Source organism: Phacochoerus africanus, chromosome 9 (genome assembly GCF_016906955.1).
Source record: "Phacochoerus africanus isolate WHEZ1 chromosome 9, ROS_Pafr_v1, whole genome shotgun sequence".
Classification (NCBI taxonomy): domain Eukaryota; kingdom Metazoa; phylum Chordata; class Mammalia; order Artiodactyla; family Suidae; genus Phacochoerus; species Phacochoerus africanus.
The window spans coordinates 33,862,357-33,932,870 of NC_062552.1; the positions used below are offsets into that span (position 1 = coordinate 33,862,357).

Consider the following 70,514-nt stretch of genomic DNA (forward strand, 5'->3'; position numbering starts at 1 on the left):
ACCCACTGAGCAAGGGCAGGGACCAAACCCGCAACCTCATGGTTCCTAGTCGGATTCGTTAACCACTGAGCCACGACGGGAACTCCCAATACTTTTATTTTTTTAAAGGAAGGGAACATTTACTGTGCTTTTTCATCCACCTTAAGTTCTCTTTCCTCCCCAGGTTGTGGTTCACCTTCCTGACTCTAAGAAGGGGCAGGGCAGTAAGGGAGGTATGGCCTGCTCACCCCCACCACTGCTGGGAACCAGGTAGAGGCTGCATCCTTTACTTTTCTTCCTTCCTTCCTTCCTTCCTTCCTTCCTTCCTTCCTTCCTTCCTTCCTTCCTTCCTTCCTTCCTTCCTTTCTCTCTCTCTCTCTCTTTCTTTCTCTCTTTTTTTCTTTGTCTTTTTAGGGCTGTACCCACAGCATATGGAGGTTCCCAGGCTAGGGGTCAAATCAGAGCTGCAGCCACCAGCCTACACCACAGCCACAGCAACACAGGATACGAGCCATGTCTGCGACCTACACCACAGCTCACGGCAACGCCAGATCCTTAACCCACTGAGCTTGGCCAGGAATCAAACCCACGTCCTCACAGATACTAGTCAGGTTCGTTATGGCTGAGCCATGATGAGAACTCCAAGGCTGCATCTTGTCCTGAAGACTAGAGCCTGGGTTCCAGCAGGGAACAGCGAAGCTGAATATCCTGGGAGAGTTCGGAAAGACAGAAAGTAAAAAATGTCCTTTAAGGCCTTCAACCCGTATTTTCTGAGCACCTGCATGTGCCAAGCATTGTTGCAGAAGCTGAGGGTAGAGCAGTAAGCAAAACAGACAAAAATGCCTGCCTTCATAGAGCTGACATTCTGGTTGGGGAGACAGACAATAAACATAATAGAGAAATCAGTATATCAAAAAGCAATACCTGAGAAAAATGAAGCAGGGGAAGGTGGAGGGGGACCAGGCATCTGTTGTGGTGTTGCAGTTGAGGGGGTATGTTGCGAGGGGTGGAAAGACCTTGATAAGGAGTTCCCATCGTGGCGCAGTGGTTAACGAATCCGACTAGGAACCATGAAGTTGCGGGTTCGGTCCCTGCCCTTGCTCAGTGGGTTAACGATCCGGCGTTGCCGTGAGCTGTGGTGTAGGTTGCAGACATGGCTCGGATCCTGCGTCGCTGTGGCTCTGGTGTAGGCCGGAGGCTACAGCTCCGATTGGACCCCTAGCCTGGGAACCTCCATATGCCGCGGGAGCGGCCCAAGAAATAACTAAAAAAAAGACAAAAAAAAAAAGACATTGGTAAGAAGATGACACAGAAGCAAAAAAATTTTTTTTTCTTTTGTCATTTTAGGGCGGTGCCTGAGGCATATGGAAGTTCCCAGGCGAGGGGTCGAACTGGAGCTACAGCCGCCAGCTTACACCACAGCCATAGCAATGCGGGATCCAAGTTGCATCTGCTGTCTACACCACAGCTCATGGTAATGCCAGATCCCCAACCCACTGAGCGAAGTCAGAGATCTAACCTGCATCCTCATGGATGCTAGTCAGGTTCGTTAACCACTGAGCCATGACCTTTGCTGTGGAACTCTGAAGCAAAGATTTTAAGGAGTCGAGAGGATGAGCCATGCAAGTATGTGGCAGAAGGGAGTTCTCGATAGGAGGAATGGCCTGTGCAAAGGCCCTGAGGTGGCAGTTTGTCTGGCATGGGGGAAGGCAGAGAGGAGGTCAAGTGCCCAGAGCAGAGGGAGGGGAGGGAGAGGGGTAGAAATGAGGTCAGGGAGGTGGGCCATGCAGGTCATCGGCTCTGGACTAGGCTATGACACCCAATAGGACATATACTAGATATATCCCTAATGCAGACCAGAGGAAAGTGGCTTTTTTTTTTCTTTCTTTTTTTAGGGCCACACTGAAGCATATGGAGGTTCCCAGGCTAGGGGTCTCATCAGAGCTGTAGCCGCTGGCCTACGCCACAGCCACAGCAACACGGGATCCGAGTTGTGTCTACGACCTACACCACAGCTCATGGCAACGCTGGATCCTTAACCCACTGAGTGAGGCCAGAGATTGAACCCTCAACCTTGTGGTTCCTAGTCGGATTCATTAACCACTGAGCCACAAGGGGAACTTCCTGCCCTCATTCTTTTTGACCTGCCCTGTAGGGGACTGGGACTGTGATGGGAGAGAGGAGTGGCTCACTCACCCTGGGGCACTGAGTCCAGAGATGGGTGGGAAACCACAGGGTGCACATCTGTGTAAACCCTGAGGGGCCAGGGCCTAGGGGAGGAGGCAGGACATGGGTGGGGGTGCTTGCTGGCACCTGGTCAAGGTGGAAGACAGAAGATGGAGGAAGGACAAGCCTATACTCTCCCACAGCCCCTTCCTATTTGCTCAGAGTGTCCTGCCCCCAATTTGGGAAAGATTTGTGGAGGGCCTACTGTGTGGCAGACACTGTGCTAACTTCTGGGGACCCAGAAGCAAAGGTCCTATCCCCTCAGGGTCTTGCCAGGACTAAGGCCTCTGGCCAGATTTAAGAGGGTCATTTGTCGCATGTCCCAAGTTCCTAGCACTGGGCCTTTTTGTTGAAAGGAAAGAAGGAAGAGAGAATTTTAGTGGAAAGAAAGAAGGAATCATGCAGTTCTTTGATGGGAGAAATGGATTTTAGTGGTTGATTCTGTAACAACTCTCCCAGAAATATGTTAAAGAGGAGCTTAGTGGAGTTGCCTTGTGGCACAGTGTGTTAAGGATCTGGCATTGTCACTGCAGCATCTCAGGTTGCTGCTGTGGCCCCGGTTCCATCCCTGGCCCTCGAACTTCCACATGCCCTGGGCATGGCCAAAAAGGAAGAAAGAAAGGAAAAAAGGAGCTTTGTGCCAGAGAAGAGCATTAATGTTGAGTCTCAGGCCGAAAATAACTTCTCCTGGTGTGGGAGGATGGGCCGAGGTAGCGCAGGCTGGGAAGTGGTCATGGAGGGAGGTCACTGGGTGAGCAGGGCAGCTGGCTGTGAGGGAACAGTTTGTTCTTTCTCCACTGGGAAACCTGTCCATTCTCTCCAAGCTGCTCCTGTTTCTCCACGAGTGGCCTTGGAGGACCCAGCAGGCCTCAAGAAAAGGCCACAGCTGTTTGGAGATAAAGAGAGCCTGACCTGGGATGGGAGGCCCCACCTGCTGGCCCAGTGCCCACCCGCTGGGCGCCACAGAAGGCGTCGCCTGGCAGTGTTCCTGGGCTCTGGCCTTGCCTTACTAACTCCCATCTGGCGCCTCCCTGCCCAGACCCGGCCAGGCCCCTGCAAGGGTGTGTCTCCTCCCCCAGCAACATGATCCCTCCTTCTGCCCCTTCCTGGCCCCCCTCCCAGGGGTAGGGGGCCTATCTCAGCCTCGAGCACATTCCCCGTGAGACCAGCCCTGTTGCTGTTTCACTCTGCCTTCCCTCCTCATTGACACTTTCCCAAGACTCCTCCCTGGGCCCCACCTGAGGCCTCTGGTGACCTTGAGGGCTTCTTGAATAGCGGGGTGGGGCCAGGGCCTGGCACAAGCCTTGCCCAATGCCCAAGAATGCCAGCTTTGAAACCAGATCTTTCACATGCCCGAAGAAGAAAGAGCCGTTTATGTTCCTGGCTGACGTCCCCTGGCCACCCACGTCAGGGCTGACACGCTTGCCGGCTTGCCTTTCAGGCCCCGGCACCCTCCCTGGCTCAGGTGGAGGGAGGTTGATTTTGCCTCCCTGCCTTCCTAATGAGCTGCTCATGGGCTCTGAATAGTCGGTATTGCAGACTGACAGCACTGGTTAGGAGCACCCAGAGCTCAGAGGGGCAGGACACACAGACACTCCATGGGCAGGTGGACTCAGGAACCAGACTGGCTGTGAGCCTGGCACGAAGGCCCGCTGACAGCCTGGGGGCAGCATCAGGAAGATAGGAAGATAAGAGGCCTCGGCAAAGGGTGGGACCACCAGTGGGAAATTCTGGCTCTCTGGAGGAGGGGACCAAGGGAGGCTAGCTTTTTTCAGTCCTCCTCCTCCAAGCTGGCAAGGAGGGCCCACCCTTCCCACTGGCACCAGTGGTGTGGCCTCTGCCCATCATGTGACTATCCAGACAGCCCAGCCAGGGCCTCCCCAAGCCTAGTAGGGGGGCAGCAGCCTGAGGGGGAAGGGGAGGCTGTGCGAGGAGGAGTGGCAAGGGCTGCACCAGCCCAGGAGCGGGTTTCAGCTGGCTGCCTGCATCTCCCTCAGCCACTGTCATCCCTCACTCACAGGCCTCTGTCACAGGCCATCAAGCTTTCGGCAGCTGCTGTGTTTGGCTGAGGCTGGGGGCCAGGTTAGGGGCAAGGGGTCCCAGGGAACATGCCAGCCTGTCCTCTCTGGGCCTTGGCTCGCTGGGGATAAAGGCTCCTCTGAGGAGTCCTCACTCTCCCCTGGAAAGGCCACGACCTCACAAACCCCTGGAGGTTACACACATACATTATCTCTCACAACCAGGACCCAAATGCTCATACTCCTACCTGGCAGCCCCCAGACGCCCTCTAATGCCCCAGGGCACCAGCAAGAGGCCCTTTGGGTGCCCCTAGTCTGCACACAAAGCCTGCTTTGCATCCTAGGGCAGAGCTTTCTTGCCCACCAGCCTGCCTGCCTACCATGTGACTGCTCAGCCTTGCAGCTCCTTCCCTCCCTCCCTCCCTCGGAAGCATGCGGCTTATCCATGCCGAAGACCCCAAGAACCTGGAAACAGAGACCCCCCACTCAGAGGGCGTGTTCACGACCATTGAATCAGGGCCTCCATTACATAAAGAAAATCCTGTACCCACTTCCTTTCATGCAAAAGCCTCTCAGCCCAGCAGACAAAGCCGATCAGGGGCCCCCTCAGCCCATGTCTTGCCATTCCCAAGCCCCTGGACACCCCAATGTGCGGGACCCCCTACTCTTATTCCTGGCCTTGCCCTTGTCCTCAAGCCCACATTGCTTCCTTCTGCTTTGAATGCCTTTTCTTACCTTGTCAACCTGGGGATTTAACTTGTCCTTCATTCTTCTGGCTGCCTCTGCTAGGAAGTCTTCCTAGATAGCACCCTCTGCTCTCTGCAGACTTCAGTGCCCCTCCTTTGGGTATTCACAGCTCCCCTGTTCAAAGCATTTCCCACATTGTACTTTAGTGGTTAACAGGCCATCTTCCTCATTAGACTATGAGCTAAAGGACAGGGGACAGTGTTTAATCCATAACCTCTACCACATGGCTGACACATAGTCGATTGAACCTGCGTCATAACAGTGACCTGAATCACAGCAGTGACAACCCCAGATCCTTAACCTACTGCGCCCCAAGGAAACTGCCTTATTTAATTATATCTCTTGGAGTATGATGATGGTAAAAGTGTTTCATGTACATACATAAACATATATAACATATATAAAAGTGTATATGTGTGCAGCCATGTATAGAATAATATTGCCATTGTACGTATTGTAGTGAGTATATATATTTCCTTATTTTTAAGATACACACTGAAATATTTGTGGATGAACTCATCTGATTTGTTTCAAAATGGTATGGGCAGGGGGAGTGAATGTGTCTGTAGCCAAAGCAGGGCTGACCCTGAGTTGATGGTTGTTGGGTCTGGTTCATGGGGGTACGTTATATTATTCTGTCTATTTTGCATGTGTCCTAAATTGTCCATAACAAAAAGTGAAAACAAAAAGCAAGGCAGATTAGTGAGATTTAAGGTTGAGGAGAGAAGCCAGGCATCTGCTAGAGGAAATGACTCGGGTGAAGCTCTAAGAGACTGAGGATATGGGCGTGTGAGGCCCAGTGTTTCATGGGCACTGGAGTGTGCAGCTCTGCTAGGCACTAAGGGTACCAGGATGACTGAGGCTCAGTCCGGACAAAAAGGCCAGTCTCCACGGAGGCCCTGGCTCAGGGCAAGTGAGACCAGAACCCAGTGAGAGAGCCCTGAAGGGCCTGTGGGCCTTGAACAAGGGGGACAGAATCAGTGGCCCTTGTTCTGGAAGCGCTGGGAGGCCACGTGGTAAAGGAGTTGTCAGGCAGAGATCACCCCGTGTGCCAGGAACCTTTGCCACAGCAGCAGCCCAAGCTGCAGTAGTGACAATGCTGGATCAGTGAGCCACCAGGGAGCTCCTCTTTTTGTGTTCTTACTGGGTGACTTTGGGCAAGTTACTTAACCTCTCTGATACTGTTTTTTTTTTTCACCCATAAAATGGGGATGGTAATAGGGCCCACCTCGTAAGGCTGTTGTGAAATTAAATGAGAAAATATTTGTAAAGCGCTAAAAAGAGAGGGTGGCAGCTATTATTATCATCAGAGTTTCAGGGAGGAACCTGCCCTCCTCTGGGGCAAGAAGGTGGAAAAAGCAGCCATTAAAATGAGGGAATTCCAGCGGGGAGGGGGGAACCGCACTGTACTCCTCCCCTCAAGCCCCTAATAGGTTTGTGATTTAAAAAAAAAATTTATATTTTTTTTGTTTTGTCTTTTTGCCTTTTTAAGGGCCACTCCCACGGCATATGGAGGTTCCCAGGCTAGGGGTCTCATCAGAGCTGTAGCCGCTGGCCTACGCCAGAGCCACAGCAACGCAGGGTCCAAGCCCTGTCTGCGACCTACACCACGGCTCATGGCAACGCCAGATCCTTAACCCACTGAGCAAGGCCAGGGATGGAACCGGCAACCTCATGGTTCCTAGTCAGATTCGTAAACCACTGAGCCACCACGGGAACTCCAAAAAAGGCTTTTTTTTTAAAGGTGTTTTCTTATAGCCATTAGCAGAGTCAGATGCAGAAAATAAGTTATGGAGAAAGGACCAAAAAAAATCCACTGGACTTTGCAGGGGAGAAAATGTGGTTGGCCAGTGAGGAGCATCCCAGACCAAGAGCCCCATTCCAGAATAGACCTGTAGGCCCTATTGCCCTCTTGGGAGGGCTTCTGGAACTGGGAGTCTATAGGAATGAAAGTCAGCCCCATGGGGGAGGGGTGGGGCCCAAGCAGGCTCCTCCCTCTTCGGGGAGCACAGGCCTTTCCCCTTCAGGGCTGTGGCTCTGGGACCACTTCCTCTTTGCTCACTGAGGAGCAGGGAGCAGGCCTGCTGAGCCCTGGGGAGGGACTCCAGGATGCCTTAGCCCATCTGTGACTGCAGGTGGGGTGGCTGAGTGTGCTGGTTGGAGACTTCCCTCCCTGCTTCAGGCACCACTGAGGGCCTCCCTGGAGCCCTGCAGGATGGAGGGGGCAAGTAAGGAGAAGCTGGCATCTGTGTCCAGTCTGGTGACTGTGTTTGAGAACAGCAGGTACGGGGTAGTGGAGGTGGGAAGGGTCACCACGCCCAACTGGCAGTCTCCCTCCGGCTCCTCTGCCCACCCCTTGGGCAGTGCAGGCCCCCCAGTCGTCAGGCTCAGGAGCAGGGCCGGGGCCACCCTGGGCCTCACAGGGAGCAGTTCTCTCTCTGGGCCCTGTCCTGGTCACATCCTCCTGTCTGGGCAGTGCCCATGTCCCTCAGTCATGGGTTCCTCAGGACATGGGAGAGTGCTGTTGGGCCACCGGGAGCTGGGCAGGTGAGTGTGTGGGTTTTGATGTATTGAGCAGGGCCCAGATGTTTTGTGTAATTACGAGTGAGCGTGGGTGGACCAAAGGCCATGTTTGGGGTGCAGAACTCCACCCATTGTCCCTCCAGCAGAAATAATAGCTAATACTTATGAAGCCCTTACTCCTTATGCGTAGGATAACCATGCCATTTATCATTCAAACTGGGACACAATTGAAACTGAAAATGGATGCTGTCAAATTTTTTTGGTGGGAAGGAAGGGACAGTAGGAGAAAGACTGAGACTGTCTTGGGCAAACCAGAATGTCTGATCAGTCTACCTCTGGAGCACTGTTCTCAATGTGTTTGCTAGTTATTTCATTTAATCATCTAAGAGCCTACTGGGGGTAGGTTCCACCTCCAGTCCCATCTTACAGATGTGAAAGAGGAGGTGCAGAGAGGTGGAGAGGCCTTAAGTGCTTTAAGTTCATTGGCAGGGAGCAGTGCAGCGGCTTCCATTTGAAGGGGAAAGGCTGGACCAGGTGTGTGGAGGTCATTGAGTGTCTGTGTGTGACATGAATCCACTCTGCAGGCTTTTCTCGAGCCCAGGACTGTGTTAGGGACTGTGACTGTCATAGGTAGAATTCTCTGGAAATGGAGACTCTGGGTGGAGATTTGCTGGAGAGGGTTTGGGGATAACACCTGAGGGGACGAGAGAGGCAGCATGGGGCACAGGGAGAAGTTGAACTGCCACAGAGGCCACAGCCTGTCCCAGAGACTTCTGGAGCTGGGGTGCACCTCGGGCTGTTCCAGTTGAGGCAAAGGGCTAGGTCCTTGTACCCCCACATGACTTGTTGTTGGTCGTAGACTTGACTTTAGATGAGGGTGCTCTCTTCCAGGGAGGGCTCTTCCCAGCAAGGGACCCAGTCAGTCACCCTTCAGCCATCGTTCCACCAGCAGCCAGGGGGAGAGCACCTCAGTCCTGAGAGGGTAGGGGTGGCACCGCACGGCGTCAAATGGGAACCGCATTGGATGCAGGAACCCAAAGAATGGTCTTTGCCCAAAGGATTTCTATCTCTGATGCCAAGCTCATGAATGACCGTGATGGCAGGTCATGGACAATAGATAGCCTGGGAGGGGCCTAGATGCTCTACTGAGGACACTCAGAGCAGACAAAGCCTCCTGTGGGCTTCATGGTGGAGGTGGCATAGATGTGGACCTAGAAGAGCAGTTCAGCTTCCCGAGCAGGTGACCTGCCTTTCTTTTTTTTTTTTTCTTTTTTTGTCTTTCTGCCTTTTCTAGGGCCATTCCTGCGGCACATGGAGGTTCCCAGGCTAGGGGTCTAATCGGAGTTACAGCCGCCGGCCTACACCAGAGCCACAGCAACGCGGGATCCAAGCCGCGTCTGCAACCTACACCACAGCTCATGGCAATGCTGGATCTTTAACTCACTGAGCAAGGCCAGGGATTGAACCTGCAACTCATGGTTCCTAGTCAGATTCGTTAACCACTGCGCCACAACGGGAACTCCTGACCTGCCTTTCTTAGGGGCCCTTGCCAGGCAGGTTTCTGTTCAGCACCAAAGACAGCTCTAGGTGCCACCTTCCCTGATCACCCCCCCCCAGGTGTGGGAGATGGTACCATGCCCCCAACATGCTAGCCATGCCCAGTGGGGAGACCCTAAGCCCATGTGCTCTGCCTAGACAACACCACCAGCAGGAGGAAGCAGCCCTCAGAGCAGAATGGGGCCAGAGGAAGCCTTGTCAGGAGGGTGAGAGTCACCCCTCACCGTGTGAGATGCCCTCATGCCAGCTGCCTTGGCCTAGGCTTTCTTGTGAGGTCTTAGCTGATCACCATAGGTCTTGTGAGCACCTTAGCTGATCTGAAACTGAGGGGTGAAGAGGAAACAGAAGCTGGCCTGGGGCACTTGGAGAAAAATGCAGAAGCGGAAACCAAATGTAGAACAGAAAGCTTGAGAATCAGCTAAATCCATGACCAAAGATCCGTGGGCTGAGAAAACTGGCATTGGGGCATCAGAGGGGGTGGAAAGGCCAATGGGGAGCCATGGCAGACTGGGTCCCAATCCTCTCTCTGCCATCAACCTGTGTGTTGTTGTGGGGCAGGTCACATTGACTCTCTGTACCTGTTTCTCCTTGGCTCACATGGGGAAGGGAAGTTTAGGGTACAGGCTTGAGAGCCAGTCTGCAGGATCTGAACCTCACCTCTGCCACCCCCTTATCCTCTCTGTACCTAACTGCAAAATGGGGTAATGAAAAACTTCCTCACACAGCTTTGAAGGTTTTGTACTTTTCTGGTCCTCCACTTCCTAGCCAGCTTTCAGAAAGGTGCCCAGTCTTTGTGCTGTCATCCCAAACTTTTCCACACCAAAGGGAAAGAGGTACATACAGCCCAAGATGTTGGATAAATTCCGTGACAGTGGCCTCTGTTATCTAAAGAATTTAACTGGGCTGCAGGAGTTCCCTTTGTGGCTCAGCCATAATGAACCCGACTTGTATCCATGAGGATGTGGGTTCAATTCCTGGCCCCGCTCAGTGAGTTAAAGGTCCTGCATTGCCGCAAGCTGTGATGTAGGTCACAGATGCAGTTCTGATTCAACCCGTGGCCTGAGAACCTCCATATGCTACGGGTATGGCCTAGAAAAAAAATTTTTTTAACTGGGCTGCAGACCAGTAGGTGGTGTAACAAAACTACACTGTGAAAGCCCACCCCTGGGGGAATAGGAAGCTCATCCGGGCTGGCTTTTCCCACCACTAGAGATATGGAGGGCATAGCTCCCACTGAAAAGCTCCAGCTTTATCAGCTCTGCCCTCCCTTTACAGTGTTCCATAGCTCCCTCTTCCCGCGATGCATCGGTTACTAAGGTTCTAGGGGCTTTCCTGCTACAGAGACTAAGAACAGAAGTGAGGTCCACAGATGCAGGGATCTGGGAGGGGGACTTAAAATCTGCTATGTGCAGAAGTTCCTGGTGTGGCTTAGCGGTAACAAATCTGACTAGTATTCATGAGGATGCAAGTTCAATCCTTGGCCTCCCTCAGTGGGTTAAGGATTTGGCATTGCTGTGGCTGTGGTGTAGGACAGCAGCCATAGCTCTGATTGGACCCCTTGCCTGGAAATTTACATATGCTGCGAATGCGGCCCTAAAAAAGCAAAAACAAAAACAAAAACAAAACAAAAAAACAAAAAACCCCTCCTATGTGCTGAAGAAAGGGTTCCTGGCTGCATTTTGAACAGGGAAGTGTGCAGTTCCCCAGAGAACAAAACACAGCCTCCGCTGACTCATTTTGAAGACTTGAGTTCCCCCCAAAAAAGGTATTGGGGAAGGAAGCAGCAGTCTCAGTAGACTCTGCCTGCATACCAGGCACTTGGGATTTGCATGATTTGCCCCCAAATCCCCCCTCCTGGGGAGGTGCTAGTCTCCTCCCTGCTGTACAGACCGGAAACTCTCAGGTCTGCTCTCTTCTCCTCAGGACCTCAGGAGCAGCACCCAGAGTACACAGGCAGGAGGCCCAGCATCACCGCCCTGGGTGCAGGCCTCCCTCTCCTGCAGAACTGTGGGAGAGGCCCACCGTGGGGGAGGCCCTGGAGTCTGAGCCCAGGACAGTCAGCAGGAGGTACCTGAACTCCCTGAAGAACAAGCTGTCCAGTGGGGCCTGGAGAAAATCTTGCCAGCCTGGGACCTGCCCCGGCCCAGGGACTCAGGTGCCGGAGGGCTGGGGTAGAAGCGGGGAGTTGGGAGGTGCCTCCATTGACCTTCTCCCCACACATCCTCTCCCCGCCAGAGCCAGCACTCCCCCAGGTGGTGCTCTTATGTGACCAGAGATCACCTGAAAACTAGGTTCACCCCCCACCTTTTGATTAAGCGTCTACTATGCACCCCACTGCTGGCATTTCCCATACCCCTCACTGTAGGAGGAGCCTTTTAGGCAAAGAAATTGAAACTCCCGTGTTCCCTCCCGTTGTGGCTCAGCAGGTTAAGAACCTGACTAGTAACCATTACTGTGCAGATTCAGTCCCTGACCTCGCTCAGTGGGTTAAGGGTCTGGCGTTGCCGAAAGCTGTGGTGTAGGTCGCAGACATGCTTGGATCTGGTGTTGCAGTGGCTGTGGTGTAGTCCGGCAGCTTTAGCTCTGATTCAGCCCCTAGCCCAGGAATTCCCATTTGCTGCAGCTGTGGCCCTAAAAAGACAAAAACAAAAACAAAAACAAAAACAAACAAAAAAACAAAAAAAAAACAAAACAAAAAAAGAAGGAAGGGAGAGAGGAAAGAAAGAAAAGGAAATAGTAACTCTGACAGTTTAGGAAACTTGTCCAAGGCCACACAGCTTGCAACCTGATGTGACCAGTGGTGGCCCAACTTTACCCACTGAAGAAGGCAACAGCTCCAACCTGAAACAGAGGTTGCGGCCAACTCCTGCCCTTAGACAGACCCTGGGCAGGTTGCCTCCCTTCTCTGGGTTTTAGTTTTCCTGTCTGTGAACTTTAAGGTTATGCGTTCTGGAGCCAGAATACCAGGGTTCGTGTCCCAGCTCCTCTGCTTTCTGTGTGACTTTGGGCAAGTTTGCTTTAACCCCTTTGTGCTTGTCTCCTCATTTATAAAATGGGGATGGTGATCATAACAGTACCTACTGTGTATGCTGGTTATCAATTGCTACATAATAAACTACCCTGCAATGGGAGTTCCCATTGTAGCTCAGTGGGTTAAGAACCCACAACTATCCATGAGGACGCAGGTTTGATCCCTGTCCTCACTCAGTGGGTTAAGGATCCGGTGTTGCTGTGGCGGTGACGGAGGCCAGCAGCTACAGCTCCAATTCAACCCCTAGCCTGGGAACATCCATATGCCACTAGTGCGACCCTGAAAAGAAAGGAAAAAAATGACCTCACAATGTAGTGGCCAAAAAGTTTATTATTTCTGACAGTTTGGGGGTCGACTGGAATGCTATTGGGTGGTTTTTCTGTGGGTCTCGCTTGAAGTTTGTCTTAGTTGGCTCTGGCTGCCATAACAAAGCACCACAGACTAGGAGACTTAAACAGAGACTGGAAGTCCAAGATTGAGTGGCGGGGGTGGTTTCTGGCGAGGCTCCCTTCCTGGCTTGTAGAAGGCCACCTGCTCACCGTGTCTTCACATAACCTTTTCTCTGTACACCTGCTCGCCTGGGATCCTTTCCTCTTCTTATAAGGACACCAGCCCTCATGGATTAGACCCTATCTAAATTTAACCCTAACTTTAAAGGCCCTATCTCCAAATATAGTCGCATTGGAGGTTAGGGCTTCAACGTATTAATTTGGGACCACGATTCAGTCCATAACTGGGGTCTCTCAGGTGGCTACAGTCAGATGTTGGCTGGGGTGGAAAAGCCCAAGATAGTTCCTCTCTCAGGGCTGGTGACTGGGCAGGTGGGATGCAGGCATGGCTGGGCCCTGGCTCGCTCTCTCTACACAGTCCCAGGGCCTTTCCTCTCCGTGTGGCCTCTCCTTCAGGGAAGCCAGACCTCCAGATGTGGTAGTTCATGGCTCCCAAGAGCATCAGTAGAAGCTTCCAGTCCTTTTTTTTTTTCTTTTTTGGTTTTTAGTGCCACACTTGAAGCATATGGAAGTTCCCAGGCTAGGGACTGAATTGGAGCCTCAGCTGCCGGCCCTCACCACAGACACAGCCATGCCAAAACGGAACCAAGTCTGTGACCTACACCACGGCTCATGGCAACGCTGGATCCTTAACCCACTGAGCGAGGCCAGGGATCGAACCCACATCTTCATGGATACTAGTTTGAGTTTGTTACCTCTGAGCCACAATAGGAACTGCATCCAGCCCTCTTAAGTCTTAGGCCCAGAACTGGCACAGCCTCACTCTGCCCCATTGTCTCAGTCAAACCCATTCCAGCACCAGCCCAGGTGCATGGCAGGAGGGCGTGAAGCCCAGGACATACGTTTCACAGGGCATCTTTGGAGACTGCTCCCATCAAAGGAGACCAAAGTGACCCTCTCCTTCTTTCTCCCCGCAACTCCCCTGCAGGAGCCTGAGGAGAAGAGAATTGTCCAGGAACTGCTGGAGACCGAGCAGGCCTATGTGGCCCGCCTCCACCTGCTAGACCAGGCCAGTGGCCAGGACACCCCTCCTGAGCCCCAGCACCTGGGTGTCCTCACCCCGCCCCCGCTCCCCCTTCTGACCCAGCTGCAGGGAGAGAGTTAGGAGCTCAGAATTTGTCTCTAGGAAGCTTTAGTCCTTTAACCTCATTGGCTAGAGTTTGGGACTTGGCTTATTAGCATCACTCCTGAGTCTACTCCCGGTGCCTGGGCTGGAGTCACGTAGGAGGGTACATGGCAGGCATTCTTCCCAGGCCCCACACAGCATCCTCCTCTATCATCCCAGCAGCCAACATCCTCACCATTGTTAGTCCTTCACACTTTTTTTTTTTTTTTTTTTTTTTTGCTTTTCAGGGCTGTTCCTGTGCCATATGGAGGTTTCCAGGCTGGGAGTTGAATCATAACTGTAGCTGCGGGCCTACACCACAGCCACAGCAACGCCAGATCTGAGCTGTGTCTGCGACCTACACCACAGCGCATGGCAACGTGGATCCTTAACTCACTGAGCGAGGCCAGGAGTGAATCTGAGTCCTCCTGTATCCTAGTCAGATTCATTTCCGCTGAGCCACGACAGGAACTCAATAGCCCTTCACATGTTATTAAGGAAGCTTAAGGCGAGGGGGTTAAGTCACTGAGCATCAGCAGTGGGTTCTTGAGTCTGGTGAAGTCCAAGACCTTGACAGATACAAAATGGGCCCATTTCTGACGTTCCTCAGTAGCCAGCCTTTGGACAAGTCCCTATGTCTCCAGGCCTTGGTTTGTCCATCTGTAAAGTGGCCAGAATACAATCTTCCCTGCCTGTCTCTTCCTAGAGTTGTTTTGAGGGTGATGGGAGATTAAGGAGGTGGAGGCATTCAGCAAGCTGGGGAGGGGTCCCAAAGCCCCCGGGACTGTGCTTGTCTCCCCCTGGGCTGGTATTGGGGGTGGGGGAGCTCCCTCCCTGCTGCAAGCCCAGTGACCCAGCGGTGGCTGTAGGTGTTCTTCCAGGAGCTGCTGAAGGAGGCCCGCAGCAGCAAGGCCTTCCCCGAGGATGTGGTCAGGCTCATCTTCTCCAACATCTCCTCCATCTACCAGTTCCATGCGCAGTTCTTTCTCCCAGAGCTGCAGCAGAGGCTGGATGACTGGTAAGTCCAGCAGGAGCCCCAGAGGCCACCTGGCCTGATTGGGGTGCAGCCCCCAGGGCACTAGGCTTGGCCTATTAGGGCCCTGCCCTCACTGTGGGGCTAGACTCTCCTCCTCTGGGCTTGGTCTGGCTGCACAACAAGGGGCTTGGACGAGGCCTTGTGTGTATGTGTGTGTCCTGGAGAAGCGGGCGGATCAGGTCCTCACTGGGCTGAGTGACTTAGGAGGCAGTAGAGATAACGAGCACTGAGGGCTTCCACCATGTCCTGCCTTGGGGTTTACACCTGTTAACTTCAGATCAGTCCACTGTGTGATGATGGTATCATGGTTATTCGAGAAACCCTCTCTATTTTCAGTGATGACCACTAATGTATCTAGTGGTGAAATTAGTATCTTGTCAAAGAAATGGGATGTCCTTTAAAATTCTTTGGCAGGAGTTTCCGCTGTGGTTCAGCGGAAACGAATCTGACTAGCATCCACGAGGACGCAGGTTCTATCCCTGGCCTTGCTCATCGGGTTAAGAATCTGGCATTGCCCGTGAGCTGTGATATAGGTCGCAGATACCGCTCAGATCCCACATTGCTATGGCTGTGGCATAGGCCAGAGGCTACAGCTCCAATTCAACCCCTAGCCTAGGAACGTCCATAATGCCATGGGTACAGCTCTAAAAAAAGACGAAAACAGGAGTTCCTGTCGTGGCCCAGTGGTTAACAAATCCAACAAGGAACCATGAGGTTGCAGGTTCAATCCCTGGCCTTGCTCAGTGGGTTAAGGATCCGGCGTTGCCGTGAGCTGTGGTGTAGGTCACAGACGCTGCTTGGATCCCGCGTTGCTGTGGCTCTGGCTTAGGCCGGTGGCTACGGCTCCGATTAGATCCCTAGCCTGGGAACCTCCATAAGCCGAGGGAGTGGCCCTAGAAATGGCCAAAAGACAAAAAAAAAAAAAAGACAAAAACAAAAAATTCTTTGGCAAAGAAGAATGTTAGTAATTGTTAAATCCCATGATGGATATATAGGGGTTCATTATTATATTCTTTTTGCTGTATGATTGCTTAAATTTTTTTGCAATAAATTTTATTTTGAAAAGGCAACCCTTGGGAGTTCCCCTTGTGGCTCAACAGGTTAAGAACCTGACTAGTATCCGTGAGGATGCGGGTCCAATCCCTGGGCTCGCTCAGTGGGTTAAGGATCTAGCATTGCCATGAGCTGTGGTGTAGCTGCAGATGCAACTCAGATCTGCCATTGCTGTGGCTGTGGTGTTGATCGGCCAGCTGCAGCTCCAGTTCAACCCCCTAGCCTGGGAACTTCCATATGCCTTGGGTGTGGCCCTAAAAAAAGAAAAAGAAAAGGCAGCCCCATGGGCCCCTCTGTACCATTATGCCCACTTTTACAGTTGGGAAAATGAAGGTACAGAGAGGCTAGATAATTGGTCCAAGAGCACACAGCAATAGTAAGTGGTGCAGTTGGGCATCAGACTCAGGGAGGGTAGCTCCAGATAACAGACCTTTTCTTATCTCTCTGAGATGGGCCACTGACTGGCCTCTCTGCCCCCACATGGCGGTGTGAGAATTAAATGAGATGAGACACACGGCGGGTCTAGGGTAGCGCTTGGCCTGTGGCCCTTGTTACTGTTACATGAAGAAGCATCAGCTGGCTATCGAACATCACCTGTCGTGGGCCTGACACTGTGCTGGGCCTTCAGGGGAATCCAGTTCCCCGAAGTGGGAGAGAGCAGCATCTGCCCTCAGGGGGCTCCCAGTCTAAGGGGGGTGAACCACACTGTGTGAAGAGGACTTGCCCCCATGTCCACACCTGGAAGTGCTGTGCAAGGCTCTTTGGGGGTTTGGGGGAGCCTAGCCTCACCTGATGCTGCCTGGAGTCAAGGGAAGAGATCCCCAGGCTGAGGGCCATACCAAGTGCCCCTTCCTCAGGACAACCACCCCCCGCATCGGCGACGTGATCCAGAAGCTGGCCCCCTTCCTGAAGATGTACAGTGAGTATGTCAAGAACTTCGAGCGAGCCATTGAGCTGCTGGCCACCTGGACTGACAAGTCACCGCCCTTCCAGGAGGTCATCACCCGCATTCAGGTGAGGTGGGGGTGGGGATGGAGCAGAGCCTGCACTGCCAGCCTCCGCCCTCCTGGCGGGGGGTGGGGGGTGTGCAGCTCCCCCAGTTCAGCTGCTTACACCTGCCCTGCCCACTCCCCGACCCTCAGGGGCAGGCAGCCCCAGCCCTCCCCCCCTTTCACCCCTCAATCTTCCTCCCCACTCCCTCCCCAAGAGCAGCGAGGCCTCGGGCAGCCTGACCCTGCAGCATCACATGCTGGAACCTGTGCAGAGAATCCCACGCTATGAGCTGCTGCTCAAGGAGTACGTCCAGAAGCTGCCAGCCCAGGCCCCAGACTTGGCTGATGCCCAGAGTGAGGACACCCCAGGGAATCCAGGGGCTGGGGAGGCTCCAACCACTCCCCGAGTTTATGGTGTACCACTGCCCAAATTTATGGCATATTTATGGGGGAGATTTGAGCCCCACACAACCATCAGCGTTGACCCTTGGTGCTTCAGAGACATTATCTAGAGCATTACCATTTTTTATAGACACTAAGGCCCAAAGAGGTTAAGTGACTCGCCCAAGTTCACACCAGCTAGAAAGGAGCAGAGCTAGCATTTGAAGCCATGCCTGCACCCTCTAGATCTGGGGAACAGTGACAATCACAGAAGCCAACTGCCCAAGCCCTGTCTTTCAGTGGCTTCTCATCTCTCCACCCTGGGTGGAAAATGGCCCCCATCATTCAGACACCCCATATGCCAGGCTACAGGGGTAGGGCCGCTCCTGGAATTGCTCATGGCGGGCCCTGAGACCACTTGGTTAAGCCCCAAGGACCTCCTGCCTCAGGTTTTCAGGGGGTAACTCTGACCCTGCCCCCATTTCAGAAGCCCTCAACATGATCTTCTCAGCTGCTCAGCACTCCAACGCAGCCATCACTGAGATGGTGAGCATCCCAGCCCTCGGATGGGGAGCAGTGGGCCTCCACTGGGGCCCCTCACCTCCTCCCTACATCTCTACCCCATCCCACCCAGATTTCCACATCCGCCCATCCCCCCATCCTGGCCCAGGACTGCCCGCCTCCTCATACCCTGTCCCATCCACACAAGGCAAACCTTCCCGAAGCAGGCATGCCTTGCCCGGCCTTGGCTGAGGGTATACCTCCTGTACGCAGGAGCGGCTACAGGAACTGTGGGAAGTGTACCAGCGCCTGGGCCTGGAGGACGACATAGTGGACCCCTCCAATACCCTCCTCCGCGAAGGCCCTGTCCTCAAAATCTCCTTCCGCCGCAACGGCCCCATGGAGCGCTACCTCTTCCTGGTAGGGAAATGCTGGGGGCCCGCCAACACTGGGGAGGGAAGTCCACAGGCCCCTCTGCCCCAGGTCCTGCCTGCCTGGCATCTACCTGGCACAACAGGGACCTGACTGTTTCTCTATCCTTTACTGCTTTGGCACCCAAGTGACTTGGAACAAGTCACATGCTGCCTCCAGGCCTCAGGGATTCCCAACTGAGGGGTTCCCAGATGTGCCCTCGGAAGCAAGAGTCAGAACTTGAACTTCGTCTGTTTGGCAGCAAAGCCTGTACTATTACAATGTGCTCTGTAGAGTGCACAGCAGGAAGGAGTTAGGTTGGCTGCTAAAAGAACTGCCTGGGTTTGTGCTAAAGAAGCCAGGGCTTCTGGAGATCTGAGACTGGTCCCACTTGGAGGTTGAGGAGGGGAGGTTTGAGCCCCCACCACCTTTGGCCACCATGAGAAAGGCCACAGGCTTCACAGGTTTCAAAGGTCAGCTGTGGTCCCTTAATGCCCAGGGCCGGGGCAGCCCTTCCGTGACCATCTTAGTTGGACTGGGGCTGGACAAACCCTTCCTTACCAACCTGTGATGTCCTTTGAACTGGCCCAGGGCGTGGCAAGAGGGGAGGGAGATTGGGGGGATGGGGCTCAGCCAGCTCCCAGGGAAGCCACCTGCCCCCGCAGCCGCTGCGCACTCACTCATGCTGGTGTCTCCTGTAGTTCAACAACATGCTGCTCTACTGTGTGCCCCGGGTCATCCAGGTGGGCGCCCACTTCCAGGTCAGAACTCGCATCGACGTGGCTGGAATGAAGGTGAGAGGGACCCCAACCACCGTCGGGCTTCATCCGAGGTGGGACCAAGTTTAGGGGTGGCAGGAGGGGCCAACCCCAGTCTCAGTCTGGAAACCCCAGTGTTTCAGGGCAGGGGCCAATGCAGAAGTGGGAGAGTTTGGGGATTAGACCTCTCTCACATGCGCTTCCAGCCTTCATGTCCACAGCCCTGCCTCGCTCTCAGTCTCACTCTGTTTTCCCTACCATCTATACCAGGGCTTTGAAAATTGTAATATGTGCATGAGTCCCCTGGGAGTCTTATTAAAATGTGGGTGCTGATGCAGTAGGTCTGAAGCGGGGCCTGAGATTCTGCATTTCTTTTTTCTTTCTTTTTTTGTCTTTTTAGGGCCGCACCTGCAGCATATGGAGGTTCCCAGGCTAGGGGTCCAGTCAGAGCTGTAGCCGCTGGCCTACACCACAGCCACAGCAATGTCAAATCTGAGCTGCGCCTGAGACCTATAGCACAGTTCACGGCAATGCTGGATCCTTAACCCACTGAGCAAGGCCAGGGATCGAACCTGAGTCCCCATGGATGCTAGTCGGGTTCGTTAAGTGCTGAGCCATGACGGGAACTCCAGATACTGCATTTCTAACCAGCTCCTAGGTGACGCCGCTACTGCAGCTCCCCATGCTTTGAATAGGAAAGGTCTACACTGTCAGCTCAGCTGCCGACTTGGGTGTGTCCCCATCCAGAAACAGCCACAAATGAGTGGGGGTGGCAGTCCATAACAGTGCCCACTGACTGGGCAGTCACTGTGGGTTGGGCCTTGCACCATCCCATTGGGTCCTCGTAGCAGCCCTGTGATGGGGGGGGGTGTTCTCCCCTCCATGTTTTTGGTTTTTAAAAGTCACTTAAAAATAATAATTTTATTACCTAAAAATATAGATAATACACATTCTAAAATCAAACTATACCAAATATATATATGCAATCAGGAGTTCCGTGGTGGTGCAGTGGGTTAAGGATCTGGTATTATCACTTCAGTGGCATGGGTCACTTCTGTGGCATGGGTTTGAACCCTAGCTTGGAATTTCCACATGCTAAGGGCGTGGCCAAAAAAAAAAAATATATATATATATGTATATACATATATATGAAATCAAATGTCTCCTCCTGACTCCATCCCCTAGATCCCTTTCCTTGAGGCAGCCTTTGCTGCTTCTTCTTTTTTTTTTAATTTGATTGGGGTATAGTTGATTTACAGTGTTGTATTAGCTTCAGGTTTGTAGCAAAGTGAATCAGTTATACATATATACATATCTATTATTTTTTCCCATACAGATTATTACAGGACATTGAGTAGATTTCCCTGTGCTGTACAGCAGGTCTTTGTTAGTTATCTGTTCTGTACACAGTACTGTGTATATTAAATTCCATTCTCCCAGTTTATCCTTTACTCCTTCATGATATCTCTTTTGGTAACAATGAGTTTGATTTTGAAGAGTATGAGTTTGTTTCTGTTTTATAAATAAGTTCTTTTGTATCATTTTTATTAGATTCCACATATAGGTGATATCATTTGATATTTGTCTTCCTCTGTCTGACTTCACTTAGTATGATAATCTCTAGGTCCATCCATGTTGCTACAAATGGCATTATTTCATTCTTTTTATGGCTTAGTAATATTCCATTGCATGTATGTACCACATCTTCTTTATCCATTCCTCTGTCAGTGGATATTTAGGTTGCTTTCGTGTCTTGGCTATTGTGAATGGTACTGCAGTGAATATTGGGGTGCGTGTATCTTTTTGAATTGTGATTTTCTCTGGATAGATGTCCTGGAGTGGGGTTGCTGGGTCATATGGCAGTTCTACATTTAGTTTTTTGTTTTGTTTTTCTTTTTGTTTTTTGCTTTTTAGGGCTACACCTGCAGCACATGGAGGTTCCCAAGCTAGGGTTCCAATCAGAGCTACAGCCGCCAGCCTACACCACAGCCTCAGCAATGCCAGATCCAAGCCACGCCTGCGACCTACATCACAGCTCATGGCAACGCCAGATCCTTAACCCATTGAGTGAGGCCAGGACTCAAACCTGAAACCTCATGGTTCCTAGTCAAATTCTTTCCCACTGTGCCACAACGGAAACCCCGATATTTAGTTTTTTAAGGAACCTCCATCCTGTTCTTCATATTGGTTGTACCAGTTTACATTCCCACCAACAGTATAGGAGGGTTCCCTTTTCTCCACACCCTCTCCAGCATTTGTTGGTTGTAGACTTTCTTTTTCTGGCCACACCTGTGGCATATGGAAACTCCTGGGCCAGGGATTGAATCTGAGCTGCAGGGGGATCAACCCAAGCTGCTGCAGTTGGATTCTTAACCCACTGCACTTCACCAGGAACTCTTTTTTTTTTGTCTTTTTGCCTTTTCTGGGGCTGCTCCTACGTCCTACGGCATATGGAGGTTCCCAGGCTAGGGGTCTAATCGGAGCTGTAGCCTCCGGCCTACACCAGAGCCACAGCAACGCAGGATCCAAGCCATGGCTGCGACCTACACCACAGCTCATGGCAACGCTGGATCCTTAACCCACTGAGTAAGGTCAGGGATCGAACCCACAACCTCATAGTTCCTAGTCGGATTCGTTAACCACTGAGCCACGACAGGAACTCCAGGAACTCTTGTTTGTAGACTTTTTGATGATGGCCAGCCTTTGTTTCTTATGAGGACTGCCAGAGGTAGTCTTTGCATTTACAAACTAATAGTATATTCATTATGGTTTCCTTACTTTTGTTTCACATAAACAATGAGACTATTTTCTACATACTATTCTGCACTTGCCTTTTTTTTTTTTTCTTTTTGGCTGCCCCTTGGCATATGGAGTTCCCAGGCCAGGGATCAAATCCAAGCTTCAGTTGCAACCCACACCATAGCTGCAGGAACACTGGATCCTTTAACCCGCTGTGCTAGGCAGGGGATCGAACCTGCATCCCAGTGCTGCAGGGACTCTGCCGATCTCATTGCACCACAGTAGGATATCCTGCACTTGCCTTGTTTAACTAATGGTAAATTCTGGAGATGGTTGCACTCTGTGCCTTAGAGGCATCCCTGTCCTTTTGCATGGCTGCGTAGTATCCCAGTGTGTGGATGTACCAATTTGTCCAGCCAGTCCTCTCCTGACGAATATTTAAATTGTTCTCAGTTGTCAGTGTCTGCAGATGAGACTACAGTGAAAAACTGTGTACGGTTTGCCAGTGTGTGAATATATCTGCAGTTAATCCCATTTTTAAAAATAGGGCCATAAAGTGATACGTCCAAACAACGAGATATTACTCAGTGATCAAAAGAAATAAGCTATTGGGAGTGCCCTTATGGTACAGCAATTTAAGGATCCAGTGTTGTCACTGCTGTGGCTTGGATCATGGCTGTGTTGAGGGTTTGATCCCTGGCCCCAGAACTTATGTATGTCAAGGCGGGGGGTCGGGGGGGGCAACCCAAGAAAAAAAAGAGAGAGTTATTAGGTCATAAAAAGACATGGAGGAAACTTAAATGCATATTACTAAGTGAAAGAAGCCAATCTTAAAAGGCTACATACATACGTACCATGTATATACACTATATGTTTCCAATGACATGATATTCTGGCAAAGGCAAAACCATGGAGACAATAAGTGGTTCCCAGGAGTTGGGGGAAGGGAGGGATGAGGGAGGGAGGAACAGGTGGAGCACCGGGGATTTTAAGGGCAGTGAAACTGCTTCGTGTGGTACTGTAATGCTAGAGTCCATTTATCCAAACCCACAGGATGTACTGCACCAAGAGTGAACCCTAATGTAGACTGTGAACTTTGGGTAACAGTGATGTGTCAAGGTAGATTTGTTGATTCTAACAAATGTAGCATTCTGTTGGGGAATTTTATTTATTTATTTATTTATTTATTTATTTATTTGCTTTTTAGGGCTGCACTCGCAGCATATGAAGGTTCCCATACCAGAGGTCCAATTGGAGCTACAGCTGCTAGCCTACACTACAGCCACAGCAACACCAGATCCGAGCTTCGTCTGCCACTCACACCACAGCTCACAGTAAGGCCAGATCCTTAACCCACTGAGCAAGGCCAGGGAGTGAACCTGCAACCTCATGGATCCTAGTCAGGTTCGTTAACTGCTGAGCCACCACGGGAACTCGGGGAAATGTCATTAATGGGGAAGACTGTGCATCTGTGAGCACAGGGGCTATGCAGAAATCTCTGTACCTTCCTCTCAATTTTGTTGTGAACCTAAAACTGATCTAAAAAATTAAAACCTTCTAAAAATGTACTTCTAAAAAAGCCAAGGTCCAGAATGTTAAGTAACCTGCTGGGGTCACACAGCAAATCCTGGTTTACATGCTCAAACTCAGGGGTAAGAGATTCCAGAGCCTCTATCCTCAAGCACCATACTGTATACTATCTCCTACTGAGGCTTCAACCCAGAGGGATAAAGCATAGGGCAGAATTGCAACTCTAGTGGAGGAAATGGTGTGGGAACCTTCTTGACCACCCCTCTCTGGTCACCCCTAAGTGCAGGTGGCTGGGGCTTGAAGAAGCAGAGGTCAGATCTGGCCCATCTTGGTACTTTTCCGTCTCCACATTCCCTATCCTATTGCCCCAACGACACCCCATCTCCCAGCATCTGCCCCAAGAGGAGGCTGCAGGCAGGACTGGAGCCAGAACACACCCTCCTCGTATACCCCCTGAGCCCCTGAGAGCCCCCAGCAGGAGGTACTTGTCCTTGTTCCTGACTGAGTCTGCCTGGCATTTGGGGCTGAATCAAGGGCCTGGGGGTGGGATGCAAGCCTGAGGGGGATGAGGGCTAATGGAGGGACATGGGGACCTACTGGGGGGTGGGGGTCACAGCCCTTTCCCCACACCTCAGCTCACTGAGGTCTTTTGGGAATGCAGATGAGCCCCCCCCTCCCGTAGCATCCAGCTCTCCTTCCTAAAGTGGCCAGAATATCTCAGAGGCCAGGGTGCGTGCAAGCTTGTATATCTGGCAGCCTTGATGAGTAAGACTGAGAAAGGCAGGTTATGGAGAATTACAGAGAAATGGAGATTGGCAGCACTGTCTGGGGACTGGCAGAGAAAAAAAGAGGCAGAGATCGACAGATAAAAAAGCCAAGAAATAGACCAAAACAGAAAGAGATAAAGAGAGAATGGCCTGAGAGTGTCGGATGCTCAGGCTGTATGATGGGGGCTCACAGACCCGGTGTGCGTGCCTGGTTCCTGGCATCTGCTGGTCTCAGTGAACAGGGTCCCTGCAGGGCGTGTCTGGTGCTCTGGTGGCTGCACAGCACCCTCTGCTGGATGGCATGAGCCCAGCAGGTGCAAAGCTGTTTTCCCACCTGCGTTTATGAGTCTGAGGTTTTGGAGGCAGGTCTGGCCTTTGACCACCAGAAAGTTCCCACTGTCCCGTGACCCCCTGACCTCTGCCTTCCTAAGTGTCAAGGAGGTCTAGTTCTCAGCAGCTAGTTCTCCCCCAGGGTCCGACTTGGTCCAGTTGTTGTGCTGTCCTGCACAGGGCCAACCTAAGAAGAAGGAAGGGGTGCAAGCACGTACATATACTTGGCATCTCCATGGACAGCTGTGCAAGTTGTGCACTGCAAGAGCACGCCTCGTTTGAGATGAGCACAGCTCCCCCACAGCTGGCTGCGTAGATTGTATATTTACCATTCTCCTTGTCCAGCAGATGGCAGTCAAGCGTCTGGTTCAACAAAATCCGACTATTATGCCAGTTTGCCAACAGATGTCAGTAAAGTGTTTTGAGGAAGGAGTATCTTTTTTAAACTAGCACAAAGACACAGTACAGGCTGGCAGGGGCCTGAACTGATCCAGAGTCTGGTGGTTGAGCCTAGGCTCTGGGAATTGTCCTCTAGAAACCTCCATCTTGCCCCTCTGCCGTGGTGGCCCCTCAGGTCAGGGGCTCTCCCAGAAACCCGTTTTCTATTAAAAGCATCATATTTCTTCCTAGCTGTGGTCTCCAAACCTTAGATTTCCCCCTTTAGTCCCTCTCCCCCTCCCTTATTCAGTCAGTTGTGGCATCTGGCCAGATTTCCTGATATTGTCTCTCTCCCCAGGTGCAGGCAGGCCCTGGGCAAGCCTCGACCATTCTGGATATCACTTCCTACCTGGCCTCTGGGCTGCTGGTTTGTCCCATTTTCCCCAGACCCAGCCCTTTGACCTTCTCGCCCAGCTGCTGGAGCTGCTTTCCCGGAACACCTCTCTCCACAGAAGCTTCTCTGTTTATAAGCCCTCAGAGCCTCCCCATCGTCAAGAGTATCACATGCAAATCACTTCGGCCCCTTCTAGAGGGAGGGGCTATGGGAGGGGTAGACTAGGCCTGGAGTCATGCTCTCTGGGTGGGATGGGCTGCCTGAAGGTGTAACAAGGCCTGGTTATCTCATGGCAGGGCCCCAGCAGAGGGCCCCAAGGGTCAGGTGGATTCAGTGACAACAGAGTTCCCCCTTGCAGGGCCCTGGGGCTCTGGGTCTGTGTCTTAGCCTCTCTTGTGACTCTCTCTCCACTGCCTGGGGGAGGTCTGTGCTTGCAGGGCTCTAGCAGTGGGGCCGAAATAGATGTGCTCCTCCCTTACCCTTGGGGACCGAAAACCTGAGTTTGAATCTTCATTCTGCTCCTTATTTATTTACTGATTTAGTTTTGCTTTTTAGGGCTGCACCCTCCACATATAGAAGTTCCTAGGTTAGGGGTCAAAAAATCAGAGCTACAGCTGCAGGCCTATACCCCAACCGCAGCCACGCAGGACCCAGGCCGAATCTGTGACCGATGTCACAGCTCAGGGCAGCACGGGATCCTTAGCCTACTGAGTGAGGCCAGGGATTGAATCTGCATCCTCATGGGTACCAGTCAGGTTCATTACCACCAAGCTACACTGGGAACTCCCAGAAGGTGTTGAACAAGCTCACTGCCCTGTCTCTTGAATTCGAATTGTCCCTGGCATGCAGTCCACCTCCTTTCACCCACGGTGCCTGTGGAGAGGGGGTGGTGAGGCTGAGAGGTCTCTCCCTCCCTTTCTGAGCAGGTTCGAGAGCTGACTGACGCCGAGTTCCCCCACTCCTTCCTGGTGTCCGGGAAGCAGCGCACCCTGGAGCTGCAGGCCCGGTAGGCAGGCGGGCTGGGGGCCGGGCGAGACGGGAACACAGGGAGGGGCTGCTCTTCTCAACATGTGTGTTCACTTTCCGAGCAGGTCCCAGGAGGAAATGATCTCCTGGATGCAGGTATCAGAACGCTCCAGGGCCCCTAGGATTCTGACTCCCTACCCAAGCTGAGGGAGAGGAGGGGTGCAGAGTGTGTGTGTGTGTGTGTGTGTGTGTGTGTGTGTGTGTGCGTGCGCTGCTGCTGCTACTCCCTGTTCTTCCTCAGAGTTGCTCTCTGGTACTTTGGATACAGATCTGAGTTCACATCTTAGTGCCTCTCACTGCCCAGCTGGTGGCCTGGGGCAGGTCACTTAATGTCTTTGAACCTCAGTTTTCACATCTGTTACCTGGGGCTAATAGTTTCTCCCCCTTTAAAAAAGCCAATGTGCCCTGAGAACCTAGTGCCCGGTACCCAGTAGGCTTTTAGCAACGTTTGCGGAATGTGTGGACGGATGCACAAATGACCGCGCCCTCCCTGCCTCCATCCTTGACCCACCCCCCCGCCCCCAGGCCTGCCAAGCAGCCATTGACCAAATCGAGAAGCGGAATGAAACCTTCAAGGCTGCAGCCCAGGGCCCTGAGGGAGACACCCAGGAGCAGGAGGTAAATGAAGGCACCCCTTCCCTCCCGGAGCTGCCAGCCTCTCCCAGGACAGATCCCACCTCTTTGCTCTGCCCAAGCCAGCTTGGAGGCCAGGACGTGCCCCCAACCATGAGTGATTTGAAAGGACCAGGGGACACCCACACACCCAGTTTCACCCTGCTCAGAAACCCAATGCCAAAGACTCCCCTAGTAGCCAGAAATTTCTTTGGGAGCCTCTATATGCAACTATCCATAGAGAGGATTTCACATCTATGTGTATAAGTCTGGCTTCAAGGAGTGGGGTGTGTGTGTGTGTGTGTGTGTGTGTGCACGCGCGCGCATGCATGCACAGGTTTGGGTCTGGAAATGGCCTGAATAAACATGAGACGAAGGGAAGGTGGAGGGCAGGTGGGGTGGTAGTTATGGAGAATGTCTAAGACTTGATTTCAGGTCTGAGCTCTGAACTCTGGCCTGCTGGGTGTCTTTGCTGAGTCCCTTGACCTCTCTGGGCCTCAGTATGAAATAGAACTCATAGCAACCAACTTCGTGGTCCTTAGCAGTTCAGTCGCTTCATGTAGAGGTCACAGCACACAGAATCCCTGCCACAGGCAGCTGGGCAGAGAGCCCAGGGCCTCCAGGAGCAGATAGAGGGGGTCCTGAGGTGCCCACCCTCTTGTCCCACAGCTGCAGTCCGAGGAACTGGGCCTCCGGGCGCCGCAGTGGATCCGAGACAAGATGGTGACCATGTGCATGCGCTGCCAGGATCCCTTCAACGCCCTGACGCGCCGGCGCCACCACTGCCGGGCCTGCGGCTACGTGAGTACTCCGCCCGGCCTCGGCCTTCCAGCTCAGTCTCCCCTCCCTGCCAGCTCCTCCCGATTCAGCCAGAGCAGCCAAACGCTCTGGGCACTACCTCTGTGCCAGGCATGTGAGTGACCTCGCTTGACCCCACGGTGCCCACCTGTGAAGCAGGTCAGTTCTCATCCCCATCTGCAGATGGGACCTGAGGTGCAGACCAGTTAAACCACTCCCTCGAGACACCCCCTCAAAGCTGACCCTGAAAAGTCACCTGCCTCCTTACCAAGACTCCCGGGCCCAGGACCAGAAATGGTCTCCAGTTCCAGGGTGTGGGGCACCCAAACCCATCAGACCCTCCCAGGCCTTGCACCCACCACCTCCCTAGCCTGCACCTGCTATGCACTCACCCCTCGCCATCCTGTCTTCTTCTTCTTCTTCTTCTTTTTTTTTTTTGGTCTTTTTTAGGGCCATACCCAGGGCATATGAAGGTTCCCAGGCTAGAGGTCAGATTGGAGCTACAGCTGCCGCCAGCCTACGCCACAGTCAGGGGAACGCTGGACCCTTAACCCACTGAGCAAAGCCAGGGATCGAACTTGCATCCTCCTGGATGCTAATCAGATTCGTTTCTGCTGAGCCACGAGGGGAACTCCGCCATCCGGTCTCCTCGACTGACCTCAGCTAACATCCCCTCCTCAGCGCTCCAGCACCTGGTCAGTTCTGCTGCTGATTCTATCCGCCAGGTCCAGGCCTCAGTTTCCTCCCCTGTACAATGGGGATTATGCATCCCTACCCTCAGGGTGGTGCTGAGGACTCCACCAAAGCAGGTTCACCCTTCCCCTCTCCCTGCCCTCCTTTGCTTTCCCCTCCTCCGTCACTCCAGCAAAGCTCACGCGGAGGAAAAGCCACAGCCGATTGAGGAAGGAACCGTGTCCACTCCCTCTTATCAGCTCAGGCCCAGTTATCAGAGGCAGATCTTGCTTCGCTTTTTAAGCACCTGCTGTACTCGAGCTGTTCTCTGTTGAGGTTACAAGCTTCTGCATTTACTCTGCAAACAGGGAAGCCCTTTACGGCCTTAGTCTTTAATGATCTCAGAGGATGGGAGACCAGCTGGGCCGGTTGGGGCCAGTCAGGGAGGTGTCCCCAAAATGTGTTAAACTGCAATCAGAACATGAAGGAAATTTCTAGCACTAGGACACACCCATGTTCAGATGTGAGTGAATTCCATCCCAGAGCCAAATAGAAAGGATCTGGTGTTTCCCTACCATTGTTGGGAAGTCACATCAGTAAATAGGACTCGAGTTGGTTCCCACTTGCCACTTGTACCTTCAAAATTATTTAAATTAGTTGGAGTTCCTGTTGTAGCTCAGCAGGTTAAAAACCCAACTTAGTATCCATGAGGATGCAGGTTCAATCCCTGACCTTGCTCAGCGGGTTAAGGATCCGGCATTGCCGTGAGCTGTGGTATAGCTCACAGGTTCGGCTCGGATCTGGCATGGCTGTGGCTGTGGCATAGAGCTGCAGCTCCAATTTGACCCCTAGCCTGGGAACTTCCACATGCTTCAAGTGTAGCCATAAAAATAACAACAAAACCAAAACAATTATTTAAAATAGTTAAATACAAAGAAGCACAAAGACCAATATAACAACACCCAATATAACAAAACCCATGGACCTGCCTTCCAGGTACAAGAAGGTAACAAAATATTCTGAAAACTAAATGAAATGTATGATCCTTGATCAAGTCCTTGGTGGAAAAAACAGAACCAGATACAGAAGTCGTTGATGGGACCTTTGGGGGAAAAGTTGATCATGAGGTGTACATAGATCATAATGTTGTCTCACTGTTAACTACCCAGAGTGTGATGGTGACATTGCTGATAGGCAGGAGAATGCCCTTGGTCTTAGGAGAGGGTGAGAGGGTGACATGATGACTATAATTTATATTCAAATGGTTCAGGAAAAAAATATATATATACATATAGAGAGAGTAGAGAAATCAAATGTGGCAAAAAATATTCACATTTGAGGAATTTGGTGGGGCGTATTACTGTATTATTCTTTCATCTTGTCTTCAGGCTTGAAATTTTTCAAAATAAAGTTATTTTTCAATGGCTTTTTATTTTGAAAAATACACACTAATAATATTTTTAAAATTTAAATTGCAATAAAAAATAAAACACTGCCAAGGGAGCTGAAGCCCTGTGTGGGGCTGTGTGTGGCACCCTTGGCCCGATCCTGGGGTTTCTCGTGCCTGTGCAAACCTTTGTACTGGGTGAGTCATCCTTTCGGTGGTTGGGTGCCCAGTTTCAGCCTCCCCGCCTGCCAGACTGGGATCCTGGCGAGGGTGGGGCAAGCCCAGCCTTCTCCTGCTGGTCCCTCCCTGGCCACGTGCTGTGCTGGGCACATAGATGACTAACCCTTCCTCCTCCTCTCTGTCTCCTGTCCCCCATTTCCAATCCCACATCCGGGACTCGCCCTGACACCCCCCGTCTTCTCGGAAGTCATCCTGCAGGACCTGCGTTTCTCCCCTTATCTTCTCAGGCCTCTTTCACCTGGTTTCCCCAGCATGATCCACCACTGGGCTTCTCTGAGGTGGGATGGGGGACAGGTGCCACTCCACAGTCCACACTATGGCAGGTCTTCCTGGCAGAAACCACCAGCCTATCATTTCTGTATCAGAACATGCTTAACTCTAGGATCGCGTGGGCTGCGAAATCTGCATGAGTCTTAATGCTAAACTGGAGAACTGTAAAGATAGGCCGTTTGGGGAGGGCCAGCCGCTGCCAGTGGCCCCCACACGTCACTGCCCCCTCGTTGCAGGTGAAGGTAGACGTGCCAGGTCTCAAGCCCTTAGCCAGGGGCGCCCAGAGCCCATGTGCTCCTCCTGCACCGCAGCTGCCACCAAGGACACCCATCCCTGCCTCCCTCTCCTGAAGCTTCCTTTTGCTCCCTCCGGTTCCTGGTTGCTCTCACATTCCCACCCCCTGGGCCAAGGCACAAACAGGGATCTCCGTGCCTCCGCTCGGCCCCCAAGCCCCTCCTGCCCATCCTCCCCCAGGTGGTATGCGGCAGGTGCTCTGACTACCGGGCCGAGCTCAAGTATGATGACAACAGGCCCAACCGCGTCTGCTTCGACTGCTACACATTCCTCACTGGCAACATGATCCCTGAGGACAAGGAGGACAAGAGGCGAGGCATCCTGGAGGTGAGGGTGAAGGTGTGCAGGGCCCCAGGGGCTGGCGCTGTCCTCGGTGCTGGGGAACAAGCCTGCCGTGGTCACTCTCCATCTCTCTCTGCCCACAGACATCCCCTCTACCCCATCACCCCCCTAAAACAGAACAAAACTTACACCAATACAGAAGCAACTTCTGGCTCCAGGTTGTTGTCCAGGCTTTTGGTCTCTCCCCTGTGTCCCCCATCCAGTAACCACTGGGCCTCTCAGGACCACTCCTGCTCATGTCCCCGGCCCTGCCTCAGCAGACCCAGGAGCTGGAGAGCTGGTGTGGCTGATTCTCTTTCTCAGATGGGGACACTGAGTCTCCAGGTCAGGGTCCCACTACAGGGAAGAGAGAGCCTGGGGACTCCTTTCTGATGAGAAGGAATTTCATGGACCAACTGGTTCCATCCCACAGAGACCCAGACCCAGGGAAGTGACCCTTCCCAAGTCACACAGAGAGTTAGGAGCCAGCTCTCTGATCTTTGCCACACATGCTCTCTGCTGCCCTTGGGCCCGAGCCACTCCCCACCCCCACAGGTGTCCCCAGGCTACTCCCGCTGCTGGTCAGCACCTCTAGGGCACTGGCTGGTGCTGTAGATACAGCGTTACCCAGCTCTACCCAGCTGAGACGGGACTTGTCTCAGCTTTGTGCTGTTAGATACAGGGTTATCCAGTCCAGACATTGGTACATCGGTTCCCACCACCCCTCTGCCCCTCCCTCATTAAACCTGGCTGACATCCTTCATTCGGCCCCTCCCTCATTAAACCTGGCTGACATCCTTCATTCGGCCTCTAGGAGGTGGGAGAAGACCCCAGCCTATTCCAGCTGTACTCAGCTCCCAGCTTCCTGGGATTCCTTTCCAATGACATCTGCCCAGGCTCCAATCCTTGCCTATTCTTTTAGGCCCAGCCCTGCCCACATCCGCCCTGATCGCCAGGCCACACAGCTTGCTCTTGGAGAGAGGGGGTGGTCTGCCCCTTTTCAGGCTCTAATTTTGATCCCTAGGGAGACTGACTGCTGATAAGCCCTCCAGCACCTGCCCTGAGTTCAGGCTGCCTGGGCTTTGTCCTCGGCTCTGCCACTAGCCAGCTGTGAGACTACAAGTCCGTGGGGGGGAACCTCTCAGAGCCTTGGGAACAAATAACACCTCCTTGGAGGATTAGAAATAATGTTTTCTAATGACTGACGTCTGTCACCCAGCGGGCGGTTTGTTCCCTGATGGTCCCTCTCTCTGGTTTTAGAAAGGATCTGTGATGGGGTCCGAGCAGAGCCTAATGTGCAGCTTCCTCCAGCTCCTTGGGGACAAGTGGGGCAAGAGTGGGCCCCGGGGCTGGTGTGTGATCCCCCGCGACGACCCCCTGGTGCTCTATGTCTACGCTGCCCCTCAGGTAACGCCACCCTGCCCCCCCAGACCTTGGCCTTCTGTGTGTGTGTGTGTGTGTGTGTGTGTTGCGGGGGGAGGGAAGGGGTGACCCCATAAGTCAGATGAGGAACTGAGCCTCAGCAAGGACCAGGTTCCCTCGAGTGGCAGCATCAGTAGCTTTCAGAGCTGGGCCCAGACTCCAGGTAATGACGGTGTTCCCCTCAGGGGGTAACCAGATCTCTTCCTCAATGCCCTCCCACCAGCCCAAGCGCTTCGTGGGTGTTTAGGGGGCAAGAGGTAGGAGTGGGGCTGTTACTTCCACCTGGCTTTCTTTCTTTCTTTTTTTTCCTTTTTTTGGCTGCCCTGTGGTATATGGAGTTCCCAGGCCAGGGATCAGACCCAAGCCACAGTTGTGACCTAAGCTGCAGCTGCAGCTTAACCCGCTTCGCTGTGCCGGGTCAGGGATTGAACCTGCGACCCAGTGCCCCCAAGACGTCACCGTTGTGCCACAGATGGATCGCTCTGCATGGCTCTCTGAGGCAGCAGTATAGGGTGGGGGGACAGCAGCCCTCAGCTCTCTCTCCCTCCCCTCCCAGGACATGCGGGCTCATGCCTCCATCCCCCTGTTGGGCTACCAGGTGACTGCTGGGCCCCAGGGGGACCCCCGGGTCTTCCAGCTGCAACAGTCAGGCCAGTTCTACATCTTCAAGGCCGAAACTGAGGAGCTGAAGGGCCGCTGGGTGAAGGCCATGGAGCGAGCGGCCAGTGGCTGGAGCCCTGGGGAGCCCAGTGACGGGGACCTCTCCGACTGAGGCACCGCTGGCCATGCTCCCCTCGGAGCCCCTCTCCTGCCATGGGCTGTCGCTTTGGCTGACCCACCACCCCAAGCTGAGTTTTCAAATAACAGGTTTCTATATGTCTGTGCTCGAACTGTGTCTTGGTTTGGAATTGAGAAAACGTGGGTCTGTTCCTTTGGGGAGGGGGTGACAGAGCATCCCAGTTTGCCCAGGGCTAAGGGGGTTCCTGGGATGTGGGACTTTCAGCGCTAAAACTGGGAAAGTCCCAGGTAACCCAGAACTGTTGGTCACATGTATGGTTCTCAGCTTGGGCTGCACATAAGTATCACCTGGGGAGCTTTAAAAAATACCAATGGAAAAAATAAATAAACTGAAAATTCAAAAAAATACCAGTGCCTCTATTGATCACCAGAAACTTGTGCTTTGACTAGCCTGGGATTCGGGGGCATGAGTATGTTTTAGGGGTGCCCACGTGAGTCTGATGTGCAGCCTGGGTTACCTGGATGAAGAAGAAAGCAAGCAAACTACTACCGAGTGCCAAGCATGAGGGTAATAATAATAATAAATATATCAACTATAATAAAAACATTAAAAGAAGAAATATCAAACATCTACTGGAGCAGGCCCTGGTCTAGGTGTTTCTACATGGATTATCTTGCTTTTGCCCTCAGGACTTTGTCCTCATTTTCCAGATAAGGACACTGAGTCTCAGAGATGTTTAGTCATTGGCTGACGGTCACACAGTTGGTGGATGCCAGAGCCAGGTTTCAACCTAGTGCACCAGGGTCAAAGCCCTGTCCATCAGGTAGCAGGGCATTGGCTGAGCAGGAGCTTGTCTGGCCCTCTGGCTGGTGTGTGAGGCTGCTTTTTCATAGGAGACCAGCAGGGGGTGGCAGTGACCAGCAGGCCACATCCAGGGGCCCCAGCCTGGGCCCTGACACCTGAAGGAGGTTCCATCAGGCCCAGCTGCTGCTAGGCTCTGCCCCTGAAACAGGCAAGTCAGAGATCTTTGCCCCCTTCCAGGCACAGCAGTTTATCCCCCAACCTGAGATCACATCCCTTCTATAAGTTTTTTTTCTTTTCTTTTCTTTTTAGGCCTGCACCTGTGGCATATGGAAATTCCCAGGCTAGGAGTCTAATCAGAGCTGTAGCTGCCGGCCTACACCACAGCCACAGCAACGCCATATCCGAACTGTGACTGCGACCTACACCACAGTTCATGGCAATGCTAGATCCTTAACCCGCTGAGCAAGGCCAGGGATTGAACCTGCATCCTCATGGATACTACTCAGGTTGGTTTCCACTGAGCCACGACGGGAACTCCTAAAGTAATTTTTTAAAGCCCAAGAAAACCTAATTGGCACAATCTTTCTGGGGACCAGGCTGGCCTGACCATAAGTCCATTCTTTCATTCAACAAATATTTGTTCCTATACTGGAATAAAGCAAATGCAGTTCCTATACTGGAATAAAGCTGTGAAAAAGACAGACACAATTTCTGCCTTTCTGGAGATTTTCTTATTCAGAAAATAAGTACACAGGAGTTCCTGTCGTGGCTCAGTGGTTAATGAACCTGACTAGCATCCATGAGGACGCAGCTTCGATCCTTGGCCTCACTCAGTGGGTTAAGGATCTGGTGTTGCTGTGGCTGTGGCATAAGCCGGTGGCTATAGCTCTGATTCGACCCCTAGCCTGGGAACCTCCATATGCCACAGGTGCGGTCCTAAAAAAGAGAAAAGACAAAAAAAATAAATAAATAAAAATAAGTATGTAAAGGAGTTCTTTTATGGTGCAGTGGGTTAAGGGCCTGTCATTGTCACTGCAGCAGCTTGGTCACTGCTATGACACAGGTTTGATCCCTGGACTGGGAACTTCCACATGCTGTGGGCACAGCAAAAAAAATTAATTAAAAAAAAGTACATAAAATGTAGAGTGTATCAGATGTGATAAGTGCCTAAATAGTGTGGCAAACCATTCCAGGCTTTCCTAGTTTTAAAACTGAAAGTCTTTTTTTTTTTTGGTTGCACCTGTGGTGCGCAGAAGTTCCTGGGCCAGGGATCTAACTCCTGCCACAGTAGTGACAACGCCAGAAGCCCCCAACCACTAGGCCACCAGGGAACTCCTAAACTGAAAGTCTTAAGTCTCAGGAAACCCCTCAGTTCCAGGCAGACAAGGATGACTGGTCACTGTAGTGGAAGGAAAAAAGAAAGGGGGCGAAGGGATGTGCGTGTTATATTTTAAAGGAAAGTCAAGGAAGGCCTCGCTGAGAAGTCAGTGTTTGAAAAAACAACGTCAAGGAAAGAAGAAAGGGAGGGAAACACACAGATACCTGTGGAAGGGCGTTCCAGGTGGAGGGAAGGGCAAGTACAAAGGTCTTGAGGTGGGGAGCCTGCCTGGTGGGTGTAGAGAACAGTGAGGAGGTCAGTGCAGCTGGAGCAGAGTGAGCAGGAAGATCAGAGAAGATGTGAGATCATCACTAAACTAAGGGTAGAGTCAGGGGAGGCGGGGCTGAGTGAGATGGGGAGTCTGGGAGGAATCCGATGTGTTTTAGCAGACTCCTTCCTGCTGTTGGCTGAAATAACCTGAAAAGGGTGAGGCTGGAGGCAGTTTAGGGGCCTGTCCCAACCATCCACGTGAGGGGAAGGTGGCTTACATCAGGGTTGGAGCAATGAAGGTCGTGAGAAGGGATCAGGTGCTGGATTTATTTTGAGTGGAGTAGAGGAGATTCCCATTGACTATGGTGGGAACAAAGAGGGAGCCAGAGGTGACTTGAAGGCCTCTGACCTGAGAACGTGGGGATGGAGCTGCCACTCGCTGAGATGGGGAGGCCATGGAAGGGGCAGGTAGAAGCAGCAACGCACCAGGCACTCTGTCATGGAGAACTTATAGCCAGGCGCCTACTCACGGCCTCAGCCAGTCGGTGGGTGTCTGAGCTCAGGCACCAGGTCTGGGCTGGAGGGAAACATGGGAACTGTCATCTAGAGGTGGGTGGCCTTTTTTTTTTTTTTTTTTTCTTCTTTCTTTTTTGTCTGAATTCATGGTATGTGAAAGTTCCCAGGACCAAGGATTGAACCCACTTCACAGCATCAACCTGAGCTGCTGCAGAGACGACACCAGATCTTTACCCTGCTGTGTCACAAGGGAACTCTGGAGCTACTAATTTTTTTTTTTTTCGGTCTTTTTTAGGGCTGCACCTGAGGCATATGGAAGTTCCCAGGTTGGGGTTCCAATTGGAGCCGTAGCTGCAACCTACACCACATCTCACGGCAACTCCAGATCCTTAACCCACTGAGCAAGGCCAGGGATCAAACTCGCGTCCTCACGGGTACTAGGGTACTAGTTGGGTTCGTTACTGCTGAACCGTGACTGAAGGAAACTCCCTGGAGCTACTATTTTTATTTATTTATTTACTTATTTATCTATTGTCTTTTTATGGCTGCTTCCACGGCATATGGAGTTTCCCAGGCTAGGGGTCAAATAGGAGCTATAGCTGCTGGTGTACACCACAGCCACAGCAACTCAGGATCTAAGCCACAACTGTGATCTACACCACAGCTCACAACAACGCCAGATCCAGGAATTGAACCTCCATCCTCATGGATGCTAGTCAGATTCGTTTCTGCCGGGCCATACAGGAACTCCTGGAGCTACTATTTTTAAACCCTCACTGTGTCAAGCTCTGAATCAAAACCTTGGTGGAGATTTATAACTATGGCGCTAAATGAGTTAGGATTTATTGAGGTATAGTTTAGATACAGTGAAATTCCCCCTTTGTAAAATAGTTCTATGAGTTTTGGCAAAAGGAACTGTCATGCAACCACCACCACAATCAAAGCATAGAACAGCCCTATCCCCCAGAAGTTGCCCCTTTGGAGTCACCCTTCCCCTCCCCCACTTCCCCACCCCAGCCCCAGGCAAACCACTGCTCTGTGCTCTGACCTATAGTTTAGTCTTTTCCAGAATGTCAAAAACATGGAATCATACAGGATGACTTATTTATCTATTTGTCTTTTTAGGGCCAAACCCTCAGCATATGGAAATTTCCAGGCTAGGGGTTGAATCAGAGCTACAGCTGCCGGCCTACACCACATCCACATCAATGCAGATCTGAGCCACATCTGCAACCTGGGCTGCAGCTTGTGGCAACACTGGATCCTTAACCCACTGAGCGAGGCCAGGGATTGAACATGTATCCTCATGGACACTACATCAGGTTCTTAAACCTGCTGAGCCACAGTAGGAATTTCCAGGATGACTTTTGAGTCTGGCTTCTCTTAGCCTCATGTATTTGAGACTTGTCCGCGTTGTTCAGGGCCCAGTATTTAGCTCCTTTCCATTGCTGGGGGTGTACAGTAGTTTGTTTCCTCTTTCCCAGTTGAAGGACCTCTGGGTTATTTTTGGTAGGGGGTCATGATAAATTATAAACATGCTCGGGTTTTTGTGTGAGTGATCATGTCCATTTCTCTAGACTAAACACTTAGCATTGGATCACTAGGTCATATGGTAAGCTTGGGATTAACTCTCTTTGAAGCTGCCCAGATGTCTTCCAGGGTGGCCATACCACTCTGCATTCCCTTCATCAACGACAGGAGCTCCAGTTAGAAGTCCACCTGATGCCTCTCCTTCAAACAGTCCACCAGGCCTTTGTGATCTGGCCCCTGGTTCCTCTCAGAGCCTGTTTATTGATCTCTGTATCCCAGGACTTAGCTCATAGTAAGTGCTCTTAAAAGAACCTCTGGCCTGGAGTCACACGAGTGCTGTCAGGCCACCGCCATGGGAGGGGTTATTTCTCCTCCACTGAGGAGACCTGAGGTCAGAGGGGTCCGGTGATGGTGCAAGTCCCGTTGGCACTTCTGTGGACTCTCTCTGGGGCCAGGACAAGGGTCTCCTAACTGTGACTCCTCACAGCTTTGCCTTTCCCTCTGACTGCCTGTCTCTCCCCCGTGACCCTGCTTCCTTTTGAAATTGGCCATAGTGGGAGTGTCCACATCATGAAAATTGACAAGTCAGCCCCCTTCCTACCCCTCAACCCCCAACCAAGGTCTGGTTGCTACTTTTACCAGCCCACCACTGGACATAGATCTGGCTTTCTGAGTGAAGCCACCTTGCTCACCTGCTGACGTCTGGAGCTTGCAACCCTCAAGGTGGCCCAGGTGCGTTTTCCATCTCTCCTCTCCCCTGCCTGGCCTCATGCTCTGGGCCAGTTGCCAGCTGGCTTTAGGCCTATGCAAACAGTGAGCTTCTGCAAATTGAAGGTCAGGGTTGGGGTGAGGGCCCTTTTCTACTGACCTGGCCCTGGCCTCTACCTGGTCACACCCTTCCTGTTATTGCCTGAGCCACACACGGACATGGACACGCTGGAGCCATTTCTGCCTCTGGTTTTTTTTTTCTCCTTACCCTCTTCTCTCCATGATTCTTTTACTTCCCATCTTTTGCATTCTAGTCATGTCTGTCTCTGGAAGAAAAAGAAAAAAAAAAAGAGCTGAGTTTTAATGAGCACTTACTATGTGCTCTCCGTGTATTGGCATATTTAATCTACATTCCAGCTCCACTGTACAGATGGGAGTAAGGAGACACAGAGAGATTCAGCAACTCACCCTGAATCACACTGTTGGTGAGTGGGGAAGGCAGAACTGATCCTGGGTGCTCTGTGACCTTTCTGGGAAACGCAGTAATCACATGGGACTTAGAATTTTTAAATACGGGTTGGAGTTCTAACTCTGTTACCTTCTTGTGACTTCGCTGTCTATGCCTCGACTTCCTTCCTCATTCATAAAACGGGATGACCAACACGTGCCCTGTCCATTCATAGGGTTGCTTTGGGGTCAAGTGAAATAATGGGTATAAGAGTCCCGTTGTGGCTCAGCAGGCTAAGATCCTGTCTAGTATCCATGAGGATGTGGGTTCAATCCCCGGCCTTGCTCGGTGGGTTAAGGATCCGGTGTTGCCATGAGCTGTAGTGTAGATCGCAGACATGGCTAGAATCTGGTGTGGCTGTGGCTGTGATGGAGGCCAGCAGCTGCAACTTCGATTTGACTCCTAGCCTGATAACTTCCGTAAGCCATAGGCGTGGCCCTAATAAGAAAAGGAAAAACACACACACACAAAGCAGATCAGCACTGGAATAAATCTACGAACACATCTTAGACATTGTCATGGAAGCCAACTGGAAATTATGCTTCACTTTATAGAAACTGGCTTAAGTCAACTTGTCAGAAACACATCTACTTTTGTGGAGCAAGGCAAGGTCTGACTTCATTTTTTGGCAGCCTGCCCTGATCTAACTTTATTTTTCTTTAAAAAAATATTTTTAATATATTTAATTTTTTTTTTCATTGAAAGACTTGACTCCTTCCATCATTTTCTTGGAAGAATAAACTTACAATAGAGCAGACAGATATTAAATGGATGGATGACTTTTCACTAGTGTTCACCCACATAACCTCCACTCAGACCAAGGCCCAGAACATCTCCCGCACCCTGGAGAGCTCCCTCGGGCCCCCCCTCCCCCGGCGATACCTGCTCCCACAGGTTTGATTTATTTTTGGTACAAAATTCAAAAGGAACAAAGGATAAAGAGAAATTGAAAAATCTCCCTCCTACCTTGCTGTCAGAAATCTATTTTTTTCTCCTAAGAGTCAATATTACTGGTCTCTTATAGATAGAAGGGAGATTTGTACACATATATATACACACACCAAAAAAAACACATTATTTTATGACTTATAATGTCTTATGTTCTATAGATTCTCCCCTCCTTACACTAAAGGTTCTTAACTATGCAGTTGTCCTACACTTTTCCTTACTTAATAATACCTCTTAAAACACTAGAATCATTTTAATAGCAATTTAATATCTTTACCAAAAGGCTTCTTTCCCTCACTCTTTTTTTTTCTTTTTAGGGCTGCAGCTGCAGCAAGTGGAAGCTCCATGGGTAGGGGTCACATCAGAGCTGCAGCTGTTGGCCTATGCCACAGCCACAGCAACTCTGGATCCAAGCCACATCTGTGGCCTAAGCTGCAGCTCACAGTATCACCGGATTCTTAACCCACTGAGTGAGGGAAGGGATCAAACTGGCATCCTCATGGACACTATGTCAGGTTCTTAACCCACTGAGCCACTACAGGAGCTCCCAGAAGGCTTCTCTTTACAAAGAAAATGTGGTTTATTAAAAAAATCTAAACCTGGAGTTCCCATCATTGCTCAGTGGAAACAAATCCGAGTAGGAAGCATGAGGTTGCGGGTTTGATCCCTGGCCTTGCTCAGTGGGTTAAAGATCTGGTGTTGTCATGAGCTGTGATGTAGGTCGCAGACGTGGCTCAGATCTGGCATTGCTGTGGCTGTGGCATAGGCCGGCGGCTACAGTTCCGATTAGACCCCTAGCCTGGGAACCTCCATATGCCATGGGTGCAGCCCTAAAAAGACCAAAAGATCAAAAAAAAAAAATTTTTTTTCTTTTATTACTAAATAATTTTATGTTCTGCCTTATAGCCCTCTGAGAGTCCTTGGGCAGCAAAACTGGCTACTACATCAAAAAATATAATTTGATTAGGAAAATGTGATTCCTGTTAATTTTTTGGCCCACCCAATAAACCATTCTATGAGATTCTATCTTTTGGGGGGTTTTTTTTTGTTTTGTTTTTAGGGCTACACCCACAGCATATGGAAGTTCCCAGGCTATGGGTCCAACCAGAGCTACAGCTGCTGGCTTATACCACAGACACAGCAACATGGGATCCAAGCCTTGCCTGCGACCTACACCACAGCTCACGGCAACACCGGATCCTTAACCCACTGAACAAGGCCAGGGATCGAACCGCATCCTCATGGACACTTATCCGATTGGTTAACCACTAAGCTGCTAAGGGAACTCCCTATGAGACTCCATCTTATTGGCATTATCTTTTCCTTTAGAGATCTTTTCAAATAACAACATCATGGGTTTATATTCTTAGCAGCTCATGGGTTCTAAAGGACATGTGTGAGAAACCAAAAAAAAAAAAAAGACTAAAATTTGGAGCATAAATTGTGGAATTTCTCAAAGGCTTGATTTACTGGAGCTTATTAGGTTGGGGTGAATAAAAGGAGAAAGACATTTTGTATTTTCAGATAGATTAAACATTTTTCCTGGGAAATCTGTCAAGAAGAATCCACTGGTATTGTATGAACTTCCCGCAAGGGGAGGGCAGACCGGGCCCTGCCAGAGTGTGGGTGGGGGTTGGGGGGGTGAGTTCCAGGAAGGGGAAGGCTGGCAGGTAACTCAAAGTCCTCACATGCATCAGCAAGGCCAAAGGGCACAAACGGGGCCCCAAACCAGAAACACAGCCAAAGGGCAGAGCCTCTGAGCTGGAATGATGGAGGAGGGGGTGAGGAACAAGTTGGGAGGCACCAGCTTGTTGCCAAGAGTGAGGCCAAAGTTCACGGGTCTCTGGGTGCATGTGTGGGGCACGCAGACCCGGTGTATGAACTTTGTACACCATCCCTGTGGAATATTGTTACAACCGTGGCCCCCAAGAGAATTACCCCCACCCTTGTGTCCAGGCCTCTTTGCAATGTGACTTTGCTTCTTCCTCTACAACAAGGTGGAGTCTATTTCACCTCCCCTTGAATCTATGTCAACCTGGTGACCTGCTTTGACAGATGGGATGTGGCAGAAATGATGTTCTGGCCGAAGTGAGGCTGGTCTCCTGCTTTCTTTCTTTTGGAAAGTGTCTGCTATGTGAAGAAGCCTGGGAGCTCCCATTGTGGCTCAGGGGGGTAAAGAAACTGACTAGCATCCATGAGGATACGGGTTCAATGCCTGGCCTCACTGAGTGGGTTAAGGATCTTGCGCTGCCGTGAGCTGTAGCATAGGTCACAAACACGGCTTGCATCTGGCATTGCTGTGTCTGTGGCATAGGCTGGCAGCTGCAGCTCTGATTTGATCCCCTAGCCTGGGAGATTCCATATGCTGCTGGTGCAGCCCTTTAAAAAAAAGCCCAGTGCGAAAGATTATAGGAAGAGCAGGGTGCAGGCACCCCAGCCATTCTAGACCACCCAACTGAGCCAAGCCATCAGCATATTGCAGCTGTGTGCATGAGAGGACCCACCCAGCCAACTCACAGACCTGCGAGATATGATAGACTGGTGCTGTAAGACACTAAGTCTTCGAGTTCCCATTGTGGCTGGGGTTGAATTGTAGCCACAGCTGCCAGCCTATGCCACAGCCACAGCAGCTCTGGATCTGAGCTACATCTTTGACCTATACCACAGCTCATGGCAATGCTGGAGTCTTCACCTGTTGAGTGAGGCCAGGGATCAAACTTGTCAGATTCTTGTTGGATGCATTCCTGCTGAGCTACAATGGGAACTCCAGAAAATAAATTTTTATTGCGGCTTTATGTCACTATATTTTGGGGTAATTTGTTATACAGCTGTGTGTAATTAAAAACAACCTATAGGAGTTCCCTTTGTGGCTCAGAAGTTAACGAACCTGACTAGGATCCATGAGGATGCAGGTTTGATCCCTGGCCTCGCTCAGTAAGTTAAGGATACGGTGCTGCCATGAGCTGTGATATAGGTCACAGCTTTGGCTCAGATCCTGAGTTGCTGTGGCTGTGGTGTAGGCCACAGCTGTAGCTCAGATTTGACTTCTAGCCTGGGAACTGCCATATGCTGCAGGTGCAGCCCTAAAAAGCAAAATGAAAAAACAAAAACAAGAAACCTGTATGTCCATCAATGGGGAACTATTTAAGAGTTCTCCTGTGGTGCAGAAAGTTATGGACCCAGTGTCATCACTGCAGTGGCTTGGGTCGCTGCTCTGATGCAGGTTCAATCCCTGGACCAGAAACTTCCACATGTAGCAGGCGCTGCCAAAAAAATTAAAGAAAATAGGGAACTGTTTAGATATATTACAATATACACATATAGTGAAATGCCATGCAGGTGTTAAAAAAATGTGAATGCTCTTTATGTACTGACATGGACAGCCCCTCAAGGTGATTTGTTAAATAAAAAATGCATAGAGCAAAACAGTATATAGAAGATACCACCATTTGTGGGAAAAAATCATGTATATACATACAGATAGATATGCACATATGCATATATTTTATGACTGCATATATGTGCATACACAGGTACTACATATTATATATGTATATTATATATATATGTAAACTATCTCTGGGAAGAACATAAGACATTGGTAACTGTGATTGCCTCTGAGGGGGGGAGCTGGGTGACTTCAGAAAAGAGGTGAGCAAAAAAAAAAAGAACAGAGGTGAGCAGATGCTTTCTACATTTTGAACCTAGTGAATATACAATACATTCAAAAATAACGTTTAAAATTTTAAATATGGCTTTCTCTTTAAATCATAAATTTCACTTCTAGGAATTTGTCCTTAAGTAAATAATCATGGCAAAGATTTAACTACTGAGATGTTGTTGAAGCTTGATTTAATATCATAAAAATTATTCAACAATAGGTAATTTGTTGAGTCACTTATGGCTCATAGCTGCTACCATAGAAAATGGCATCGTAGAAAACAATTCAGTGCCCAGCGAGTGATCATGATACAATAATTGATAAGAAGTTATGAAATGGTACAGCTTAATCTTATCTTTAAAGTAAACTTAACCCTACATATGTAGATGAAGATGGAGATTAAGATGCATGATAGATCCAGAAAGATATAGAAACTCAGATGTTAAGGATGATTATCTCTAGGAGGTCTGATTACTGATTATCATTAATTTTTTCTTTTTCATTTGTGTTTTCAACGATAAACATGTCCTACTTTTGTGAAAACACAAAGGCTAAAAGTTTGTCTCTCTTAGAGACTCCTGAATGATCCTATAAATAGCAGCTCCAGGTAGAAAATTTGAAACTTTATTTTTAAAGACAGTTTTTCAAGGACAAAGATTACCAGACGTTTTTGGTTGGGTAGGGAGAGGTGCTCGCCCTGTTCGAAATCCTAGCATTTTGGTCACAACACTGACCTTCCTCCCAGCCCACTGATCAGTGAGGACCATGTCCAAAGGCTTCAAACTACCCCTGATCAAAACTAGTAGGCAGGAGGGGTTCCCTGGTGGCTCAACGGGTTAAGGACCTGACTAATATCCATGAGGATGCAGGTTTGATCCCTGGCCTTACTCAGCGGGTTAAGGATCCTTTGTTGCTGTGAGCTATGATGTAGATCTCAGACATGGCTCGGATCTGGCATTGCTGTGGCTGTGGTGTAGACTGGCAGCTGCAGCTCCAATTTGACCCCTAGCCTGGGAACTTCCATATGCTGCAGGTGAGCCCCTAAAAAAATAAAATTTAATTGGAAAAAACTAGTAGGCAAGAGGAGTTCACTGGTGGCTTAGCAGGTTAAGGATCCAGTATTGTCATTGCTGTGGCTCAGGTGGCTGCTGTGGCCCAGGTTTGATCCTAGGCCCAGGAACTTCTGCATACTGAAAAACTGGTAGATAGGAGAGGCTCCGGAATGTCTTGGAGGATGGGGGTCATCTCTGAGGAGTGATCTTGGGACCAGTCTTCAAACTTCATTTCCAAAGCCAGTACATTGTTTTCATTTCCAATTTTAGGTTAAAACTCTCCAAGTTTTATTGGCTGAATTGTGTCATCCCTCAAATTTATATGTTGAAGTTTTAACCCCCCAGGACCTCAGAATATGACTGTATCTGGAGATTTTTTTTTTTAATGGCCACACCCACAGCATATGGAAGTTCTCCTGGGCCAGGGACAGAATCTTGCCACACCTGAGACCTACACTGTAGCTTTGGCAATACCTGATCCTTTAACCCACTTTGCTGGGCCAGGGGTCAAAATGAACCTCTGAAGCAACCCAAACCTCTACAGTTGGATTCTTTTGTGTGTGTGTGTGTGTGTGTGTGTGTGTGCGCTTTTTTTTAAGGCTGCACCTGTGACATATGGAAGTACCCAGGCTAGGGGTTGAATCAGAGCTACAGCTGTTGGCCTACACCACAGCCACATTAATGCAGAATCAGAGCTGTGTCTGGGACCTACACCACAGCTCTCAGCAACGCCAGATCCTTAACCCACTGAGCGAGGCCAGGGATGGAACCCACAACCTCATGGTTCCTAGTTGGATTCTTTAACCGCTGAGCCACAACGGGAACTCCAACTTTCTGTTCTTTACGCCTCCCTGGCGATGGTACTTGGCTGTGGCAGCCTGAGCAAAATAATACACCAAACTTCCTAAAGGTATACTTTTATGCAAGATTGAGAAAATGGCCCTGTCCACAGCAAAGACTATTAGCTTCTGGTGGCGGCTTTGAGGTATGGAGTTTTTGGTGATTAGAGGGGCCTAGGGTACCCGGAGCCCCTGGTGCCACCTCTGCACCTATGCAGCCCTGGCCTTTCTAGCAGGTGAGGGTAGAGAAGAAATCCCAGCCCCTACCCAGCCTGAGAAGTGTTGGGACTCGGCTCGCGATACGGCTGCCAGCTCCCTGCCAAGACCGCAGCCCTACCTGGAGCCACAGCCTGGCCCAGAGGCCCTGCTGGGTCTCACCAGTCCCCCTCCAGGGACCATTTGGGACCCTCCCAAAGGGGCCTTCCCTGACTCCCAGACAAGCCCTTCCCCCATGTCTCTCTCCCAAGGTTCTGGCTGCTAAGGGTCACCTCTACACAGCCCCTGGAGCAGGGGGCTAGTCTGGAGGTATTCACTGGCTCCACATCTCTGGACTGCTCTTTGTGGGGCTTGAAAACCCTGGGCATCTTACTCTCAAAGGCCACATCCCTCAGAGTTCCTGCTGTGGTACAGCAGGTTAAGGACCCAATGTGGTAGCTACAGTAGCTCAGGTTCAATCCCCAGCCCCGCACAGTGGGTTTAGGATCTGGAAATGCCACAGCTATGGCGTAGGTCGCAGCTGCAGCTCAGATTCAACCCCTGGCCCAGGAACTTCTCTGTGCCCATAGGTGCAGCCAAAACAAACCCCAATAATGCACAGACCTTATTTGACTCTTGATCTGAATAACGTAATAGAAATACATTTTTTAAAAAAAGCCACATGCCGCAAATGTATTCAAATGGACCCACCAGCCCCATCACATATAACTGATGTAAACTCTAGGAGTTGAGTTGCAGTTGGCTAGTTAACATTTTGTAGACATTTAACCCTTTCATCAGTCCAATCTATGTTTCTCATTTAGAGCCAGCGACCACCATGGCTGTGGCTCAGGTGTGTTTGAAAAGCTGGCTGTCCTGACCCCAGAGAAGCCTCCAAGCACCCAGGGTCCAGTCCCAAGGTGCCAGTCCCCCTCAGTGCCACAGGGCAGAAAGTGTGGCACGTTTCCAAGTGGAGCTGCCTCCTCCTCTTCAAATTTCCTCCTGGCCACCTCACACCTTCTCTTGCTTCTTAGAATCCAGACCTCCTCTCCATGACAGATGAAAACACTGGGGCCCAGAGAAAGGAAGGTCTTCTTCAGGAACACCATGCATCTTTTTGGAACTTGAACTTGGACCTCTGCCCTGGGATGAGAATGAGATTTTGAGATTGCTCAGGAGGAATCCTTGAAGCAGAATGTTTCCATCCTTCTCTTACCAAACTCAGGTTTGTTTTTCATCCCAGGTGTGTGGTTTTCTCCCAGCTTTGCTGGCTCTCTCTCCACTAACCCCCCACTTCCCCCACCCCCGCATCTGCAGCATGTGGAAGTTCCCAGGCCAGGGATCGAACCTGTGCCACTACAATGACAACGCCAGATCCTTAACTCGCTGCACCACAAGGGAATTCCCTGTTGGCTCTTCCTCTTGACAGCAGCTCCCTGAAACTGTGGGGAGGGCTGGGGCTCTGCCCCAGGTGCTGAGTGTCCAGGGTTGCCAAATACAAAACAGGATGCCCAGTTAAATTTGAATATGAGACAAACAACACTTTTTTTTTAATTTTCTTCAGTACAAGGGCATCCCAAATGTTGTTGTTGATCTGAAATTTTAATTTCACCGGTGTCCTGTATTTTTATTCACTGAACCTTGCCTACCCTCTCAGTGTCCCCTTTTGTTTGCCTACCTCCGCCCCGCAGCTGAGTTTTCTTGCCACCTCAACAGTGTGAATCACACAGTTGGGGACCTCTAGGCAAATGTTTTTGAACGGAACAGCATCATGGTTCAGGGGAATCCCCCTACTGTCCCCATAACGTGTGTGTTGGCAAAGCAATGCCTAAAACAGTGCCTGTGGAAGGAAAATAAAAGAGGCTACAGGAGTTTGAAAGGCCTTGGGGAGAGCCCCAGCCCTGCTGTGCCGTGAAGATGCTTTAACTAGATCACTCACTCTTCAGGGCTCAGAGGTTGCTTGGAGAGACTTGGGGAGATTGGAAATTATACCTTCCCAGCCAGCTCCTTTAAGGGCCTGATCTTTCTTCCCCGTCTTACCAAGAAGAGGTCTACTGGGAAGGATGGGCCCTTGGGATGCGAGAGCTGGGCAGGTGCTAGACTTCAGGGATAATGATTGTATCTTCGTCATGGGATTGCCGTGGGGATTGTAGGAGGAAATTAATGTAAAAAGCTGGGCATGGGGCTGGCACACAATAAGTGCTTAACTTCAGTGGTGGCTATTGTTATAATCACATCAGAACTTTTGCTTTACCATCAAGCCAGATCTTCTTAAAAAGGTGGCCTCTCGGAGCTCTGATTGTGGCTCAACAGTCCCGAACCCGACTAATATCCATGAGGATGTGGGTTCAATCCCTAGTCTCACTCAGTGGGTTAAGGATCTGGCATTGCTGTGAGCTGTGGTGTAGGTCGCAGATGAGTCTCGGATCCCCAGTTGCTGTGGCTCTGGTGTAGGCCAGCACTGTAACTCTGATTTGACCCCTAGCCTGGAAACTTCCATATGCTGCAGGTGCGGTCCTAAAAAGGAAAAAAAAAAAAGGTGTCTCTCAGTTCTTGAGGCTCCCACAGTCTCTCCTCAAGAGGCTTCAGGTCTCCAAGAGTTCCTACTTTGGGAGTTCCCATTGTGGCTCAGTGATTAATGAACCCGACTAGTATCCATGAGGACACAGCTTCGATCCCTGGCCTCGCTCAGTAGGTTAAAGATCTGGCCTTGCTGTGAGCTGTGGTGTAGGTCGAAGACGTTGTCAGATCCCGCATTGCTGTGGCTGTGGTCTAGGCCGGCAGCTGCAGCTCCAATTCAACCCCTATCCTGGGAACTTCCATATGCCACAGGTGTGGCCCCAAAAAGACAAAAAAAAAAAAAAGAGTTCCTACTTTGACAAAATGGTATTGGTGGCGTTTGCAGCACGAGGATGAAGGTTCCATTCGTGGCACAGTGGGTTAAGGATTCAGCTTTGCCGAAGCTTCATCGTAGGTCACAACTGCGTCTCAGATCTGATCCCTGGCCCCCCAGGAACTCCATATGCCGTGAAGCAGCAAAAAAAGAAAGAAAGAAAAAAAAACTTAGGGTTTCCAAAGCGAGCCTATCCCCGGTCCCAGCTTGGGCGTGAAGCTGGTGTCACCTGTCAGTTCTTCGTTTGGGTTAGTTTTCAGTCACCCAGCAGAGCCCCAAAGAATCAGGACTCAGAAGAGGTTGTCTTGAACCCTGAGGAAATCAGTTTCCACCTGAGATGTCCCTAAGGGAGGGGAGGAGGGGAGGCTGCCTTTGGCACTTGTTCCTGTGGCGGGGCGGGGTGGGGGGGTGACCCTGGAGGAGGAAGAAAGGAGGGGGCGTGGGAAAGGCCCTGCAAAACGCGCGTCTCATTTCCTCTTCTGGAATGTCCACCCCGGGGCCCCAACAAATGAGCTTCGACTGGAAGTGAGGCGGGAAAGCCCCTGACCTGGAACACCTCTCCCTTCAACACCTGCGGGTGCCCAGGGCCTGGGCTGGACGCTCTGGCTTCTTAGAAAGAAACTGAAAGGCCGTAGGAGAGACTCCACCACTTCCCCTTCCTCAGTAAGAGGAACTTGGAGTTGCCCTGACAGGAAAGTCTTGGTGGGGCTTCTCGGAAGCTACCGCACTGTTCTACTGAGGAAAACCGCAGGCAGGGGACGGGGCGTGCGCGGGGGGTGGGGGGGGGGTGGGCAGGGCTAGTGGGGACCCGGCCATTGACAAAGTCACAGCCAAGCTGCCTTGGGAAGCTGCCAAGGTTTTCTCCTCAGCCCCACCTGCCACCACCTCTTTGGGGAGTCCTGGTGCGTCTCCCTTCCCCCTCAGCCTTGGGGTTCCCTCCAGGTCAGCCCCCAATGCCCTAACCAGACACAGCTGTGTTGGTGCTCCAGGCTCCCTCCTGTGCTCACCGCCCCCCAAAACTCACCCATCCAGGGCCCGTCTCCACAGAGAAGTCCTGACCCTCTGGTAGGGGAACCAGGGGATCTGGTGGGCACAGGGAGCTAGGTTTTGGAATAGGTCACACCCTCTGAGCTGACTTGGGGGGGCCCAGTGAGTTGAAAAAAGGGCTAGGAGTTCCCGTTGTGGCAGCAGGTTAAGAATCCCACTAGTATCCATGAGGATGCGGGCTCGATCCCTGGCCTCCCTCAATGGGTTAAGGATCCAGCATTGCCACAGTTGAGGTGTTGCTCAGTGGGTTAAGGATCTGGTGTCACTGTGGCTGTGGGGAAGGCCGGCAGCTGCAGCTCCGATTTGACCCCTAACCCAGGAACCTCCATGTGCTGCAGCTGTGGCCCTAAAAAAAAAAAAAAAAAAAAAGGTAAAAGGGCATCTACAGGGGACACAGGGATTCCTGCCTTAATAATGGCTGCAGTTTGCTTCATTCTTTTCTAGACACAACGTAGGCTGCTCTTGGGGGACTGGGGGTATGGGCAGGGTGGGGTGGGGGTGTCTCTCCCCTTCCCAGACACATCCAAGGGTAACTGCTGCAGCCAGAGGAGACAGTCCACAGGGACAAATCACATTCAAGGTCCAACCCCAAAAGGGGCTAAAAGACCCTCAGGGCCTCAGCTATAGAACAAATGTGTCAGTCAGGAATGGCCCCAGAACCAGGCCATGGCCTTCCCTGGCTGAAGTTTCCATGGCCCCCCACTGCCTGCGGAGAGTCCAGACTCTGAGGCTTGGGTGTAAAACCCTTGCTAGGGGTCCCAGCTCCTCCTCTGGGCTTTGCTCTGATGAGCTCCTGCGTCCTTTACCCAGCATCTCCTGCTCCTGTGCTAAGACCTAGCTGGGCATGTACTTCCTGGAGATGTTGTCCTTGCCTCCAACCCAGCTTATAGGCTGGGATAAGAGGCTGCCTCTGTGACCTCACCGGGCACATCCCACCTGGGACCCTTATCCACATCGCTTAGTGATTGCCTAGTTTCTCTCTCTCTCTCTCTCTCTCTCTTCTTTTTTTTTTTTTTTTTGATCATGCCCATGACATGCAGAAGTTCCCAGGCTAGGTATCAAATGCCACAGGGAGTTTCCATTGTGGCTCAGGGGGTTAAGAATCTGATTAGTATCCATGAAGATGCAGGTTCAATCCCTGTTCTCACTCAGTGGGTTAAGGTATCTGGCATTGTCACCAGCTGCAATGTAGGTCACGGATGCAGTTTGGATCCAGTGTTACTGTGCTAGGCTGGCAGCTGCAGCTTCAATTCAACCCCTAGCCTGGGAACTTCCATATGTTGCAGGTGTGGCTCTAAAAAGAAAAAAGAAAAAAAACCTGGGCCACAGCAGTGACCATGCCGGATCCTTAACCACTAGGCCACCAGGGAACTCCAATTGCCTCTTTATCATCATCCAGCCAGGGAGAGCTGCTGTGGGCTTGGCATATCTCAATGAACATTTGGTGAGGGAAGAGATGAATAAATGAGTGAATTTACTGCTTTCTGCCAGGCCGCATGGCTGAGAGCCCCACATGCCCACAGGCCCAGACATCCACGTGTGAACTGGTCTGCCCACGTGCAGTGGGAGGAGACACGTGCATGCTTGTCACCGTGTCCCTGAGTGTTCGTGTGAGTCCCTGTGTTAATCAGCCAGCATCACTGATGATGTCCTTCTGGCCAGCAGGTGGCACTGTGCCCCTCCACTGAGGTTTGTCCATCCAGATTGCCACTGGCTGTCATCACTGGAGGGGCCTCAGCAGGTACTCAGAGCTGCCTCCCTCATCCCACAGGGGACCTGGGCTGCCTGGATCTCATGAGGGATCAGTCTGGGCTTCCGGCTGAGCAGCCAAGGTTCTGATGCCACAGTGTGCAAACTCTGGTCCAACCCATGTCTGTGGCATTCTGTATGCCCAGGGCCAAGCGGGACCCTGTAGGAGAGCCTGAAGTCTAGGCAGCAGGAAAAACAGGAAAGCACAAAGGCTAAAATAAAAGTATGGGCTCAGAGTCCAGCTCTACCTCTGACTGGCTGTGTGACCTTGGCAAGTCCCTTGACCTCTCTGAGCTTGTTTTTTTTTTGTTTTTTTTTTTGTTTTTTTGTTAAGTAATAATCATGGCAATGTATAAAATGAAATAATTGATGTAAAACAAGGACCACTGGAATTCTCGGGTGGCTCAGCAGGTTAAGGATTCAGCATTGTCACTACTGTGGCTCTGATCGCTGCTGTGGCATGGGTTTGATTCCTGGCCCCTGAACTTCTACACGCTATGCACACAGCCAACAAACAAACAAAACCCAAGGGCTACAGTGGGCTCTACTATGAGGCAGTGGCTCTCAAGCTGTAGCCCTGGAGGGCTTGTTAAAGCAGATTGCTGGGCTCCACATGCAGAGTTTCAGATTCAGTGGGTCTGGGGTGGGGTCTGTGAATTTGCATTTCTAATGAATTCCTGGGTGATGCTAATGCTGCCAGCTGGTATAAGGACCTGCATTTTGAGAACTGGATACAGGATATTCATAGTCAGGGAAGACACCCCAGGTTATAAGCACAGCACAAAAGCAGCAGGCTTCTGACGGGATATCATGGAAGCAGAGGAGATGGAAGGGCAAACTCCAGGGGCCCTGTGGCCTGGGCAACAGGAAGGGGAGAGAGAGGGGCCTCTGGACCAGGCTCTGCTCTCTCCCACCACTAGTCTCAGCTCTGCCCCTGGGCAGCAGTGCTGGAGGAAGTGAGCCCAGGGCCGGCTGTCCGGCTGGCAAGGCACCAGGCCTGCCTCGCTCCACGTGGCCGCTGCCTTTCCCTGGAAGGGGTGGGTCAGTTGGTTCTCTGTTCCCGGCTTGGTCTCTGTTACGCTTCCTCAGCTTCTGGGAACTCACATGTCTTTTCTCTTTCTTTTCTTAATACTGCTTTTATTATTTATTTAGGGCTGCACCTGCAGCATACGGAAGTTCCCAGGCTAGGGGTCAAATGGGAGCCGCAGCCACCAGCCTATGCCACACAGCCACAGTAACGCCGGATCAGAGCCACGTCTGTGACCTACACCACAGCTCACGGCAATACCGGATCCTAAATCCACTAAGCGAGGCCAGGGATAGACCCTATGTTCTCATGGATACTAGCTGGATTCATAACCCACCCAGCTGCAACGGGAACTCCCTCAATACTGATTTTTAATCAAATTATCATAAAGGCAAAGCATGTCCACTTAGAACCACCTCAATACCAAGCAGAAAAGTGTAAAGAAGAAAATGAAAATAGCCATTCAAGTTCCAGTCACTCAGAGATAATCACTGTCTACTTCCTTCCTTGTATATGTGTCTCCTGCACGATATCACATCCACTTGACTCTGTAACATAAATGTTGTCCTTTGACATTTAAACTCTTAGAAAGCATGAAGTTACCGGCAGCACAATAGTCTAAGTGCAGCTCTTGATGCATTAACTGCTCCCATCGTTCCAGGGACTTCTCCAGGGGAACTTCCTAGAAAAGGACTCACTGGGTCAAAGGGCATGAAAAGTTTGAAGACTCTTGAGACATGTGGACGAAGTGCTTTCCAAAAACACGGGGCAGGTCCCACCCAGGGTGGGAGGGGAATGGCAGATGCTGGGCCCAACTCACCAGGTTTAAAATGAAAGGAGGAGGCCCAGGCAGCTGTCAGAGGGGAGGGGAGAAGGGCTCGGAACTGTCCAAGCTTGACATCCTCCCGGGCAGCCCCACACCCCACACCCCACACCCCACGCCCTACGCCATGCTCCTGGCCAAGGATGTGGCACCTCCAGAACAACCTGGCTTGGACAGAGCTGCCCTCCTGCTGGGAGCCAGGGTCATCCTTTTTTTTTTTTTTAATTTTTGATTATAGTTGGTTTATAATATTCCTTCAATTTCTGCTGTACAGCAGTGACCCAGCCACCCATACATATATACATTCTTTTTTTTTTTTTTTTTCATTTTCCAACAGGGTCTAACCCAAGAGATCGGCCACGGTTCCCTATCAGGGTCGCTCTCGACCCCTCACTTGGTCTCATCAGCCACATCTTTGGGGCTTCAGGGCGGAGGCCTGGCTACCCACCTGCATTCCTCGTTCTGTATACCTATGATCTCATCCAGCCCCACAGCCACCCACGGGGCAGGAGGCTTTGCCCCACTCTGCAGATGAAGAGATGGAGGCTCTCAGGAGTCAGCGCCCTGACCTGGGCTCAGGCAGGCGCTCTGGCGGGCCCCAGGCTCCAATGGGCAGGTGGAATGTCGTCGTGGAGACCACATCACACCATCAAGTCAGGCTTTAAAAGCCCCATTGATCCCATGCTCTCACTTAATGAACCCTGGCCAACTGGTCAACTGACTCTTTCTAGGGCTGCCCAGGGGAGGCTTGGGGTTTGCCAGGCCCAGCTGCCTTCCTTCTGCAGACTCGGTGACCCAGAGAGGGCTAGCTGATAAACAGGCCCTGCCCAGGAGGGGCGTGGGATGCAGTGAGCGAAACTCCTTTTAGGAAGGAAATCTTCTCAAAGCCAAGGTTGAGAAACCAGTGTCTCACCAAGGCCTGCGGGTGAGGGAGCCCAGGTGAGCCGACTCAGTCCTCAGGAATGGGTGGGGTCCCCAGGGAGGCGGGCACTTCCTCCTGCCCCAGCCCAGGGTCCTGTTCAATCCTTATTGAGGAGTTTCCTGGTGACAGGCAGTGACCTGTCGGCCGCTCGTGTGGGAAGCGGCTTGGCGTGGCCCTCAACATCTCATTAGGGGTGATTCACCCAGGACTCACCTTGCTGTCAGGGACCTGTCCCACTGCCCAGAAGAACCAGCTCAGCTGGCACCCTTGGAGCAACAGAGACCCTGTTCCTTCAGCTTTCCAGCCTCTGTGGCATCGAGGGCAGAGCCCGCCTGGCACGCAATCAGAACTCAGAATTCATTCATTCAACCAACGAATATGTCTTGAGCACCTACTGTACACCAGGCACTGCTGCTAGGTGCTGAGGATACAGAGAGAACCAGTCAGACCCAAATCTCTGCCCTCCTGAAACTCACTTCTCCTAGGGAAAGACAGACAGTAAATAAATAAATACGTGAATCATACAGGCTCTTGAAGGTGGTGAGTGCTATGGAGAAAAAGCGGGGCAGAGGTGAGATAGGAGTTGCAATTTTATTTTATTTTATTTATTTACTTATTTATTTGCTTTTTAGGGCTGCACTCATGGCATATGCAGGTTTCAAGACTAGGGGTCTAATCGGAGCTACAGCTGCCAGCCTTACCCACAGCCACAGCAACTCTGGATCCGAGCCATGTCTGTGACCTACACCACAGCTCCGGATCTTTAACCCACTGAGCGAGGCCAGGGATCGAACCCGCAACCTCATGGTTCTGAGTCGGATTCATTTCCGCTGCACCACGAAAGGAACTCCCGGGGTTGCAATTTTAAATAGAGTATTTGGGTGCACCTCTCTGAGAGGTGAGGGAAAAGATGTACTAGAAACAGCAGAAAAGTGCTGGAGTTCCCATCGTGGTACAGCAGAAACAATCTGACTAGAAACCATGATGTTTCAGGTTCGATCCCTGGCCTCACTCAGTGGGTTAGGGATCCGCCATTGCCCATGAGCTGTGGTGTAGGTAGGTTGCAGATGCGGCTCGGATCCCACATTACTGTGACTGTGGTGTAGGCCGGGGGCTATAGCTGGGATTCAACCCCTAGCCTAGGAACCTCCATATGCCATGGGTGTGGCCCTAAAAACCAAAACAAAACAAAAGAAACGGCAAGTGCAAGAGTTCTTGCTGAGGAGCAGTGAGTTAATGATCTGTTTCTGCTGAGGAGCAGTGGGTTAATGATCTGGCTTGACTCTGTGGCATTGCTGGTTCGAACCCCAGCCCAATGCAATGGGTTAAGGATCTGGCTTTGCCGTACCTGTGGCATAGCATTACAGATGCAGCTTGTATTTGATTCCTCATGAGAACTTCCATATACCACAGGCGCAGCCAAAAAGAAAAGCAAGAAAGAAAAAGAAGCAAGGAAGGGCAAGTGCAAAGGACCTGGGGCAGGGATGCTGAGTAGAAGCCATAGTTAAGGACCAGCAAGGACACCAGCGCAGCTGAAGTAGAGCTGACAAAGCAAACAGCAGTGGAAGAGAGGGTCCAAGGCTAGGGGCTGGTAGCCCAGACGGAACAGGATCGTATAGACCTTTGTGAGAACTTTGTCCTTGACTCAGCTGAATTCTGTCAAAATTCTCCTAAATCCCCCATTGAACCCAAGACAAGCTTCCCAGGCTTCTTCTGCCTGGCTCAGGGACAGAGAGCTAAGTCAGGAGTCAAAGGCGCTTTCACGGGGCAGGGCCTGGCAGAAGGAGCGTGCTGAGCAGAGGGTTGCTGCTGTCGCGGCTATGTGAAGAAGAAAATGCCTATTTAGGAAACAAGTACCTGCTGCAGAGGGATGTTGTGGGAGAGGAAGAGAAGGGAGCGGAGGCTGAAAAAGAGAGGCGGGGCCAGTAAGAGACAGCCTTGCCCAGCCACCCTCAAGCCTGTCCTTCTAGACTCATCTGGGACACACCCCACTGATACTCTGCTCCAACCTCCCTCTGAGCTCTGGGCCTTTGCACATGCTGTTCTCTCTTCCTGAGAATCCTCATTGTTCTTTGCCTGGTGAACTCCCATTCGACCTCCACAAAGGGGGTCCAAGTCCCCAGAGAAGGTGCTCCTCCCCCCATCCCAGAACTCCCCTGTCTCACTGAAGCATTTTCACGCTGGGTCATGCCTGCCCTTGGAGGGGTCTCATTTCTCTGAGAGACCATGGCTGTGGACCACATTGGGGTTTGCCCACCTTTCCATCCTGTGAGCCCAGCACAGAGTAGGTGCTGAAACAGCTGAGAGAATGAGGAAACGCTTGCTAGGATCTGGCTCCTTCAGAGGTTTTGGGACAGTAACAAGACCAGATTCACTTTTTTTTTTTAGGGCCACACCTGTGGTATATGGAGCTTCCCAGGCTAGGGGTCGAATCAGAGCCACAGCAGCAGGCCCACACCAGAGCCACAGCAACGTGGGATCCAAGCCGCATCTGCAACCTACAGCACAGCTCATGGCAGCACTGGATCCTTAATGCACTGAGTGAGGCCAGGGATCAAAACCGCATCCTCACGGATGCTAGTCGGGTTCGTTAACTACTGAGCCACAACGGGAACTTCCAGATTCACATTTTAAGAAGATGATTTTCGGGAGTTTCTTTGTGGCAAAGCAGGTTAAGGACTTGGCATTGTCATAGTAGAGGCTCAGGTTGCCGCTGTGGTTCAGGTTTGATCCCTGGCCCAGGAACTTCCACATGCCACATGCACGGCCCCCCACCACGCACCCCCCAAAAATAGATGGTCTGACTCAGTGTGTGTGGTGGGGGGGTGAAGGTGATTGGATGAGGGTGACCACTGATAGGCTACTGCAATAGTCCAAGCAGGGGCAGGGGTGAGAGAGGCAGGAAGGACAGAACCAGGGTGCCAGCTGCTAGAAATGAGAGGAGGAGAAAGATCTGGGAGCAGCTTTTAGAAGGGACACCCCTGGCCCCAAAGATGATGAGGAAGAGGGAGTCAAGGATGGGGTCCAACTTTCCCTCTTATTTTCTGTCCTTCCCTCTTCCTGCCTGTGGACAGACAGAAACCACTTCCTCAGACACAATTCAGCACAGTGGTTACAAGCACAGGCTTTGGAGCCTGACTCTGGGTTCCAATTCCATTTCCACCACATATCGTTTATGTGATATCAGGCAGGTTGACCCAACCTCTCAGTTCCTCGGTTTACCCAACTGTAAGGCAAGGATGACTACTGAGAATCATTTACGGCATTTCACTGATCCTAAGCTTCCTTTTTTAACATTTCTGAAATCTGGGTGAGCCTTGAAGTCAATGGCATGTCATGGATTAATCGGCAGTATTCTTTTATTTATTTATTATTTTTTGGCAGCATTCTTTAGTGACACATCATACGTGGCATATCTGAAGACTGATGGAGCCTCAGGTTTGATGAAACACAAAAATACATGGAGAGACCAGTCCCTGGCATGCCATAGGGACGGAATAAATGTTAGCTATTATTACTGCCGTTATTTGCTTTCTGGAATATTGTTCATCATACAAGGGTACAGATGCCCTGTCAGAATAAAGAGACGAATATAATCTGGAGCTAAAAGAAAAAAGGAGCTAATTTATAAATAGTTAGAAAGGTGAAAGAAATCTTAGTAATTCCCCCCTTTAAAAAAAAAAAAAAACACCCAAAATGTAATGCTTCCTCTGAAAGAGCCCATAGAATTCTGCCAAACTTCCAGAGAAAACTTCAGAAGTTCCTCCTTTACAATGGAGACCAGAACTCCAGCTCCCTGACCGGCAGGGGGACCCAGGGCATGTCCCCAGATGACTTCGGGGGTGTTCCCCGTGTCCTTTTGCATTTCCCTGAGTCACCATTACTCACTGCCCACAATCAAGGCTCTGCTACCTTCGGACTGGGAGACCGATGCCTGGGGATCAAGGGCCATCCTCAGACAAAAATGCGATTGTGGTGTGTTCCGCACGGGCCGTCCCACCGTCTCCCGTCGGGGGAGCGGGGTGACCCTCGCCGGCGTCTTATTTTTGGCCTCTTGGGTTGTGTTCTTGCCTCCTGACTTGGCAAATCCTGGGCGACTCGCCTTGTTTTCTCTCCTCACTTAAATACATGTCTGGAATAAGCCTCCTCCCCCGCAGACCCTGCTGAGTGTGGAAATGGTGACAGGCCTGGAGGAGGAGACGCTGCTTCCCGGGGCTCCCCCTGCAAGTGGGGGAGAGGCGTAGGCCCAGGCTGGCGCTCTGAGGCCCAGCTGCTCAGGCTAGTGACCCTCCCAGGGGCCAGTCCTGTGTCCCATTGGGCTTAGCCCAGGCCTCCACCCTGGTTCTTTTTAAAAATTTTTTTTTGGCTTTCAGGGCCGCACCCGCAGCATATAGAGGTTCCCAGGCTACGGGTCTAATTGGAGCTGTAGCCGCCGGCCTCCACCACAGCCACAGCTACACCAGATCCAGGTCACGTCTGCGACCTACACCACAGCTCATGGCAACGCCGGATCCTTAACCCACTGAGCAAGGCATCCTCATAGAGACTAGTCAGATTTATTTCCACTGAGCCACGACGGGAACTCACAAATTTTATTTTAATTTGTAGTTTTTTTTTCTTTATTTTTACGGCCATACCTGAGGCACACAGAAGTCCCCAGGTGAGGAGTCAAATCAGAGCTGCAGCTGTCGGCCTACATCACAGCCACAGCAACACAAGATCTGAGCCACATCTATGACCTACCCCACCACAATGCTAGATCCTGCACCCACTGAGTGAGGCCAGGAATCAAACCCCCATTCTCATCCAGTTCTTAACACGCTGAGCCACAATGGGAACTCCTCCACCCCAGCTCTTGCTCTCTCCTGCTCTGCCTGTGTGGACAAGAGACTATCTCAGCCCCTTCACTGTGACAGGCTCACACAAAGTCTCTGGTGACAGGGCCTGGCTCATGCCTGGGGTTGGGAGGCAGTGATCCCGAAAACACAGGAATCTGACCACACAGGCGGTGTACACTGCTGGCCGGCCAGGCCTGGGGGTGCAGGGAGGCAGCTCTGCAGCCTGAAGCCACCACCCCTGCTCCCACCAGCCCCTAGCAGGGAGGAAGCCCGGACAAATGCCAGGGACACGCTTCCAAGAGAAAAAAGGTGCTGAGAAGTCAGCAGTAGATCTCTCGAGAGGCCCTCTGGGCAGGACAACTGCCCTCTCTCCTGGCCCCTAGACGTCCGGCCTGCATTCTTCTAGTGCCACAGTCTGATGGCATCTTCATTCCAGAAGGCAAAATCTCCTGCGGATCTTTCCAATCACGAGTTCCACTGAGTCTCTTCTCTGGGCTGAAGTAAACACCCAGCCGATTTCAAAGCCTTGGGACACTCCTTCCCGGTCCTCCCACTCACACGGGAAAATGGAATGGACCGAAGCTTGTCAGGAACACTTGTTTTTTTTTGGGGGGGGGGTTGTCTTTTTTTCATTCAGGGCCGCACCCGTGGCATATGGAGGATCCCAGGCTAGGGGTCGAATCGGAGCTGTAGCCCCTGGCCTACACCACAGCCACAGCCACGCGGGATCCGAGCTGTGTTTGTGACCTACACCACAGCTCACGGCAACACTGGATCCTTAATCCACTGATCAAGGCCAGGGATTGAACCTGCAACCTCAAGGATACTAGCAGATTCGTTAACCGCTGAGCCACAATGAGAGTCCTTGTTGAACGAGAGCGCTGTGGGACGCCTGGAGAGGCAGGCATTGTCCTTCCCATTTACCATCCTCATTTTTTCAGTTTGGTTGGTTTGTATGTTTTTTCTTTTTCTTTCTTTCTTTTCTTTTTCTTTTCTTTCTTTCTTTCTTTCTTTTTTTTTTTTTTTTTTTGTCTTTTGTCCTTTTAGGGCCGTACCCATGGCATATGGAGGTTCCCAGGCTAGAGGCTGAATTGAATTGGAGCTGCAGCTGCCGGCCTACACCACAGCCACAACAACGCCAGAACCCAGCTGAGTCTGTGACCTATACCATAGCTCACGGCAACAACGGATCCTTAACCCACTGAACGAGGCCAGGGATCGAACCTGCATCCTCATGTTTTCTTTTCTTTTTTTTTTTGTCTTTTTGCCTTTTCTAGGGCTGCTCCCTCAACATATGGAGGTTCCCAGGCTAGGGTTCTAATCGAAATTGTAGCTGCTGGCCTACACCAGAGCCACAGCAACACGGGATCTGAGCCTCATGTGCGACCTACACACCACGGCTGATGGCAACACCAGATCCTTAACCCACTGAGCAAGGCCAGGGATCAAACCCGCAACCTCATGGTTCCTAGTCGGATTCATTTCCGCTGCACCACGATGGGAACTCTGAGCCTGCATCCTCATGGATACTAGTCAGGTTCTTAGCCCACTGAGCCAGGACGGGAACTCCCAGCACCTGAGCTTTTGATGCAGTCCCTAAGTACAGGGACCTCTTCCAGCTGTGCTGCATCCCCAAGCAGGCCACCTCTTTACTTGGCTCTCAGTCGTGCTTCGAGCCTCCACCCCCAAAGCTCATGCAACAGAGCCAAACAGCCCTGGCTTTGAACTTCTCAACAAGAATTTCTTCACCAAAGGTAACCTTAGGAGACATGTCAGGAGCAAGATAACAGCGGTGAGAGGTCACTGAGAAGTATGACAAGGGCCACACGAGGGGATCTGGCCCCTTGGAGGTCCCCTGTTGCCTTGGTGGCATCTTTGGAGCCAAAGCAAACGTAGTAGCAGACTTGGCCAACCTTTACAGCTGAGTTATAGGCCACGGTGAACGGCCCTCATCCCGTCCGGCTTGGCTGGATTCTCTAAGGATCACAGAGAAAACTCACTCCTTTGACCAAATGCTGGGTTGAGCTTGCCATCAGACGCATTGGCGGCATTGCTGGAGCGGTGAGAAGAAATGATAATAATTTTGCAAAAAGAGATCCTGTTTCCTTCCCACCCATTAGGATGGCTACTTTTTTAAAAAATAGAAGATAACAGGTGTTGACAAGGATGTGGAGAAATTGGAAGTATTATGCACCATTGGTGGGATTGTGAAATGATGCAACTGCTACAGAAAACAGTTTGGAGCTTCCTCAAAAAACTAAAAAAATAGAACTACTGTATGATCCAGCTTCCCCACTTGTGGATATTTGCACATCCAAAGGAACTGAATGTAGGATCTCAAATGTAGGATATTTGCACACCCTTGTTCACTGCAGTGTTGTCCACAATTCCACCAAGAAGTGGACAAGATCCAATGTCTGTTGAGGATGACTAGATAAACAAAATTTGGTATATACATGCCATGGAATATTACTCAACTTTAAAAAGGAAGGAACTCCTGTCACATGCTACAACACAGATGACCCTTGAGGACATTATGTGAAGTAAAATAAACCCGCCACCAAAGGACAAAAATTGCATGATTCCGCTTACGGGAGATATTTCAAGTGGTCAAGTTCACAGAAACAGAAAGTAGAATGGTGGTTAGCAGGGACAAGGAGGAGGAGGAAATGGAGAATTGTTGTTTAATGGGTATAAAGTTTCAGTTTTACAAGATTAAAAAATTCTAGGGATTGCACAACAATGTGGATATAGTTAACACTTCTGAACTCTATGATTTAAAATGGTTAAAATGGTAAATTTTATTTGTTTTCTTTTTTTTTTTACCATAATTAAAAATAAGTTTAGAAGTTCCTTGGTGGCTCAGGGGGTTAAGGATCTGGTGTTGTCACTGCTGTAGCATGGGTTCAATCACTGGTCTAGGAACTTCCACATGGCACCGGGGCAGCCAAAAAAATTTTTTTTTGAAGGAAGGCTTGTTGATTTCCTCACTTTGGAGAGATCGATATTGCTGACCAAGCTAGGCACTTAATATATATTATTTACTTTCCCTCTCACCAAGACTTACTGTGTTAGGTGTCACTATTTCTTGTTTATGGCCTAGGAAATTGAGGCCCAGTGGGAGAAACTGACTCATGGAACCCAGTGAGGGGAAGAGTCCCACCATACACTCAAGATTGTCTTCCTCCAAACTAGGGGTCTTGTCCCCACCTCCAACCCCCACTGGCTGATCATCTTTTTTTTTTCTTCTTTTTTTTTTTTTTTCCTAGGGCCGCTCCTTTGGCATGTGGAGGTTCCCAGGCTAGGGGTCTAATCAGAGCTGTAGCTGCCGGCCTATGCCAGAGCCATAGCAACGCCAGATCCGAGCTGCGTCTGCAACCTACACCACAGCTCATGGCAACGCCGGCTACCCAACATACTGGGCAAGGCCAGGGATCGAACCTGCAACCTCATGGTTCCTACTTGGGTTTGTTAACCACTGTGCCATGACAGGAATTCCCTGGCTGAACATCTTCTGATTCAAGCTCTCAATTGCTGACAGTGGAAACAAACTTTTAATCATTTTTTTGTTTTGTTTTGTCTTTTTAGGGCCTTTTTTAGATTTCCAAAAAAGGGAGTTACTGTTATGTGTCAGTGGTAATAAACCCGACTGATATACCTGAGGATGTGGGTTTGATCTCTGGCCTTGCTCAGTGGGTTAAGGATCCATCGTTGCTGCGAGCTGTGGTGTAGGTTGCAGATGTGGCTTGGACCTGGCATTGCTGTGACTGTGGTATAGGCTGGCAGCTGCAGCTCCAGCTCCCATTCAACCCCTAGCCTGGGAACTTCCATACGCTGAGGGTGCGGCCCCAAAAAGAGGGAAAAATTTTAAAAGAAATTAAAAATAAAAAAGATTTTCAAAACAGATCTATACCAATAAGGTTAAGATCCCAGTCGGAAGGTGCTCTGGAGGATCAAAGCCGTGCTGAGTTCCAGCCCCTCAGCTGTGGACCTGGGTGTCTAAGGGATTTAGTTTTTCTCTTTCTCTTTTTTTTTGGCCAGGCCTGTGGCATGTGGAAGTTCCCAGGCCAGGGACTGAACCACTGCAGTGGTTCCCAGGCTAGAGGTCAGATCAGAGCTGCAGCCGCTGGCCTAAGCCACAGCCACAGCAACGCCAGATCCAAGCCCCATCTACAACCTACACCACCGCTCACAGCAACATCAGATCCTTAACCCACTAAGTGATGCCAGGGCTCGAACCTGCCTCCTCATGTATACTAGTCAGATTCGTTTCCACCGAGCCACAACGGAAACTCCGAGAAAACAAACTTTTAATGTGAATGCCCCATTTCCCCCAGTTGAGCACAAGGTCCTCAGTGAGGAGCCATATTTCTTTTATTTCTTCTATTTCTTTCTTTTTTTACATCCTCACCTGCAGCATATGCAGATTCCCAGGCTAGGGGTTGAATCGGAGCTGCAGCTGCAGGCCTAGGCCACAGCCACTGCAATGTGGGGTCTGAGCTGAGGCCACAAACTATGCAGCAGTTTGTGGCAACTCAGGATCCTTAACCTACTGAGCAAAGCCAGGAATTGAACCTGCATCCTCATGGATACTATGTCTGGTTCTGAACCCGCTGAGCCACAATGGAAACTCCCTCTTTTATTTCTTGAATTGCTATGGGAATTTAGCCGAGTACTGGGCACACACAGTGGGTTAAAAAACACTTGCAAAGTAGTTGATTTTGCTAAACTTTTCAAAGCTTCAGAAGGAATTTTCACAGAAGGTACCATGCAAGCACTTTGGCTCATAAAGCCTTTTCACATACAGTAACATATCTGCTGCTGGTGGAATCCCTGGATAAAAGAGATCATTATCATCTGCCATTTACAGATGAGGGAAGCACAGCCCAGAAGGACATGTTCAAGGTCCTGCAGCTGGGATTACAATTGCTCGAGTGAACAGGTGTCCCAGGCCCCCCCAAAGTATGTGGTGCTTTGGCAGGGGGCCTCATAAATTAGGGCCAGGCTCCCTCTCTTGCTCAGCCTTCTCTGTGGATCTTGCGCTATGCTCACCTGCTGACCCAGAGGGGGAGCCTTGATTTCTGAGGCCAAGGAAATTCCGGACGGTCCGAGTGGAGGCTGGAGGTGCCTTTCTTGAGATGGCAGTTTTAGCATCGAATACCCAGCCAAGGACCGTGTGCCAGCAAGTGAAACACTGGGGCCTTCCCAGGCCTGGGGAAAGGACTGGTCAGAAGGGGCTGGGCTGGAGTCCAGTGAAGCAGGGAGGCCTGGCAGCTGGCACAGGGCAGGGAGGCACAGATGGGGTCAAGCTCAGGGACATAGCTAAGGCCATGATGTCAATATAGCCAAACTGGTCTGCTGCCCAGGGGTCAGAGCCTTGCCCAGAGGGGCCAGAGTAGGCAGAGAGGACAGAGGCCATTTGCTCTCTATGTCTTACCCTCCCTCCCCCCGGGGAGGGGGGAAACTGCAACCCCCAGGATGCTGGCCTTAGAGTGAGGGTGGTCGCACTGTAGGTGGGGGTAGCACGATGGCCACCCAGTGGCCAACCACATGTGTTTGGTCCTTTCATTATGACATTTTTTCCTCTGATTACAAAAGTATCTTGTGTTCACAATAAAGAAAAAAAATTGAGGGCTACCAAAAAACCCACAGAAGCACAAAATAAAAAGCACCCATAAATTCGCTCTCTTTTTTTTAACTGTGTAAAGGACAAAAGGTAAAAAGTGAATGCCCCCATCTCCCCCCCCCAACAGAGGTCATCGCTGATGGCACTTTGATAGTGTTAAGCCTCCTTCTCTTTCTTTTGGAGGGAAAGGGGCAGTGATTTTCCCAAGAAGGGAAATGAGAACTCGGTCACTGTTCTGACAGACGCCATAAATGTCCAGTTGATTCTAATTCCTTTTAAGTATGTTGGTGCTCTGTCTGGGAAGTCCAGGCTCTGTCCATTCTGGACACTTCTCTCTCCCACCTCTGGCGGCTCTCCCCACCTCCCTGTGAGGAAGACCAGGGAAGGAGGTGGCGGAGGTTGATTTCAAGACAACTAGGAGGCTTGCCACCTCCCAAACACGTCTGTTAGATCACTGATGCCTGAAATTCCACCATTAGAAAGTCATACCTTTAACAGAAAACTTCATTTTCCCTGAAAATACTACGCTCTCATGGGAGCTGTGAATCCTTAAAGATTATGGAATGCAAAATGAGTTTTGACTTTCTTTCCTGAGGACAAGGCTTTTTTTATTTTCAAAGATATTAATGTTTTCCTTCCCTTCCTGAGTATAAAAGTAACACATGTGTTGTAGAAAATGTAGAAAAAGAGAACAGCATATATAAGAAGATGAAATTTGCTCTGAGAATATTACCCAGAGATAACAAAACTTTTTTTGTGTGTCCTTTTTTTTTTTTTTAAGGGCCGCATCTGAGGCATGTGGAAGTTCCCAGGCTAGGGTCAAAATTGGAGCTGGGGAGTTCCCGTCGTGGCGCAGTGGCTAATGAATCCAACTAGGAACCATGAGGTTGCGGGTTCGGTCCCTGCCCTTGCTCAGTGGGTTAACGATCTGGCGTTGCCGTGAGCTGTGGTGTAGGTTGCAGACGCGGCTTGGATCCTGCGTTGCTGTGGCTCTGGTGTAGGCCAGTGGCTACAGCTCTGATTCGACCCCTAGCCTGGGAACCTCCATATGCCGCAGGAGCGGCCCAAGAAATGGCAAAAAGACAAAAAAAAATCGGAGCTGTAGCTGCGGCCTACGCCACAGCTGAGACAACGCCGGATCCTTAACCAACTGATTGAGACCAGGGATCCAACCCACATCCTCATGGATATGAGTTGGGTTCGTTGCTGCTGAACCACAACGAAACTCCACAAAACTAACATTTTTATATAAAAATGTAGTCTTTTTTCTATGTGAATTATATGGGTATAGACAAAAGTCCACATTCACATTTGCATATACTCACATAAATAATGCCAACTTGGCCCTTTCTTTTAATTTTATACCATGTCACTAAATATTCTTCATCACTCAGCGTGTACCTGCACACCATCATATAAATATACACAAATAGGGAACTAGATCCCCCCACTGCTGAACAGTAAGCTGGTGCTCATTTTTCTCGATGACAGCCAAGGCTGCAAAGAACATTCTTATGCAGCAGTCACAGGATGAGGGAGCACACACAGAAATGCCAGTGTCTGGGGGCAGGAGGCCACAGAGACGAGTGTCATCCACCAAATCCTGCAATTCACCGCGACTGAGGGTACCACCACATTCATGGATGCACAGCATGCCCTGTGGCCGGCCCTCCCCAAGTGGCCTGTGAGACATGACAGGAGGGTGCTGTTTGCTGGCTGGATTAACTGCCTTAGTGCCGTCCTCCCTCTATAAAAATAGCTCACATTCCGCAATGGACCGTCCGCGCTACCCTCTCAGAGGGCAAGCCGCACCCACGGCCCCCACAGCACAACCTGGCGCTGCTGGGGCATAGGTACCCACACCCCAGCCACAACTGCCCGGGCCAAGGTTCGGCCTGACATAAGGCAACCATTTGCGGGCTGGGTACACGGGAGGGGCAGCCCAGCATGAAAACCCAGCCCATGGGGACCTTCTGTGTTGGACAGTGGCTCACCGAGCCAGCTCTCTCTCCCTGGGGATGCTTGAAAACCAGAGGACCATTAAGTGGGCAGAAGGGGAGGGCTCTATGGGGAGCAGGTCATGGCCAGGAGCCAGGAGGTGGAAACCAGGAGGCAGCAGAAGACACTAGGTAGAGAGAGTCCATAATCAGTTTTGCCCCCCCCCTTTTTTGGGCCACATCTGTGGCCTAGAGAGATTCCCAGGCTAGGGGTCGAATCAGAGCTGTGGCTGTCGGTCTACACCACAGCCACAGCAATGCCGGATCCAAGCCACGTGTGCAACCTACAGTGCAGCTCATGGCAATGCCAGATCCTTTAACCCACTGAGCGAGGCCAGGGATCATATTTGTATCTTCATGTATACTAGCTGGATTGTTAACCCGCTGAGCCACAGTGGGAACTCCCATAATCAGTTTGGTCCAAGCATCCAAGGACTCCCACATGGGGACCCAGCTGTCCCGGAGTGCTGCTCTTTGTCTGGGGAGTCCCCTCCAGGTTCCCAACATTCCCTGCACAGCCTCCCAGTAAAGCCTTGGCGCTGGCAGGAATCAGAGCTGGTCTGCGTCCCCTGCAGCCTGCAGCAGTCTTACCACACACATGGGGACAGGACTTTACAGTTTATGCGATGTTCCCCCAGGCCTTCTCTCATCACAACAGCCATGGGAGGGAGACTAGCTTATTCCCATTTTCTGGAAAGTGATGTTTCCAGAGGATCTGAGAAACTCAGAGCAGGTCAGGTAACAGAAACTCAGAGCCAGGTCTGCTGACCCCACAGCAGTTCTCACCACACCAAGGGGTCTCTTCTCCCCTCCAAACAGATGTCCAGTGACTATACTCTTACTGGGCCTCTCTGTTTGACAGTGAATTAGCCTTGGTTGATTTCGTGTGTTTCAACTTATTTACTCAGCTCGTTTTAAGACCTGAGGACTAGGATCGCAGGATTTCTGGTCCATGGTGACCAGTGCCTGTGAGGATACAGTAGGTGCTCAGTAAGTGTTGATGGTTCCAAATGCAGTTTTATTTTGTTTTGGCTATGCTCATGCCGTGTGGAAGTTACCAGGCCAGGATCAAACCTGCAGCAAGGCAGCAACCGGAGCTACAATGCCACGTCCTTAACCCACTGAGCCACCAGGGAACTCCTCAAATGCAGTTTTTCAAAATTCAGAGGCCCAGAGTTCCCGTTGTGGCGCAGTGGTTAACGAATCCAACTAGGAACCATGAGGTTACGGGTTCAATCCCTGGCCTTGCTCAGTGGGTTAAGGACCCGGCATTGCCATGAGCTGTGGTGTAGGTTGCAGACATGAGCTGTGGTGTAGGTTGCAGACGTGGTTCGGATCCTGCGTTGCTGTGGCTCTGGTGTAGGCCGGCGACTACGGCTCCGATTAGACCCCTAGCCTGGGAACCTCCACATGCCAAAGGAGCGGCCCTAGAAAAGGCAAAAAGACAAAAAAAAAAATGCAGAGGCCCACATCCCATCCCAGAGTACAAAATGGGTCTCAAGGCAGCTTTGAAAATTCCCCTGGAAGTCTGATCCCACTCCAACTTGAACATCAGATAATAGAGGATGCTTAATCAGCCCTTTCAACTCTCAAAAATGCAGGCTCGAACTAGGAAATAAGCTAAAATATGTAAAAGAGCAACCAAACTGAATCTCCTAAATTTTATGCACAAGAGATGATGAAGCATGCTTGTCTTTTTAAAAACTGCTTTAGCCTCACTCTGCACTTACATACCCTTACTTTACACATAATTCTAACGAGGTCGGTCACTTGGTTTCTCAGCCCGCAGTTTATTGGAAGCGTGCATAGAAAGAGCTATGAGAAACTGAAAGCTGTGAGAAACACCAGTCATCATAATAGCGGCCTTGAGTTATCAAGAAAAGGTCAAATTATGCACAGCAGGAAGATGTGCAATCCCTTTTAGAAAGATCTAGAGAAAATCAGTTGGGTGTGTAAACGGAAAGATTCTGGTTACCCTAAAAACTGACTGCATGCCCAGCCCAACCCTCCTCTCTGGTATTGCCAGCCCTGCCTGCAGTGATTATCTCATCACACTGCACTAACAGGCCCCAGCCCTCCAACTTGTGTGGGGTTTTTCTTTCTTTCTTTTTTATTTATGGCCACACCTGCAGCATATGAAAGTTCCCAGGCTAAGGGTTGAATCAGAGCTGCAGCTGCCAGCCTACACCACAGCCACAGCAACACGGGATTCAAGCCACATCAGCAAACTACACCACATCTTGTGGCATCATCAGATCTTTAACCCATTGAGCAAGGCCAGGAATCAAAACGAATCATCAAGGAGTTCCCATTGTAGCTCAGTGTTTAACGAATCCGACTAGGAACCATGAGGTTGCAGGTTCGATCCCTGGCCTCGCTCAGTGGGTTAAGGAGCTGGCGTTGCCATGGGCTGTGGTATCTGTCACAGACGCAGCTCGGATCTGGCGTTGCTGTGGCTCTGGCATAGGCCAGCGGCTACAGCTCCAATTAGACCCCTAGCCTGGGAACCTCCATGTGCCCAGGGTGCAGCCCTAGAATAAGACAAAAAAAAAAAAAACCAAACATGAATCATCAAAGACACTATGTCAGATTCTTAACTCACTGAACCCCAACAGGAACTCCCCAACATGTGTGTTGTGTAGTAATTCACAATATGAACTCTCGAGCCAGGCTCGCCAGGCTCAAATCCCGGCTCTGCCACTTCTGAGCTGTGTGACCTTAGACAACTTACCGTCTGTATACCTCTGTGCTGATTTCCTCCTCCATCAAAGATAGTCATAGCCGCCATCTCCAGATCAGGGACATAGGGAGCTCTTACGCATGACAGTGATGACAGCAGGGATGGGGTCTTATTCAACTCTGTGTCCCCACCTGTCCCTTAGCCCCTTACTCCTCAAAGTGGGATCCAACATCATCTAGGAGCCAGTTAGGAATGCAGACCTGTTAACTCAGAATCAACATCTTAAGATTCTGTGTGCACATCAGAGTCTGAGACACCCTCAATGACTAGTGTCAAATGAACAAAAGTAGGCATTATTGTACACAGAAGTCCCAGGAGCATCAGAAAGACAGAACTGGGAACTGGAGTCGGGGAGGGGTAGCTCCTGCAGGAACAGGGGAACTGGCTACAAAGGAGACAGTGGGAGCCGTCTGGGTACTCGGCAGCACTCGGTCAGCGACTCTCCTGGCCGTGTGACCCTGGGCCTCTGTACCCTCAAGTGTGATAGAGGGGCTGGTGCCCACCTGATGGGGTAGGGGGGTGACCAGGGTGAGCAATAAACGCATAAAGTGCCAGCACAGGGCGAGCCCCCAGGCTGTCATTACTGCAGGCTCAGGCTCACGGCCCCTCACCCAAAGCCTAGGTAGGGGTCAGTCGCCTGTGGGTTTTCAGAGCTTTCCAGATTTCAGAAAGATCACATGATGCGGGTGCTGACACTACAGAATACCCAGCAGGGGCTGGGCAGCACCCTTTATTAAACACAGTACTGCTTCTGTGGGGAAATGGATGATCAGGAAGAGACTTTATTATTTTTTTTTTTTTTATTTTTAGGGCCACACCTGTGGCATATGGAAGTTCCCAGGCTAGGGGTCAAATCAGAGCTACCCAGCCTACGCCATAGCCACAGCAATGCCGGATCCTTAACCCACTGAACGGGGCCAGGGATCCAACCCACATCATCATGACATCCTTATGGATACTAGTCAAGTTCTTAACCCAATGAGCCACAGCGGGAATTCCACAAATCCAATTTCTTTCTTTCTTTTTTTTTTTTTGTCTTTTTGCCATTTCTTGGGCCGCTCCCACGGCATATGGAGGTTCCCAGGCTAGAGGTTGAATGGAGCTGTAGCCACCTGCCTACGCCAGAGCCACAGCAATGCAGGATCCAAGCCGCGTCTGCAACCTACACCACAGCTCACGGCAACGTCGGATCGTTAACCCACTGAGCGAGGCTAGGGATTGAACCTGCAACCTCATAGTTCCTAGTCGGATTCGTTAACCACTGTGCCACGACGGGAACTCCCCCAAATCCAATTTCTAATCCTGTTAGCAAGACTTGTGCTCATCAGCTGCCACGCATAATGGAAGGAAGCAGACAGAGATATTGGTCTGGGAAGAAAAAGCAAAGAGGAAGGACCAGAGGGAAGGACCCCGTAGGTCAGCCCCTCCATGTGCTGGGCTCCGCTGCACCCCTCTCCCCTCTTCCATTCAGTACTTCTGGTGGTCTTCAGGGCAGGTCCTGTTACCACTGTTCACAGGTGAGGAAACCAAGATTCTGAGAGTCGAAGCCCAAGAGAGGCAGGAACCCTGAGTTCCCACTCAGTTGCTCCTTTTCTCCCTCTTGGGCCTCAGTTTCTCCAAACAGGGGAAGTAAACCAGGAGATTGTTTTCAGTGACTAGGTCTATCTAGGACATTTTGGAATTATTCGAGCAGGGGGTGTTTGGCCCTCACTTCTTGAAATTCACCCAAGGCCGATTTGTAAATAAGTAAATAGAGA

General features: G+C 50.9%; 1 protein-coding gene across 8 annotated transcripts; it reads left to right on the plus strand.

Moving 5' to 3' along the window:
* The first annotated feature begins 6,999 nt into the window (after window positions 1-6,999).
* On the plus strand, window positions 7,000-46,295 carry FGD2 (FYVE, RhoGEF and PH domain containing 2). Of its 8 annotated transcripts, none has more exons than XM_047794787.1 (17): window positions 7,006-7,253; window positions 10,974-11,205; window positions 13,519-13,599; window positions 14,565-14,713; window positions 16,642-16,798; window positions 16,992-17,130; window positions 17,645-17,703; window positions 17,932-18,078; window positions 18,771-18,863; window positions 24,930-24,998; window positions 25,892-25,971; window positions 26,057-26,087; window positions 26,517-26,609; window positions 27,273-27,404; window positions 30,445-30,591; window positions 31,846-31,992; window positions 46,130-46,295. In XM_047794787.1, the coding sequence occupies exons 1-17, from the start codon at window positions 7,186-7,188 to the stop codon at window positions 46,259-46,261; spliced, it is 1,956 nt and encodes a 651-aa protein (XP_047650743.1). In that variant the 5' UTR covers window positions 7,006-7,185; the 3' UTR covers window positions 46,262-46,295. The 8 variants fall into 8 exon arrangements, with proteins under 8 accessions (XP_047650745.1, XP_047650743.1, XP_047650738.1 ...); XM_047794782.1 differs by lacking the exon at window positions 46,130-46,295 and adding an exon at window positions 32,564-32,897 and having other exon boundaries at window positions 7,007-7,253; XM_047794783.1 differs by lacking the exons at window positions 7,006-7,253; window positions 46,130-46,295 and adding exons at window positions 7,350-7,517; window positions 32,564-32,897.
* The last annotated feature ends 24,219 nt before the right edge of the window (window positions 46,296-70,514 follow it).

Excerpts from the sequence above, each read along its gene's own strand:
- FGD2 (XM_047794782.1), top strand. The coding sequence starts at position 7,186 with ATGGAGGGGGCAAGTAAGGAGAAGCTGGCATCTGTGTCCAGTCTGGTG. Across the intron at positions 26,088-26,516 it reads AAATGATCTCCTGGATGCAG|GCCTGCCAAGCAGCCATTGA; the intron begins GTATCAGAACGC and ends CCCCGCCCCCAG. Across the intron at positions 30,592-31,845 it reads AGAGGCGAGGCATCCTGGAG|AAAGGATCTGTGATGGGGTC; the intron begins GTGAGGGTGAAG and ends CTCTGGTTTTAG.